The sequence below is a fragment of the Cynocephalus volans genome, chromosome 3 (assembly GCF_027409185.1).
Source record: "Cynocephalus volans isolate mCynVol1 chromosome 3, mCynVol1.pri, whole genome shotgun sequence".
In the NCBI taxonomy this organism is placed as follows: domain Eukaryota; kingdom Metazoa; phylum Chordata; class Mammalia; order Dermoptera; family Cynocephalidae; genus Cynocephalus; species Cynocephalus volans.
The window spans coordinates 166672530-166744618 of NC_084462.1; positions in this window are offsets into that span (position 1 = coordinate 166672530).

The window sequence follows — 72089 nt, forward strand, 5'->3', positions numbered from 1 at the left end:
TTTAAAATGTTTCTCTTATTTATTAGATCCTCTCTGGAATACAATTTATGGTCCCTAATATTAATGAAACATTGAGATAGTGAATCATTGGCAATAAACTAAACATCAACTAGATGGACATTAAATATAAATTTTTATATAATGCAGTATTGCTAAAGGACTAAATGAAATACCATAACAAGGAGTAAAGGAATATTTTTTAGTAAAAGAATTGCAAAGCAACATATAGGTAGCAAAATATATTTTATGTAAATTCCTAAAAGTTCATCTTTAAGTACAAATATAGTTAGTATGTGAGCTTGCCATTGGTTAAGGGGACAAAAATACTTAAATTTTATGTAGTAGTAATTATTTTCTTTAAAAACTGTCTTAAAATAATCACTATGAAATATTAGCATCATTTTAACTTTGGTGGTGGTAATATGGATGTTTATTATATCATTTGTTGTGTGTGTATGTATTTTCAAAACTTAAAAAAACAAATAAATCAATAAAACCCCTCAATACCTAAGTCACCAAGCCCAGTGTAAGTCATATAGTGAGTCCGTTTAGAAAATCCGAAATAAAATAAAATAGACAAATATGCAAAATAATTTTAAATAACAGACTGAAAATTAGAATATAAATTGATAATGTTGAATCCCAAATTTTATTTATTTAATACTTAGACAAACAACTTATTACATAATAACTTTCTTTGCATTGTTCAAAACTCAAGAGACTAAAAGTAAGGTAAAAATTCTGTGAGCTTTTTTATTAGTTTTCTTCAGATCTTGCTAAATCTAGTTATAAATACCAAGAAAAATCTTTCTAATTATTTTAAAAGATTTCAACTAAGAAATAATTTACAAGTATAACGGCACTTCTTTGGACTTAAAGTAAGAAGCAACGTTCTTAGGGAAATTGTCTTTTATGGTACTAATAAAGACACTTCCCCACCTGCATCCCCCGCCCCCAAATATTTAGATATTCTAGAGATTTGCATCTCCAGCATCATAAGGAGACAGTGAACAATCGATGGTTGCAAATGCACTTCATCCTGAAGTAAAATATCCATCCCCCCAAAAAATTTTGAGTCCAGCACCCATTAAGGACTAAATTGTTCAATGAATTCGTTTTATGCCAAGAAATTAATCACTGGTCAAACAATGGAATGAGGATCGCCAGCTTTATTTAACAACAACAGTACATTTTTAAAATTTATTTTTAATTAAAATCCCACTGTCAACTTCATATTATCTGGTTTTATCAGTCAGAAATCGTGAAAGAAATATTTGGTGCGACCAAAGACAAGACTGTAACGAAGGCTTCAAAGTGACCATTGGATACGGCCATGTGGCTGCTGACGTTCCCCTTGACATGAGCAGTTCTAGTGGGGAGCCCATATTGGTGTGTTAAAGATGAAATGGAAAGAGGAGAGTAGAAATAGTGGTGCTAGACAACTTTTTAAAGGAACTTTTACCCCAGAGAGGAAACAGGAGAGGGGAAACACTTGAGAAGACGTGAAAACAATTGAGATTTTTTTTTTTTTTTTTTTGGTTTCTGTTTTCTTTTAAGATATTTTAGGTAAAGAGAATGATCCTTCAGCAAGAGTAAAACTTATGACGCAGTAGAGAAAAAAGATAGTTTTAGTAACCTGTTCCTTGAAGGAGCAAGAAATAAGGGGTTATGAATTTCAAATACAGGATAGTTTTAATAGAAATAAAAATAGTTTGTCTATTGTGATGAAAGAAAAAATAGACCGTGCTAAGACAGATGATTATTGGCTAGTTGATTTAGTGATGGGAGTGTGAGATGTTTCTCTTCTGGTGCTTCCATTTTCTCAATGATGAAATAAATTTTTAAAACTTTGAGAAGAGGAGGTAAGAGAAAATGTACAATAATTAACTCTGACTGGAAGAGCCATATGATCAGAAAATTTAAGTAGGATTACTTGATATTATGGAAGGCCTACTTGAGATTTATAGATATAATTTTAAAATGAAGTTTTTCTCTTACCACCTTTACTTGCTTAGGTGCAGGCACACATTAGACAGAGCTTTGGATAATCAGGGTAGGTGTGCTTGGTGAAAAACATGATAAAGTGAAAAATGGATAAGAAAGTTATCTATGTGAAGGATGTTTAAAGGGCTAAAGCCCAGTATCCAAACTAGTTTATCTATGCTGTAGATCTCACTTAGATGTCAGATCTGCTACAAAAAAAAAATTAATTTATTTTCATGTATGTATTTCAGCACAAACAACCTCCAAGCCAAATATCTAACATCTGAAATTAAACAATGTGCAGGAGTTTATGAAGAAATGTAGTGTTGAAGCTAGGTATAAAACCATAATTTAAATTTGAAGTACTAGTTCATTTTTTTTGTTTTTTCATTTTTTTAATTGAAACATAATTGATTATACATATTTGTGTGGTACAGAGTTGACTATCAGTATTTGTGTACAATATGTGATGATAAAATGATGATTAGTAAATTCATTACAAAATATAATGATTTTTAGGGTTCATTACCCAGTTTCTCCCTAGTTCCCCTCCCCTTGCCCCTCCCCCTTTCCCACCTCTAGTAACCATAGTTCTATTCTCTCCTTCTGAAAATTCAACATATTATTGTGGTTGTTGTTTCTTTGTTTATCTGAGTCTTTCTTTCTTTTTATTCTCCCACTTATGAGAGAGGACATGTGGTATTTCTCTTTCTGTGCCTGGCTTATTTCACTTAACATAATTTTCTTTAAGCTCATCATCCATGTTGCTGCGAATGGCAGAATTTTATTCTTTTTTATGGCTGAGTAGTATTCCATCGAGTATACATACCACATTTTCCTTATCTAGTTATCTGTTCATGGATATTTAGGTTGGTTCCAACTCTTGGCTGTTGTAAACAGAGCTGTGATAAATATGGGAGTGCAGGTATCCCTTCAATATGATGATATCTATTCCTTTGGGAATATACCAAGTAGTTGGGTCGCTGGATCCTATGGTAGTTCTATCTATAGTTGTCTGAGGAACCTCCATACCATTTTCCATAATGACTGCATAAATTTACAGTCTCACCAACAGTGTAGGAGTGTTCCCCTTTCTCTGATTCCTCACGAGCATTTGTTATTCTTTGTCTTTTTGATTATAGCCAGTCTAACTGGGGTGAGATGATGTACCTGTTGGCCACTATATGTCTTCCTTTGAGAAATGTCTATTCAGCTCCTTTGCACATTTTAAAAATAGATTATTTCTTTTTTTACCATTAAGTTGTTTGAGTTCCTTGTATACTCTGGATATTAATCCCTTGTCAGATGTATACTTTGCAAATATTTTCTCCCATTCTGTTTGTTGTCTTTTCACTCTGTTGATTGTTTCTTTTGCTGTGCAGAAGCTTTTTAGTTTGATATAATCCCATTTGTTTATTTTCTTCTTTTGTTGCCTGTGCTTTTGGGGTCTTATTCATAAAGTCTTTGCCCAATCATATATCCTGAAGTGTTTTCCCCATGTTTTCCTCTAGGAATTTTATAGTATTAAGTCCTATATTTAAGTCTTTAATCTATTTGGAGTTGATTTTGGTATATGGCAGGATGTATGGGTCTAGTTTTATTTTTCAACATATGGATATCCAGTTTTCCCAGCACCATTTATTGAAGAGGGTGTCCTTTCCCCAATGTATGTTCTTGGTGCCTTTGTCAAATATCAATTGGCTGTAAATATGTGGGTTGATTTTTGGATTCTCTATTCTGTTCCATTGGTCCATGTGTTTGGTTTTTTGGGGGTTTTTTTTGTTTGTTTGTTTTTGCCAGTACCATGATGTTTTGGTTGCTATAGGTTTGTGGTATAATTTGAAGTCAGATAGGATAATTCCTCTGGCTTTATTATTCTTTGCTCAAGATTGCTTTGCCTATTTCGGGTCTTTAGTAGTTTCATCCAAATATTAGGATTGTTTTTTTCTATTTCTGTGAAGAATGTCATGGGTACTGTGATAGGAGTTGCATTGAATCTGTAGTTTACTTTGGGTAGTGTGGACATTTTCACAATGTTATTTCTTCCAGTCCATGAACATGGAATGTCTTTTCCTCTTTTGGTGTCCTCTTTAATTTCTTCCAGCAGTTTTTTGTGATTCTCATTGAAGAGATCTTTCACCTACATGATTAAATTTATTCCTAAGTATTCTATGCTTTTGGTAGTTTGTAAATGGGCTTGTTTTCTTGCTTTCTTTTTCTGCTTGTTTGTTGTTGGTGTATATAAGAATACTACTGGTTTCTGTCTGTAGATGAAGACTCTTTAACAAATTAGCTATAGAAGAAACATATCTCAACACAATAAAAGCCGTATATGACAAACCCACCTCCACCATCATCATGAATGAGGAAAAGCTTTTCCTGTAAGAAAAGGAACAAGACAAAGATGCCCACTCTCACCACTCCTTTTCAGCATAGTATTGGAAGTATTAGCCAGAGAATCAGGCAAGGGAAAGAAGTAAAAGGCATCCAAATTATAAAAGATGAAGTCAAACTGTCCCTGTTCACAGATGACATGATCATATTTATAGAAAAGCCTATAATCTCCACCAAAAAACTCTAGAGATGATAAATAAATTTAGTAAAGTTGCAGGGTCCAAAATCTAAGTTTAAAACTGTACTGTGTGTCAGATCAGAAATACGGAATAGGAGCAAAAATAATGGCAGCAACTGCAGTCACGACAAGGTTCACAGTATGCATGGGCGGCTAAATTCTACATTTTGCAAATTAACATAATGGGAATTTACTTTTGGTTAAAACACTTAATTTTTTTTTTTTTAAAGAAACATTTAGACTACAAATCTCAGAATATTTGTTTTTCTGTCTGTGCCTTTGGTGAAATTGTTTTTCACTGTGTATATTCCTAGTTTGTAAAACAAATTGAACATCTGAAGATGGCACCATCAGTCCGCATAGAAAAGGATTAATTAACTATCTTTCTGTGATTCCATTTAGTGATTCATATGCTAGGTTTGTGCAAATGACCCCTTAGTGGTGACTCTGCTCATGAATTTAGGCAGCTGAGGGTAAATAAAATTTTAGGAGATCTGGGGAACAAAGAAGGTATTACAAAGATCTCTTGTTTTAAAATTGGGACATTCTACTAGCTCTAGAAATCCTGTATGACATTTGGTTAAGAAACCTCTTCTCAAAAACTTTTCCTACAAAAGTAGTACATCAGCCTGATATTCAAGTCTGAAAAATATTTCCTCTGGTAGCTAAAGCTTAATTTGTCACTTTTCCCTATCTTACATTCTAACAAGTAGGGGTGATTAAAAGGTCTCCGACATTACTCAGAAAGATTGTGGCGTTACTTAATAACTCTAAAGAATTTTTCTCCTGAAAATCTGTCACAAACCTTTAAACAAATAGCAGTTATTATGGAAATTTTTGGATAAATTTACTGCACCATTAGTGGTATCTCTGAGTCACTTAATAATGACACAGAAAGAAAAAAAAAATCCAAAAACACATAACCAGTCAGAAGTAGGTTATTGACACAGTGAATTTGGTCCTCACACAAGCTCAGCAGAAAAACCCTCTTCTTCAAAAGAGCTCTGTCAGCATAAAATTAATATAAGTTTAAGAGTCTGTCTTTCTTTACCACTAAATTGAGTTGAATGAATCCATCTGGCTGGGCCATTCCTGATGAAAAGATATGTTGTGAGAGAATATATGTGCATGTGTGTTTGTGTGTGTGTGTGTGTGGCTCAACCACATGAAATTATCATTTTTATAGATATAAAACAATAAAATATCATCAATTTTGTTCTATCTAATACATTATGCATCTACTTGAATATATTAAAAAAAACATATACTGAGTTATTATGTGATATATAGTATTGTATTGTGATAAAGAATATATTGCATATATACAAAATATAACATTTGACCCATGCACACTATTTTGTAATTTAACCTTCTTATCCTTAACAGATTTCTTAGTTCTTTTACACCATCTCCATGATAGCATTATGATAACTGTCTTGAAAGGGATAACTAAAACCAGCACTTAAACTATTTGATTCAACCAGATTGAAAAATATTGTATTTTTTGAGATAGAAAGAGACCAAGTTGTTAAGATTCCAGGATATTTTCCTACCAGAAGGACTCTCTTCTTTTAAAACATGTTTTAATGCTATGGAAACTAACCTGTGCCAATTTTTGTAGGACTACGTTGACATCAAATATTGACCAATACATATAGAGCATCTGAGATAGCCAAATAGGCTTTTTTTAAGCAAAATGTGACTAGCTGAATTTTAGTCATTTTCTTTCTACTCCTTCACACATAATATTATTCCGTGACTAGTAGGTACAAAGCGATCAGCCCAAAAATATATTCTGTGTATAAGCTTGACTGAATTCTCTGTTGATTATACTATGTTTTGTGCATTGTACTCTCCAGTCAAAAATAGCATACAGACAACCAAATTCAAAAGACTGAGCACATTTTTATAGTTTATTGGTGCAAACAAACCCCAGATAATGTTAATTTGTGTAGTATATAATAAGACACTTCAGCTTTATAGCCTGTACAGTAATTAGACATATAGGTAAATAGTAAGCACAAATGTCTAACAATATTATTTTGTCATAGCCAGTCCCTGTGGTCTTTGTTTTAATTTTGTTATCTCTATCCCATACACAAATTAATCTAGCAATGTTTTTGTGAGCTCCTACTATGTGCCAGAATAAGCACAGAACCTGGAGAAACAGTTCTAAATAAGGCAACTTATCTCTCATTTCTTCTGTTTTATCAAAATCTTAATCAATACCACGTATAGCCCAAATACACTCTCATTCATGAATCACTGATTCTGTATCGTGAGTGAGCCCCAACATGCAGCTTTTATTTTTTTCCACCTATGTGTGTCTGCCTGACCTTATCTAAGTCTCTGGGGCAAAGATTCTAAACTCATTTCTCTCTTTCCTAGTTACACAGCCACATTGTTTCCTGTTCTCTTTTTTTCTGGATAAGTGAGGGTGTGTGTCTAACTTCTTGGCAATGGAATGTGAATTAAATGATGAATGCTATTCAGAAAACGTGTTTTCAGTTTGGATAGAGAACTCATGATGAATACTAAAGCACTGGAAGATGATAGAATAAAATGATGAAAAACCCTAATTCCCTAAATACCCACTGGAATCTTGTATCCCCAACCAACTATATTGGACTGTGGCCTGAATGAGAAATAAAGTTTATTTTCTGTAAGCTACTAAGATTTTGAGGTGGTTTGTTTGAACAGTCAGCCTACTCTGAAAAATACAATTTTGTGATGAAGGTTCCCGGTTTTTGAGCACACACCCCCGTCCTACCCTGATGCTTCACTCATGAAGATGGAATTAAATCCACCAAACAGAAGTGTTTACAGTTTAGAGTTTCCCACCATGGTAATTCCTCAAGTGACATAATGCTACAGAGTTGAATATGAGGACCTGAATTACTATTGTCTTAAAAATTTTACTCAGTTTTGTTCTGAGTAGAATTAATAACACTAAATCCTTTTCTATCATGGGGAAATGATGAATTCAGAAATAGTGAGGACATTGGGCACATGAGGAATTGAGTGTGAGGTCATCCAGACTAGAGAATGAGAGAAAGGCAAGAAATTAAAGGAGAGCTCCCTTGATTCCAGTGTTTGAACCCACTGTGATAGCTACTTATAAGTATTTGGAAAAGGTATTTTATGTATTCACTATAACTCCAGAGCAGAGAAAAGATTTGTGGATATACTTCATGGAAGGAGATTCTCATTTAATACCATACTTGTTACAGCATTCGCAGTGAGTTCTCCATTAAGAGATAGCCAGAGACTCTGTATGCCCAGTTGCCAGGTAGAGCCCCCTTGATCACCTCTTGCCATGGTTGCCTTACTTCCATTTCCATTGTTGTGACCACTATGTTGACATGTGTACTAAAGCCTTCAACGCTCCTTGCTTTTCCTCAGGTCTTTGTCTTACAGATTCTTGACATCTGATTCAAACGCCATGTCCTCCATAGCTTATTCTGGACTTTTACTCAACATTATCTCAATTTCCATGACATTTATCCTTTTCTTTGTGTGAATATAATTACCTTACGGTATAAACAACAAGAATATGTCTTAATTTTAGAATTCCCCATAATGAGACTCTTGAAACAGTTGAATAAATCAGTTAATTTCTGTCCCTGGAGATGCTGCAGACTGAATGCTTCTGAGAAATTTTGCAATTCTAAAGTTTCTCCATTCTAAGTTGGAGAATAAAAAGGTAATCAAGTCTCTTTAATTGGGTGGCTGATAGACCTGAGAACATTTTCAGGGGCATAATGTGCTTCTAGGAGGCTGGAAAACTCAATAGCATGTTTTAGGTTACCGCTTTTTTTCCTAGCTTGAGGCATTTCTTTTCTTCCACTGCCACACTCTGCTTAGTTTATTTTCTTCAACACCTGATTATAAATAATTTTTTTCTGCTTATTAATAATGTCTCCTCCATACTATCTTTTTCAATGTCCATCCCAGTTTTATACTTTCAAATATCATTATTTTGTTTCCATAAATTAACTGATTCTCTCTCTGTCTATACTTTCTGTCTGTGTATACTTTCTGTCTGTCTCTCTTTATACAGACATATACATAAGTGCATATACATGTATACACATACACACATGCATATGTGTAGATATTTGAATATGTATGTATAATTTGTGTATATCACATATATGATACGACATTATGTTATACATATATTATATATGTAATATGATATTTTCATCATTGTATATGATATATGTGATATCATATGTAGTATAACATTTTATAATACATCATGTTCTACATTATATGTGCTATGTTATATATTACCATATATACAATACATGTATTTTAGAGATGTGAAATACATGTATTAGCTACATGATGAAAAATATGTTAATTAAATCCTCTACATCTCAATTCCTTTATCTGTAAAAGAGGAAATTTTATAGCATTTATCTCATAAGGTTAGTAAGAGATTGTACTTGCAACATGCTGAAAAAATGCTTCTTTCACATAGTAAGTCCCAAATAAATTTTATTTGCTTGTTCATGTCAAAATCATGTCTAGTTCCCAGCAAGTGGAATGCCTGGCAGATAAATGGTACTTAAAAATAATTATTGAATGGAAGTAGACCACTTCTTGACTATTTATAGTTTTACTGAAAACAAACTATAGCTCAGATCTTTTTATTCCAAGACAAAACTTTGTATCTCATTTCTCCACTTATATCTTATGACCTGGCTTATGGGGTCAGTGGGTATAACTATATCCCTAGATGTTGTGTCAAATCGGTCTAGAAGATCTCAAGTCCTGGGTAATTCAACCTCAGTAGGCACAACCTTTTCCACATTGAGTAGGGGTCTCATTCCAAAGCTAAATAATAATGGTTATTCCCACTATTTTTCAATAAGTGAAGAATGATTCAAAATAAAGCCCCCTTTAAAAAATATATACCCTTATGTCCTATAAGATTGACACCTAATAAACAGCTTACACATTATAACAATTCCTTATCATAGCGAGTAATGAACCATATGCAGCTCACTCATTACCTGCTCAAATGCGGCTGCCAGTTGTACTGGCTGGTCTCTCACCTTGTAGCTCAAACTGGCATATAGCACTATGAGTCTCCTGGGCAAATAACATTGTTGAATTCATTCATCCTCCTTCCCCAACACCTTTGTTCATCCTCCAGCTGAACTGTGAGCAAATGACCTGGGACTGAAATACCTTCCACAGAGCTTCTCTGCTCTTTCTCAGCCTGGCAAATATAACAAAGGTTTATGGTACACATATGAGACTATTTATTGAGTGTTATAAGGAGAACATTTTCAGCGTAACCTGATAGGGAGAATAATATGGTAGACATGTTTTGGCTTGATGTGGTTACCAAGTCATGTGTGTTATCAAGAAAAGAATTCTATAACTTGCTTGTAAAGAATAAAAAGATACATATATTCTTTAGTTCTCTTCAGTGAGTTTGTAAATTAGTATGTGAAAATCCACATAACTTGTCAGCATGTAGGTGAACATAACTCAGGATCTGGTCTATAATACACCCTGGGCTATTTAAATCATTTAAAGCCTTATTTGGCAAATGGTTACACTGACTTGACAAATTGGGATTCCTTATTAGTTTCAGTGTTGCTTTTGGCTTCGGTCTTTTCGGACCCCCCCTCCACTCCTAATTTTAAGCTGGATAATAGCAGTCTCAAAAATGTTTAAAAATACTGAAAAAGTTGTGTGTGGTGCAAATAGAGGGTAAGTGGGGTAAGATAAGAAAATCGTTAAGTATTAAAAGTTTCAAAGTGTGTTAAACAAACTCTTTGAACCATGTAGAATAGGCCTGATATGAACTATTGCTAATATTCCAGAATTTTGGAACCATAGAACCAGCTTACATATTAAGACAGAGTTGCTGACAGTGAGATCCTGCCTAACTTAAGAGCTGGGATAGCTGCTTATGAGTGAGTTACACTGAAAGCCTCTAAATATGGCCCGTTCCTAAGGGCATTTAACCGCAGGGATAGATCTTGGCGTGACAACCATCAACCACTCCAGGTTTTGACATCAGCAAGTTAATTATGGCCAACCATAATTGGTGACTTTCTAGAGTACAAAAAGGAGACAATTTTAGCACAGTTAGCCTTTAGAAATATTGTGTTCATATTTTTAATTTTGCGGAGGTGGAAATACAGATTGATATTAAATAACCTTCTCAAAGTCAGACAACTAGATGTAATATGTGTAAGAGTCTGCCATTAAAAAGCATTAATTTGAATCTGAAATAAGTTCTGCTGAGGCTAGAGTTTAACACAGTATACCACTTTCCCTTTGTATAATGGTATTTTCAAAGATGAGAAGCCAAACTACTTCTGAGAAATAGCACAACACAATTTTCTATTCATTTCCCCAGTGTTCCCCACCTAGATATTCTACTAATACTAAACAATCAACTTAATGTACATCATAATACTGCTAAGTGTGCATTAGATACAAGAAAGCATCGACATAATCCTACTCCTGGAGTGTTAAGGTATTAAGAGAAGAAATAGATTTTTAAATTACAGCATAAAAATTAAAGAGAGTAAATATATTAACTATACTCAGTTACTTTCATAAAGATACGAACATACACTAACGAGGCTGCTGAAATGAATATAGCCAAATGGAGTTGTAACTGCAGGGATTCGTGGAGAGAGTGAGTATATAATGATATTCTGAAGACAGAAAAATATGCTGTTAACCTTCTAAATAGCCGACAGAGAGAAGACAGAAAAAAATGTGAAAGGTTTACTTCAAGCGAGCAATTCAGAGCATAGTGGCAGTTTAAGCATGGGAGGGAAGCAGACGAATAGAGGAGCTTGAAGGCTTTGAATAGTCATGCTTATTTTTTAGGTTAAACCATCCGTGGAAAGTGGTAAACTTGTACGAAGAGCTTGTACCATTGGAATCACTGCAATTCCTAAAGCAAAGGGTAATCAGGAAAAATGGCGGAGGCTGTGCAGCCCACATAGTGATGGCTGGATTGGTCAAAGAATAAAGCAATAAAGCTTAAGAGAAGGAGAGATATTCCTTTGGATCATAAGTGATGAGTTCAGGTAGCAGATTAGATACTGTGTGTAAAGACTCAGCTTTCCAAGGTAGGCTATGGAGAGATTGGTGCAGGGCTGATTGTAGTGAAATGAAGGTGTTGGTGTGTTTGAGGGGGTGTAGTTGGGATAGCAATGGAGAAAACTGAAATGGCAAGACCATAAGTCTCTTAAATCAACACTGTAAAAATACATGATTACATTCAGGAAGTGGAACTTCTGACAAAGGAGCTTGACCAGACAGACCCTCTACTCATCAAAATAACAATATAAATGGTGAAGTTTTAAAATCATCATTTAAAGTTAAAATTGTCCAAATGGAAAAATGTGCAAGAACATCTACTAAATTTTGCTAAGAGCAGTGAAATAACCCACTCCTTAATCTGTTCCCCTGCCCAGCTCTGTGTTACAGAAACTCTACCCAGGGCAGGTACAGCCAGGAAGGGAGGGAGATCCTTATTCTCCCAGATCCACATCTGGGATTATAGTTTCATACCAGGAGGGGCAGGCTGTTGTTTCTCATCCTCCTCCCCACGGCCACTCCCCCTCCCACCCCCCTGCTTTATCCAGCCTCAGTCATAGGTTGGAAATTTTATTCCAGGCACAGAAGACCATAATACTAAGTCTCTGGTCACTCACATCCCCACTCACATCACTCACTCTTAGGGTGGACATTCTACATCAGGAAACCAGACGTCCCTGCCCCTAAGTGCCCCTCATGAGTGAGGGTTTCTGGTGAGGAAAAGTAGGTTCCAATCCGCAGCTCCAAGCAGTGGCCAAAGGATTTCACTAGAAATAAGGAGCTCTGGAACTCTGCCTCAGGGACTTATTTAATTAAGCAGAGAGTGGAGAAACCCATGCCTAAAGGCATTGTTGAGAACATTGGAGATCTTGGAGGAGAGCAATTAAGAGAAGAATGGTACCTCTACTCTACAAACAAAGTGGCAGAATAGCCAGAAGTTTAATAGAGAGAACCGTGAAAAGAGGCCATGCAGAAAAGCCTCCTGGCTCACAGTCAGCCTTTCGGGTCAGGATGACTGTGCACTTGTCTAGGCTGCACCCATTCTGGAATCATAGCAGACATGGGGCTGACTTAACAGCATTACTCAGCTGCACACAAGCTCATCAACACAGGGAGGAAGCTTCACTGGCAAAAGGGACTTTAAAAAGCAACCTGTATGCAAACACTGATGGAACAACAAGTTGCTCTGACTTAAAATTACCTCATAGAAAACCAAGTTCAAAAACAAAATTACACATGTCCCTGGCATTAGAAAAGACTGTGGGTATGCCATAGGCTGAAGACCCTTGGGAGAGATCAAAGAGAAAATAAACAACCTAAAAGTCCCTGGCAAAACATGGGGGAAAAAAAATCAAACAACCGTAAGCTCCCTGAAACAAGCTATAAGCCACATATATTTTCAATGCTAACAGATAAATATCTAACAGACTAAGGGGGAATAACCACAACTTTGATTACTAAGTGCCCAGTACTGACAAAGGTAGCTAGATTAACAAATAAAAGCAAGAGGAGGTGGTGGGGTGATGTGAGCAGGAGCATGAGAGGTTGCACACTTTGGGATTTCACAGAATTCTCTCAGCCAAGTCACTAAACAGATAAACAAATAACCAAGCAAGCAGCAACACCACCCTCTGGTGGGGGCTGGGGATTAACATCCAAATTTTCAACAAAACATTGAGGGACCTTCAAAAAAATACAAAAGTATGACCCATACACAGGGGCTACAGGGGGAACAAAAATTTTAAAAAGAATTAGCAATAGGAACTGCCTTTGAAGGTGATGAGATGATGGACTTAGCAAAAACTTCAAAGAATTGATTATACATATGTTCAAAGAACTGAAGGAAACTATGATTAAAGGATTAAAAGAAGGTATGAAAATAATAATATTGATAAACAAGTCAATCCACTAAGAAAAAATAACAATTAAAAACGTACATTAACCTAAACACAGCCTTAAAACACATGAAGCCAAAACTGACAGAACTGAAAGGACAGACAGACAATTCAATAATAATACTTGGAGGCTTCACTACCCTATTTTCGGTAATGGATGGAACAGCTCAGTGGAAGACCAACAAAGAAACAGAAGATCTGAGCAGTACTGTAAGCCAATTAGAACTAACACATATCTATAGAACATTCTATCCAAGAGCAGCAAAATAAGCATTCTTTTCAAGAGTATGTGGAGCATTCTTCAAGATAAACACATGCTAGGCCATAAAACAAGTGTCAATAAACCTAAAAATAATTTAAGTTATACACAGTATGTTCTCCTACAGTAGAAATCAAGTTTGAAATCAATAAAACAGAAGGAAATTTTAAAAGTTCACAATTATGTGGAATATAAACAACACACTTCTAAATTACTGATGAGTGAAGAAGAATTCACAAGGGAAATTTGAGAATAATTTGACATAAAAGAAAACTAAAACAATATACCAAAACCTACAGAATGCATGGAAATAAGCACCAAAAGGTAATTTTTTTATTGTAAATGCCTGCATTGAAAAAGAAGATATTTAATTTCTGGGTTCTCAGTTCCATTCCATTGGTTCATGTATCTATTGTTATGCCAGCACCATGCTGTTTTGGTTATTATAGCTTTATAGTATAATTTTAAGTCAGGTAGAGTAATGCCTCCAGCTTTAGTTTTTTACTCAGAATTGCTTTTGCTATTAGGGATCTTTTGTTTTTTCACATGAATGTTAAGATTATTTTTTCTATTTCTGTGAAGAATATCATTGACATTTTGATGGGAATTGCATTAAGTCTGTAGATCACTTTGGGTAGTATGGACATTTTCACAATTTAAATTCCTCCCATCCAAGATCATGGGCTGTGTTTCATCTTTTTGTGTCTTCTTTAATTTCTTTCAACGGTGATTTGTAGTTCTCATTGTAGAGATCTTTCACCTACATGGTTAAATTGATTCCTGGGTTTTTATTTATTCATTTATTTTTGGTGATTATTATAAATGGGCTAGCTTTCTTGATTTCTTTTCTAGTTAGTTCACTGTTGAAGTATAAAAATGCTACTCATTTTCACATGTCGAATTTGTATCCTGCAACTTTACTGAAATTGTTCATCAACTCTAAGAGTTTTATTTCATTTATTTATTTATTTATTTATTTTTTGTAGAGTCTTTAGGCTTTTCAATATATAGGATCATGTCATCTGCAAATATACTTACAGCCAACTGATCTTCAACAAAGACACCAAGAACATACACTGGGGAAAAGACAGCATCTTCAATAAATAGTGCTGGGAAAATTGGACATCCATATGTAGAAGAATGAAACTAGAACCATACCTCTTGTTGTATACCAAAATCAACACAAAATGAATAAAAGACTTATTGTCCTAAAACTATAAAACTCTTGAAAGAAAACACAGAGAGACACTTCAGAAAGTAGTGCTATGCAAAGACTTAATGAATATGAGCCCAAAAGTACAAGCAACAAAAGGAAAAGTAAACAAATAAACTTATACAAACTAAAAAGTTTCTTCACAGCAAAAGAAACAATTCACAGAGCAAAAAGGCAACCCACAGAGTGGGAGATGATATTTGCAAACTACGCATCCAACAGAGGATTAATATCCAGAATATACAAGGAACTCAAGCAACTTAACAGTAAAAAAACAAGTAACCCATTTTAAAACTAGGCAAAGAAGCTGATAGGCATTTCTCAAAAGAAAATATACAAATGCCCAACAGACACATGAAAAAATGCTCAACATCACTCAGCATCTGGGAAATGCAAATCAAAACCACATTGAGATATCATCTCACCCTTGTTAGACTGGCTATTATCAATAAGGCAGAGAATAATAAATGCTGGTGAGGATGTGGAGAAAGGGTAACCCTCCTAGACTGTTGGTGGGACACTAAATTGGTGCAGCCATTATGAAAAATGATGTGGAGTTTCCCCAAACAACTACACATAGAACTGCCATACAATCCAGCAATTCCATGGCTGGATATATACACAAAGGAATGGAAATCATCGTGTTGAAGGAATACTTGTACTCCCATGTTTATTGTAGCTCTATTTGCAATTGTGAAGAGTTGGAACCAATCTAAATGTCCATCATTGGACAACTGGATAAGAAAAGGTGCTATATTTACACAATGGAATATTTCTCTGCCATAAAAAAGAAAGAAATACTGCCATTCACAACAACATGGATGAACATAGGGAAAATTATGTTAAGTGAATTAAGACAGAAACGAAAAGGGAAATACAGCATGTCCTCACTTATAAGTGGGAGCTAAAAAATTAAACAAATAAATAATAAAAAAGAGAAAGATACAATAATCACCATAATACATTGAACTTCTTCAAAAGAGAATAGAACCGAGGTTACCAGAGGTGGAATAGGAGAGAATAGATAAAGGGAGGAATAGATAAAGGGCCACAAAAATTGATTATATGGTATAATGTTTATTTTACTAATTAACCTGATTTGAACATCACATATTGAACACAAGTATTGATATTCAATACTGTACTCCACAGATATGCACAATCAACTACGTTCTGATAAAAAATAAATTAAAAATAAATAAGCAAAATAAAAGAAAAAATTTCACAAATGAATAATCTAAACTTCCAACTTAATAAACTAGAAAAAGAAGAGTAAGCAAAACCCAAAGCAAGCAGAAGAAAGGAAATAATAAAGATTAGGGTTGAGACAAATAAAATAGGGAATGAGAAAAGAATTAAGAAAATTAATGAAACCAAAAGTTGTTTCTTTGAGAAGGTCAACAAAATTGATGAGCCATTAGCTAGACTGTCCAAGAAAAAAAGTGAGAAGACTCAAATTACTTAAATCCGAATTGTAAGAGGAAGATTACTACTCACCTTACAGAAATAAAAGGATTATCAAGTAATAGTCTGAACAATTACATGCCACAAATTAGGTAACCTAAATGAATCAGACAAATACAGAGAAATAAAAACTACAAAACTAACTCATGAAGAAATAGACAGTCTGAATAGGCCAATAACTAGTGAAGAGACCGAATTAGTAAACAACAATAACAACAACAAGAACTTTTACAAAGAAAAGCCCAGGACCAGATGACTTCACTGATGAATTCCGTAAAATGTTTAAAGAATTAGCACCAATCTTTCACAAAATCTTACAGAAAATTGGAAGAGATAGATATACTTCTAAATGCATATTTTGAAGCCAGAATTACTCTCATACCAAAACCAGATTAAAAACATCACAAGAAAACTACAGACTGCAACCTCTTACAAATATAGATATAAAAATTAACAACAAAACTCTAGGAAACCAGATCTAGTAGTATATTTAAAGGAATATACACCATGACTGAATGGGATTTGTCCCAGAGCATGAGAAATGGAAAAATAAATCGACATTAATAAAACAAAGGGAAAAACATCACAAATGGTTATCTCAATAGACAAAAAGCTTTTGACAAAATTCAATACCCTTTCACGATAAAAAACACCCAGCAAACTAGAAATAGAAGAAAATTTCCTCAACTTGATAAAAACTTTAGTTAATATTACTAATGGTTATTCAACTGGAAGCTTTTCAAATAAGATCATGAATATGACAAGAATGTCCACTTTTGCCACTTCTAATTACCTTGTACTACAAGAGCTAGATTGAGCAATTTGGCAAAAAAGTAAAATAAAAAGGTTATAAACTGGGAATTAAGAAGTAAAATGATATCTATTTGCAAACGACATGATCTTGTATATAGAAAAATGAAACAATACCTCTCCTATGCACACAGAAACAAAACTATTAGATCTAATAAAAAAATTCAGAAAGGTTGCAGAATGCAAGATTAATATACAAAAATCAGTTATATTTCTATAACCTATCAAAAACAAGCTGAAAATGAATTTACATAAACAATTGCATTAAAATAATGTCAATTAATAATACAATACATAGAAATACATTTAACAAAATACGTATGACTTGTACAATGACAATAAAAAAATCATAGTTACAAAAAATTAAAGAAGACCTAAATAATTGGAAAGATATTCTATGTTTACTGATTTGGGAAGGCTTAATACTGTTAAGATGGCAATATTCCCCAAATTGATATAGAGATTCAATGTAATGCTGATCTAATTGTCAGCTATCCCTTTTACATAAGTTGCTAAATTAATCTTAAAAGTCATATCGAAATGTGAGCATACAGAAGAGAAAAAAATAATAAAAACCTTGAGAAAGGAAAACAAAGTTGGAGAATGTACATTTTCCCTTTTCAAATCTTACTATGAACATATAGTAATCAATACAGTGTGGTACTGGCAAAAGAGTAGACATATATGAGGGTACTTCAGAAAGTTTGTGGAAAAAAAGAATTAAAAAACAATACAAATCTTTCCATGAACTTTTTGAAGACCCTTCATAGGTCAATGGAATAAAATTGAAAGTACAGAAATAAACCATTTTACTTTTGATCAACTGATTTACAAGTATGCCAGAAAAATTTTACAGAAAAAAATAATGTTGTCACAAATGGTTCTGGGACAACTGGATATCTACACACAAAAGAATGAAGGTGGACTGCTCCTTCACACCATAAGCAAAATTAACTCAAAATTGATCATAAAACCTAAAAGTAAGTGATAAAACTGTAACATTTTTAGGAAAAAAAAAAAAAAAACTTAGGAATACATCTTCATGAGCTTGGGTTTAACAATGGTTTCTTAAGGCAAAAAAATATGAGTGACAAAATAAAGCAATAGGTAAATTGGACTCAATCAAATTAAAACTTCTATGCTACAAACAATATTATCAAGAAAGTGAAAAGACTACAGAATAGAATGGGAGAAAATATTTGCAAATAATACATCTGATAAGGACTTGTATCTAGCATACCTAAAGTACTCTGTCAATTCAGCAATTTTAAAAACTGATTTTAAAATGTGCAAAATATTTTAATAGACATTTATTTTAAAAGATGCAAATCATGAGTAGGTATATGAAAAGATGCTCTCCATCATTAGTGATTAGGGTAACGTATATCAAAACCATGATAAGATACCACTCCACACTTGCTAGGACGGCTATAATAAAAAAAGATAGACAATAAAAAGTGTTGGTGAAGATCTGGAGACATTGAAATTCTCATAAACTGTAGAAATGTAAAATGGTGCAGCTGTCTTTGGTAAGTAGTTTGACAGTTTCTCATCTTAAACATAGAGTTCTCTACGACCCAGCAGTCTACTCCATGAGAAATAAAAACACTTGTCCACACAAAACCTTGTACATCAATGTTCATAGCAGCATTGTTTATAATAACCCAAATGGAAACTGCACAAATAGCCATCAACTAATTGAATGGATAAATAAAATGTGATATATCAATATAATGGAATATCATTTGAAGGTAAAAATGAATGACTTAGTGATACACACTGCAACATAAATGAACCTTAAAAACATTTGCTAAGTGAAAGAAACCAGACACACAAAGCCATGTAATATATAATTCTGTTTATAAGATATGTCAGAATTACATCTAAATAAAGCTATTAAAAGAGAAATTGATTTGGAATGATTGGGGAATAATTATTCAGTTAAATGTACATTGGTGATGCTATTTAAGAAGCAATATTATAAGGTTCCTATGCCTGCATCTATTTAAATGTCATATCTATTTAACAGAAAATGGCCAATTATTTGTTAGTTAGGTCTTAGAGAACCACTGAACTTTTTTGGTATAATTAGGACTTTGAAAATATAATGTGCATTTTTACATTCTCACTTCTCGGGTTCTAGCTTTAGATCACTACTAACTTAACCTAATTTCCCCCTTCAACAATAATTTGAACCTGAGTTATTAATATTGTTCAATATGGAGATAGTGAAATCTGGTGGAATCTAAAGGCAAGTTATTCTGCATGTTCTAAAAAGAAGCGTGTGTGTTCAGTTCTTCTGGATTCATTTTATCTTGTGCCTAAAATGTCACCATGCCAGTTTTTTAATTGCAAAACATATTTTAGGTGGAAGGTAGAGTTGTAAATTCTTAGTCTTCTTTCTCTATTTCTCAAGGAAAGGTGAGAGGCCATTTTTATAAGAACATGCTATAAAATACATTTCACTGCAAGTGATTTTCTTTAAATACTGATGCTTGTAATTTCATTCAGAATCTCAGGGGAAGTGAATAAAATGAGTGGGTGTGTAGATAGCACCAGACTGGCTCTGAGTCAAATGTTGGGACTGAGTGGTAGGTACACGGGTCCTTATTTCTTTTGTGTGTGTGTTTATACAAAACTCTCAAAAATAAATAAATAAACAAACAAACAAATAAATAAATAAAATAAACAAACAAAAACAAAATATATAATAAAAAAGAAGCAATGAAGGACTTAGGTTGAACAGAAGTCACATACGAGAAGATGAATCTGTTGGCACAAATAAAGCTAGAATTTAAGAGAGAAAGTGAGAATTTCACATTTAATAGGCATGATAATTTGCAATCTAATATCAATTGGTAAACATCTTATGTGAAATATAAGATGGTGCAAAAATCATTTTATTTTAGTCATAGGATAATAGATGAGAAATTAATAGGATTATACACAAAAAAATCACCACATATGAGTAGATGGGTGATAGACAGTTGGATAGACAGATAGATAGATAGTAATACATAGGCATACATTTCTTCTATACATACCATCCTCTTATTCATGTCCCCAAACCTCTTTTTTGCCTGTACTTAGCTCCTCTTGCTATATGGCTACAGTGGCACAGCTGAAATTACACATTTTCAAAATATCTAAGATCGCAAGGAAATAAACATTGACATGAAATTCCACCTAGAAGATAAATGCATTTATGAAAACATAATAGTAAGCTTTTTCTTCCTTTTCTCATTGCGTTTCTTCCTTCATCTTAAATGTTAGGGGGTGGGATTGCCAATTGGAACAAGATGAGAAGAGGAACATTTAAGGACTCTGATAGCCTAGTGGCAGAGTGGATTATAGGCAGAATTTAAGGCATGAATTGATTTCTAAAGTTAGTAGGTTCAGATTTTTGGTTGAAATAGTTATAAAAAAAAAGTCATCTGTCTTTTGATCTAATACAAAAGGACTTTTTGAATTATCTTAGTTTTCTGTGAGAGTTCAACAGCTTGACAGGCAAAATAAGAGATTTCCATCATTTCACACACTGATAAAGAAGAATAAAAGCCAACTAAATAGGTCAACTATAACCATAATAATGCTGTGTAACAAACCAACCCAAAACTTAGTGATTTAAAAGAATCACGTATTCTCATGTTCACAGGTTCGTTGAGGTGACCCTGCTTCAGTCTGTGGCTCTATATGTTAGCTGGGGGTTGGCTAATCTAGGCTGGTTTTGATTGGAATCAGCTCCAGACGTGGTTTCAGGTCAATTCTGCTCCACATAGCTCTCATTTTTCTGAGAACAAGTTTCCCAGTCATGTTTCTTTGGTAATAATGAAAGCACAAAATAGCAAGCACATAATGCTGCTTAAGCCTAGGCTCAAGCTGACACATTGTCACTTGGGCCCAGAGTACACTGGTCAAAATAAATCTCATGACAAGGCCCCATATTCATATGATGGGAAAACACACTCTACAATGCATGGTCAAGTTTTCAAAGCCATATGGAAAAAGTCACAGATAGAAGCAGGGTTGAAGTCACTTGAACTATTCAGTCTACCACCAATGGAAGTCATATAATATTTGCTTCATAAATGATATTTATCCAAGTACGTACAATTTGATGTTTGCAATGTCTTATTATTTATAGTGAAGACCATTGCCAGTTGAAACATCTCCCATTTGCATAATATAACAACCATAGAAATAGATTAGGTCACATTTTTTGGAAATTTGTGAAGAGAAAAATGGCTAAGCAAATGGGAAAGTCATATTCCAAGTCTGTGATCTTATTGGACCTATACCCAACATGATTTCTGTATATTGCAAATAGGCTAATGTATTTTTTTTTCCACAGTGGGGAATTAACTGCTTCGAAGCTCAGTTCAAGTTTCAAAGTGCTGTCTCCTTCTTCTTGATTCCTAATAAAGACTATTGCCTGCGTTGTTTTCTGATAGTCAATATATGCTAGTGTATCTCAGGATAGCTAAAAGTCCGCTTCCTTCATGTAGAGCGATTACTTTGAGAGTCAGACCATTTCTTGTTTTTAGAAACCATATGAAGTATTCACTTAGGACTTGAGATGCACCAAAATGCTTAAATTACACTTTGCAGCTTCACAATAAATGTAGGGCACGATTATCACAATAGAAATGCATAGAAGCACTTGAGTATCAGAGCATAGATTAACTGTGTCCTCTGTTTAGGGACAGTATCACCAGGCTGACATTAAGGTGTCTTTGGGGGCTGTGATATTGCTTGAGGTTTGGAATTAGTTTTCAAGATCACTGGTTCTTGCAGATTTCATTTCTTTACAGCTGTGTAGCTGAGATCCCTATTTTCTTGTTGGCTCTTGACCAGGGGATACTCAAGACTCTCAGAGGCCTCCTTCCAGTTTTTGCCATTGTTTTTTTCCTCTCACAAGATGGCTCTTTGCTTTCTTCCAAGCAAGCAGGAGAGTGATAAAGACCTTAAGGGGTTAGGTCAGACCCACTCAGGATAATTTTCCTTTTGATGAACTCAAAGGCCTTTAACTATATAATTATATACGTAAAATTGCTATTGTCATATAACTGACATGATTGTAGGAGTGATATCCCATCTTATACATAAATTCATATATATACTATCAGAATATAAATATATCTATGTATCATATATATAGATATATTCTGATTTTATATATATATATATAAAAAAATATATATATATATATATATATATCAGCTGTTTTTGCTAGTCCAACTAATCGGTTAATTTCTACTTCATAAGCTTCCTGAATAGCTCAAATATAATCATGAGCCACAGAAATGGTCAAGTGATTTTGACTAAAAATCTCATGCATTCAGTTGGAAGACAAATACCAAAAGACCTCCAGCATGTTTACATACCAGTTGAAGAACAAGTTGGCTGGCATTCTTGTTTATCTAAATCTTAGACATGGGTAAAAAAAATAGTGAAAAATTCTAGCAGTATGTTAGAGATAGAGAACCCTTTTCATTTGTATTATATCATTCCATATTAGTTAAAATAGCAAGTGTTTCCAAGGAGGTGGGAAGTACTTATTTAACATTTAGATACAATTTTTGGCCTATCACTAAGCATGCCATTTTCCCAACCTTGGGTATGTAAGTATTGATAATAAATGGCAGGCTTGTTTTCAAAGCCTGGAGTATCTTGTCAACTTTATAGCAATTCATTGTGTTATAAGAGAAAATTTGGGGGGGGGGAGAAGGTGGAGGGAAGAGGCAGAAAAAATAAAGGGAGGCAAAAAATAAGAAAGAAGGCAAAATAAGGACAAAAAAACTGAAACCCAGTTTACAACTGACTTTATTTAGAAAGTTTTGAGTGTCAGAACTCAACCATTTGAGAACCCTTTGCTCTTGGGTGTGTGTTTCCATTGTACTTTTTTTTCTCTGAAAAAAGAGCCCTGATTTATTTCCATTTACTTAAAATTGTCCCATTGGTGAGAACCATGACTGGAGTACTGCTGCCCTTTTCTCATTTACTATTACTGATGACGAACCTTGCCAAAATATTTGAACCATTTAAAGCTTGTTTTTTATGTCTTTTATCTTCCACCTTCAGTACCTTCTCCTTTCCTTTGCTGCCCTGACCTCAGATTCCCACTACACCTTGGCAGCCCATCTTCCATCATTTTCATACATCACTGAACAGCTAGATTATTTTCTAATCCTGGCTTTTCTCTTTCCAGTCTAAATATGGCCTGCCCTGTGGTGTTGCTGCAGAAAGCACAACAATGTTGTTGTATTTCATGTTTCCCTTTGGGCAATTAGTGAACTTCAGATGAACAAGTACAAACCACTCAGGCCCTTCTGATACTTGCTGATGTGGCTCTAGCACCTTATCAGACCTTCATCCCCTAGCCTTCACATCCATTTTTGATCATTACCTGGACCAAAATGTTGAGTGAAGTTTCAACATGAGCTGAAAATTAAACAGTCCTGTCTTGTGTGTTTGTTTTTCTGCTTTGGGTTGAATCCAGCATGGACAGAAAGACTTTGGTAAAGAAAAAGCTGTGATTGTTGCCAGTAATAATATGTAAATAGAAAAAAGTGAATTGATTAGACTTTCAAAGGAGTTCTTACACAATTCGAATATTTCATCCTCAGAGAAAGATTATTCTCTACTTAAGGATGACTTTGTCTGTTGTTAATGAATACCTTAGAGAAAATAAAAAGGTGTCTTTCTAATACTTAGAGGTATAGAAGTGATATATGTGCTGTGTTTCATCTGTAAAGATTGTGTTAATAACCCATAATCATGTCAGGCACTGTCTACTGTATTGTGTTCACTTTTATTTCCCAGTTCTGCAATGCAATACCTCAAGTTAGAATTCAGTGTTCCTTTTACATTTCTTTATTCAACAAATATTTGTTTAAAACCTTTGTGTGTAATATGTGAATGTACACACAAAAATCCTCAATAAATATTAGCAAACTGAATCCAGCAACATAAAAAATAATAATTCGTCATGAGTAAATGAGATTTATCTAAGCAATACAAGGTTGGTTTAACACGCAAAAATCAGTTAATGTAATATACCCTAATAATAGAAAAAAAGACAAAAACCATATGAACATCTCAATAATCACAGAAAAAGCATATGGCAAAATCCAACAACTATTCATTAAAACAACAACCAAAACTACTCTCAGTACACTAGAAATAGATGCAAACTTAGCCTGATAAAGGGCATCTACATAAACCTACAGATAACATCATAATTACTAGATAAAACTAAATGTTTTCCTCTAAGATCAGTAACAAGGCAAGGATGGCCGCTCTTACTAATTCTAGTCAACATTGTACTGAGGATTCTAGCCAGTCAAATCAAGCAAGTAAAAGAAATAAAGGCATCCAAATTGTAAAGAAAGAAGTAAAACTGTTTTGCTTTTTTTTTTTTCTTTTTCACAGATGACACAATCCTGTATATTGACATTTAAACAGATAAAAAGAAGTCTTAATAAAAGGTATGGTGGACAAAAATGGGAAAAAAAAAAAAAAAAAGACAAAAAGAGCCACGGAAGGAAAAAAGAAATGGCAGACATGTTTAGGAAGGAGAGTTCCTTGTCCTCCAAATGCAATCTGCTTAACATCACAGGTGAGAGGGCAGTTCTGTTTTTTTGAGGGAAAATCTCAAAAAGCTGTTCAGACCCTCTTTCTTCAAATTAGAAAATCCAGATAGGCATTCCTGAACCTCATTTTTAATTAATATCAGCATAAAAACACAAGAGGCTCCAGTGATAGTAAAATTAAATGTCAAGGGAAATAACATAATGTTTGTTTATGAGTTCTTGCATGTCTTACCATGTAAAAAAGAAAACATTTATTTCTTTCAGTAGACTGTCCTAATTCAGAGTACAATTTTCTGCTGGTTCCCTTGGGTCTAGTAACGAGTCTAGCTTATAACATAGTCAACAACCCTAGGGAATAAGAGTAAGAACAAAAGGAAAGGGAGCAGCAATAGATTTGATATTTTTAAGTTGTAACATTCCATGGTAAATGGCAGCTTTGCCACTGCCTCACCTTTTACCCAATGAGCTGTGGAGCTGGGCAAGGGGCATGCACCAGGCAGAGCTGCATGCTGTTCAAATAGGGATGTATAAAATAACAACTTCTCCTCCCAAACAACTGTCTGACTTATGCCAAATAATTAAGTCTTAATATTAATGCAGAATGATAAACATGGGAGGAAGAAGTATGTTCTTAAATCTTTCCTCATTTATTTTTTAGAAAGATCAATAGTGACCAAAATTTATCCACATAAATTGGTGCATAAGGTTTCTTGGCCTATTGCTGTTAAACTTTTGAGTAACTTAGCTAAATTGTTCTTATTGTGATGCTATGGTTTTGAGCAACTGTCCGGTGATAGGATTGCATCCCACATATTGAATAGAGGATACCTCATTTACTACTATTTGGTTAAGGCAATTATCAGAATCCTGCCAATGAAGCCAATTGTATTGCTAGGGTTAGGGCCCACAGACCCTTCAAACCCATTGTACAGACGGGATCACAGACTTCTCATATACAGACTGGGTCACAGACCTCTCATATGCCAGGCTGGGTCACCAGACCCCTTACATGCCAAGCTGGGTCACCAGACCCCTCACACACAGGTCAACGAGCTAGGTAATTGGGAAAGATACCAGGAGCCCTTGGCAAATGACATGAGCTCAGCCCTCAGCTTCCTCAGCAGCAGCAGCAGCTTACAGTAGCCTCCAACCAGCTGCAGTCGCGGCCTCCCTGTGGCCCCTCTGGGATATCCTGGGGGTGGGAGCATACTGTGGATCAGAGCCATTTGTCATTTATACTCAAGTCTGATAACCCAGGACACCTGGTTGTGAGTCAGACAACCCAGGAACACCTGGGTGTCCATGCATATCCACAGAAAATACCCAAGGAACACCAGGGCACACATGCACAGCTACATATTTACATCAAATGCTCAGCAAGATTCTGAACATCTAAGAGGCCCTGACCATTTTCCTTCACTTTCCCTACAACTATTAAATTTAACTGTGAATGAATTACTTTGTTATTCTGATATTTACATGACCAACAGAGAGAAAAACCCCTTTCTGTTTCCTAACTTCTGAGTCTGGTGAGTTTGATTTGACATGGTGGATAAAAAGCTTCATATTGACTTAATTCTAATTACAGAGATTAGTCATCTCCTAGGGACAATCAGATCTGGGGGGTTTCTCTAAAGAGGTTGGGTACTGGTACAACGCAGGTCTGAGGATGGCTGAGACATTCAGAAGTAGTGAAGAAAAACAACAGCAACTGTAGGTATTTTAAGGGAAAGGTCATTAGGGAATACAGTATTTGGGTGGCCTTGAAATAATTGGAAGGAATAGACAAGCAGCTTCTAGACTGGACTTCCAGAAAGGAGCCACTGCTGCTACGACATCTGGAAGCCGGAGAAACAGGAAGCTGCCACCACCCCAGCTTTGATGCAGGGATCGGAGACTAGATGAGGGATCTGCTGCTGGCACAACCATCTCCAGATCTTCTGGGCCAGCTCCTCTGCCTCTTACCACTGCCTCTCAGCACCCATGAAGTGATATTGCCACTGTCTCCATAATCTTGCTTGCCATATGGAAACACTGAACGCATCAGGAAGATGATCTCCACCTCTTTCTAAGCTTTCAACAACTTTCATCAGAGTACCTAAGTTAAAGCTCCTAATTTACATCCAGAATTGTAGCTGGAGGGAGTTTAAGAGCAGATTTCAAAGGAACGCCAGAAGGATATGGGAATTTGTTGTAATTACCAGTTGAACATATTGGGCACAAAAGCTTCGAGAGTAAATTGCAAAACTTAAGGCAGGAGACAAGACAAGATCTGTGCCCAGAGATGGACTGATGTCTTTGTGAAGAGTATACGGTAAATCATATGTAGTATACTTTTTAAATATACTTTCTCTATATTGTAAGCTTTTTCCTTAATCCTACATTCAGGAAAGACTTTTGTGCTTCTCTGGTGGTGTTGCTGTGAGCTGCTGAATACAGGTAGTAAGGAGAGGCTGTAATTTCTCTCATCTCCTTACCCAATGTGGCACCATATAGTATAGCTTTATATTACTGTGAGCTTGGTTAGTGTGAACTAGTCTTGGAAATCTGACCCAGTCTTGAAGTAAAACTTTAAAAGTACTTAAGTACAGAACAGTATGAAAGGTTATGGTGGATTGGGCAAATGAATGCCTCTTTCTGGGAATTTTTCCTTCAGCTGATATAAGTGCAGTGAGCTGTCAGCCACAGCTGCAGCACCTTTGCAATATACACTACATTTGAGCCAAGGACGTACACTCCCTGGGTGGCTGCCTGCAATGACTGAGCCGTTCTGTCCACCTGCTGACTGCTGTAATGTGTGATCTTGCTTCCTTGCCCCAAATGGGTTGGCCAAGCTTTCACAGGTGTTACCAATCATTAAACTTTTTACACTCCCAACTCGGTCTCAGTGCCTCTGTCTGAGGATGTGAAATGACACCTCATACAAGGCATATATATCTCCCCTAGAATTTTGAAGTAGGATTAAAAGGGAGAGAGCCATCCTGCATACATGGTATCTTAGTCCATTTGGGCTCCTAGGACAAAATACCATAGACTGGGTGGCTTATAAACAACAGAAATTTACTATTTACAGTTCTGGAGAATGGGAAGTACAAGATCAAGGCACTTGTAGTTCAGCATCCAGTAAGGGCCCTCATACATAGTTCTCTCCCCACTCTATCCTCACTTGGTGGCAGAAGGAATGAGGGGCCTTAGGCCTCTTTAATAAAGACACTAATCCCATTCACAAGGGCTCACCCCCATGGTTTAATCATCTCCCAAAGTCCCATGGGGGTGATGGTTTCCACATACAAATTTGGGGAGGTGGGATACAAACATTCAGCCCATAGTGCATGGAAAACAGAAAGGGTTTTAGAAGGAACATAGTGTACATCTACTGACAAAATGAAAACCTTACAAATCTCTTGGGATTCAACTGGGTCCATTAAAATCATGCTGGATTGTCCTGTATCATGCAATATCTTGGCCAAGAGGGCTTGCTTCCAGAGGTCAGCTAGCTGCAACAGAAAGATGCTGGAAGTGTACCTTTAGATGCAGAAGCTTGGAGGGAAGGTGGTCAGAAATGGCAAATTGGGGATTGCTTGACAATCCACAAAAGGGTACCATAGAAGATCTCCAATGTGACAACATCTGAGGTATGATAAATACATTAAAAATTGGGAGATAAATAAAATAAATAAGCAATATTCAAACCAATATAATAAAACTAGAAGGCAGCACAGGTCCACATTTTTGTCCATTCATTTTCTATAAACTTGTAATTGTACCATTATCCAGTTTTATTCCTATTTTTTACTTAACATTTCATAATAAAAAAAATCCTATGTGATTAGATTATATTTATAATGATTATTTTTAATAGTGTATCATTACACTGCACTAAGTAAATATGCTATATTTTAGCAAATCATATTGCTACTTTGGAATATTTAAATTACTTTATATTTTCCCAAAGTAAATGATACTGCACAAACATATTTTTAGTTAAAACTTTTTAAAAATTTATTTTGAGTTATTTATTTGGATGTATTGACAAAATATTTTTCAAATTCTTAATACAAATATAAAATTCCTCTATTATTTTTCATAAGGATTAAATCAATTTATTCTGTGATAAGTTGTGTGTGCATGTCCATATATGCTATATCCTTGATAACATTACTTTTTAACGAAATTTTGAAAGTCTAGTTAGATTTCACTCTGAAACAAATGAGAAAGATGTTTCTTAAGTTGTAATAAAATCTTGGATCAGCTTATTGCTATTGACTAAATGTTTGTGTGCCCTCAAAATTTATATATTGAAGCCCAATACCCAATGTGATGGCATTTGGAGGTGGAGACTTTGAGATGTGATTAGGTCACACAGGTATAGCCCTCATGAATAGAATTGCTGTGCTTGTAAGACAGGCCCCAGAGAGGTCCCTGGACCGCAGAGAGTAGGTCCTCACCAGACAGGAAATCTGCCAGCACGTTGATCTTGGACTTTCCAGCCTCCAGAACTGTGAGAAATAAATTTTCTGTTGGTTTTAAGCCACCCAATCTATTGTACTTTGTTATTAACAGCAAACGGTCTGAGCCACTTATAGGAAAAAAAAAAAAGATTTTTCTTCATTTACAGATCTATAAACATCCATATGGAGGTAAAAGTTGCAATCCTCACTTTTCAGAGGACTTCTTTATTTTTCTTTTCTTTCTACCCCCACCCCCCCCCAAAGATGACTGGTAAGGGGATCTTTTTTTTTTTTTTTTTTTGTGACCGGTAAGGGGATTGCAACCCTCGGCTTGGTGTCGTCCGCACCATGCTCAGCCAGTGAGCGCACTGGCCATCCTTATACAGGATCCGAACCTGCGGCCTCGGAGCTGCCAGTGCTGCACTCTCCTGAATGGGCCATGGTGTCGCCCAGGATCTTAACCCTTGACTTGGTGTTGTCAGCACCACACTCTCCCAAGTGAGCTAACCAGCCATCCCTATACAGGGATTCAAACCCGTGGCCTTGGTGTTATCAGCGCCACACTCTCCCATGTGAGCCACGGGCGGCCCCAAGATCTGTAAGCATCTGTACAGAGGTAAAAATTGCAATCCTCACTTTTCAGAGAACTTATTTTCTGATCTTGGCCTAAATAATGTCTGCTTTATACTGGGATTCACATAATGTATAACTGATACATACCATGAGGTCTCAAACTTCTCAGGATAACTTTTGATTATATCTTTAGCAAATAAATAAATAAATAAATAAATTAAAAAATGCCGTTTCTAGCATAGGAGCAAAACGGAGTAACATGGCTCTCACACAGCTTTACAGTTTGAAAAGATTATACTAGAGCCCTAAAAACCAGCATTGTTTTTTCCTCTCTAATGCGTAGCTGTTCTTCAAATTTTACCTGCAAAAATATTTAACAGAAAAGTATAAAATCAGTTCCAGTTTTAGGGTATCTGGTGGTTAAAAAAAATTAGAATATGTTTTGCCATTCTCTTTTTAATCTAATACACAATACCTGCAAATAAAATGAATTCTTTCCAATTTCAACTTGAGATTGATGAAAATGTAAAATAAGGACCTGAAAAATAAAAAAGGGAAAATAAGCAAAAAAAAAAAAAAAGAAAGAAAAAAAGAAAGAAAGAAAGAAAGAAAGAAAAAGAAAAAGAAAAAATTAGAGGAATCTTATTAGTTTATTTTATTAAATAGTATACCTAGAAATTTTATTTCCCATCATCAATCTAACAACTCTGGGTTTCTTACCATGAATTTAGCTCTTTCTTACCCCCTCAAGTTTTAGGAATAGAAAAGAAAGTGCACTATGTGGGCTTTAAGCTATAATTTCCATTGAAGTTGTCGAAGTCATAAATTGCAAGTGGGAACCCAGAGATGAAATTGCAACCTTTGCAATACCCCAGCCAGGTATGCTTTATTTTTATATAATGGATATTTCCACCAACACCAAATTTGCACACAATTGACTTTAAAAATAACTTTCTTTTTTTCTTTATATAAAGAAAAAGGCAAGAACAGCCACTGAGTTTAAAAAGCTGCTGCCATTTTCCAAAAAAATCCTTTAAAGCATAAATGATTTTTTTCAAGAATTAAAAGAGAAATTAATAACAAATACAAAAATGACAAATTAAAGAGTCATTTTCTCACTTGTCACACATGAGATGGTCTAAGTGAATGTTTTTTGATTATTTTTGCTTCTGGGGAATCCTTTGTAAATGACAGCATGACATGAAATAAAAAGAGCAATTCTGAACGGCTTAAAAGTTTATTTTTAAAGGAATTACTTTAAACGTCTTATTTTAGACCTGATATGAACATTTTTTACTCCCTAAAGATAACAATGCTTTTAAAATCATGATTGCAGAAAGCCTTTATAAAAAACAGTATCAGGCTGGCCTGTTAGCTCCATTGGTTAGAGAGCAAACCTATAACATCAAGGTCAAGAGTTTGGATCCTTGAACCTGCCAGCTGCCAAAAAACATATATATTTATAAAAGACAGTATCAATATTATGTAAGCCAATATTTTGGGTTTTATTTAATATCCTAACCAATATTTTTCAAAAGTGGACTATATAGGTAGCACACAAAAGAGTGGTTGAAGATACAGATACTTCAGTCACTCAAGTCGATATAATTACACTCGGGGATGGATAAGCTGTTCAAAGGACATGCATTAAAAAGTGAATAATCTTCACGGTTCAGTTTTGGTGAATATAGATGCAAAAATCCTCACTAAATTACTAGCAAACAGAATACAGCAACACATACGTAAAATTATTCATCACGATCAAGTGGGATTCATCCCAGGGATGCAAGGTTGGTTCAACATACGCAAATCAATAAATGTGATACACCATATTAATAAACTCAAACACAAGGACCATATGATCATCTCTATAGATGCTGAAAAAGCATTTGATAAAGTTCAGCACTCATTCATGACAAAGACCCTCTATAAGTTAGGTATAGAGGGAAAGTATCTCAACATAATTAAAGCCATATATGCCAAACCCACAGCCAATATCATCCTGAATGGGGAAAAGCTGAAAGCTTTTCCTTTAAGAACAGGAACTAGACAAGGATGCCCACTCTCACCACTCTTATTCAACATAGTGTTGGAAGTACTAGCCAGAGCAATCAGAGAAGAGAAGGAAATAAAGGGCATCCAGATTGGAAAAGATGAAGTCAAACTGTCCCTGTTTGCAGATGACATGATCCTATATATCGAACAGCCTAAAACCTCTACAAAAAAACTGTTGGAATTTATAAATGATTTCAGCACAGTAGCAGGATACAAAATCAACACACAAAAATCAGTAGCATTTCTTTTCTCCAATAGTCAACAGGCAGAACGGGAAATCAAGAAAGCCTGCCCATTTACAATAGCCACCAAAAAAATAAAATACTTAGGAATTGAGTTAACCAAGGAGGTGAAAAATCTCTATAATGAGAACTACAAACCACTGCTGAGAGAAATTAGAGAGGATACAAGAAGATGGAAAGATATCCCATGCTCTTGGATTGGAAGAATCAACATAGTGAAAATGTCCATACTACCCAAAGTGATATACAAATTCAATGCAATCCCCATCAAAATTCCAAAGACATTTTTCTCAGAAATGGAAAAAACTATCCAGACATTTATATGGAACAATAAAAGACCACGCATAGCCAAAGCAATGCTGAGCAAAAAAAATAAAGCTGGAGGCATAACACTACCTGACTTTAAGCTATACTACAAAGCTATAATAACCAAAACAGTATGGTACTGGCATAAAAACAGACACACTGACCAATGGAATAGAATAGAGAATCCAGAAATCAACCCACACACTTACTGTCAGCTGATCTTTGACAAAGGCACCAAGCCTATTCACTGGCGAAGGGACTGCCTATTCAGCAAATGGTGCTGGGATAACTGGATATCCATATGCAGGAGAATGAAACTAGATCCATACCTCTCGCCGTATACTAAAATCAACTCAAAATGGATTAAGGATTTAAATATACACCCTGAAACAATAAAACTTCTTAAAGAAAACATAGGAGAAACACTTCAGGAAATAGGACTGGGCACAGACTTCATGATTACGACCCCAAAAGCACGGGCAACCAAAGGAAAAATAAACAAATGGGATTATATCAAACTAAAAAGCTTCTGCACAGCAAAAGAAACAATTAAAAGAGTTAAAAGACAACCAACAGAGTGGGAGAAAATATTTGCAAAATATATATCTGACAAAGGATTAATATCCAGAATATATAAGGAACTCAAACAACTGTACAAGAAGAAAACAAACAACCCGATTAAAAAATGGGCAAAAGAGCTAAGTAGGCATTTCTCTAAGGAAGATATACAAATGGCCAACAGACATATGAAAAAATGCTCAACATCACTCAGCATCCGGGAAATGCAAATCAAAACCACATTGAGATAGCATCTAACCCCAGTTAGGATGGCTAAAATCCAAAAGACTATGAACGATAAATGCTGGCGAGGCTGCGGAGAAAAAGGAACTCTCATACATTGTTGGTGGGACTGCAAAATGGTGCAGCCTCTATGGAAAATGGTATGGAGTTTCCTCAAACAATTGCAGATAGATCTACCATACGACCCAGCTATCCCACTGTTGGGAATATACCCAGAGGAATGGAAATCATCAAGTCGAAGGTATACCTGTTTCCCAATGTTTATTGCAGCACTCTTTACAATAGCCAAGGGTTGGAACCAGCCCAAATGCCCATCATCGGATGAGTGGATACGGAAAATGTGGTACATCTACACAATGGAATACTACTCAGCTATAAAAACGAATGAAATACTGCCATTTGCAACAACATTGATGGACCTTGAGAGAATTATATTAAGTGAAACAAGTCAGGCACAGAAAGAGAAATACCACATGTTCTCACTTATTGGTGGGAGCTAAAAATTAATATATAAATTCACACACACACAAACGGGGGGGGGGGGAAGAAGATATAACAACCACAATTATTTGAAGTTGATACGACAAGCAAACAGAAAGGACATTGTTGGGGGGGAGGGGGGAGGGAGAAGGGAGGGAGGTTTTGGTGATGGGGAGCAATAATCAGCCACAATGTATATCGACAAAATAAAATTAAAAATAAATAAATAAATAAATAAATAAATAAATAAATAAAAAATAAAAATAAATAAAAAGTGAATAAGAGCAGGACATTGGAGAACATGCATTTCCAATGAGCTGGCATAGGTACAGATAGACCGAAATAATAATGCCAAAATAGCATATAATACACGATACAGAGTAAAGATATACAAAGTTTTGTTGGGATGCATAGAGAGAAACAAAAACGTACATCTGCAAAAGACCTATATGTAAATGTACATAACCCCATTACTCACATCTGCAAAACAGTGGAAACAACCCAAATGTTCATTAATCAGTGAATGGAGATACACAATGTGGGGTGTCCGTACAATGGAACAGTGGTCAGCCATAAAAAGAAGAGAACACTGATACATGCTTCTACCTGGATAAACCTCACTCACATTATACAACTGAGAGAACTCAGTCGTAAAAGACCACATATTGTGTGAATCAATTTATGTGAAACATCCAGAAAAGGCAAATCTGTACAGAGAGAAAGTAGATCAGTGGATGCCTAAGGCTGGGATAGGGTCAAGGAGTAGATGCTAATGGTTTCTTTTTGGAGTGACAGAAATGACCCCAAACTGGATTGTGGTGTTGCTTTTGCAACTGTCTGAATATACTAAAAAATCATTGAATCACATACTTACAATAAGTCAATATTATGATATGTACGTTATAATCAATAAAGTGGAAATAAATCTGGTAGGTGTTCAAAAGAAAGATTAGTTGTTGTGATGGGAAGGCCTTGTGGAGAAGGGAGTATTTCAGAATGATTTCAGAGCATAAGTATGATTTTATTTTATTTATTTGCTTATCATATCTGTCTTCTTACAAAAGGAATAAAGGTACATAAGTAAAAGTTATATTCAAATTCGAATTAAATATCACTATTATATGAATGATAAACATCTAATTATAAGGGGTAAAGCAAATAAAAATACCAACAAATATCTAAACTTCAGTTACAGAACTTTACTTTGGATAATAGGACCCTTAGCACAATGTTAGACACCACAAGTTTGTATAATTCTCACGGTCTATGCAGAACAGGACTTGGTTACATGAAGTTCAGAGTTATACAAGCTGGGGGCAGGGCTTCTGTGGATTGGTCAGAGCAGGAGCAGAGAAGCTAGAATTTATGAGCATGAAGAGTTCATTCAGAGGTCATTCAAAGTTCTTTATTATGTTTTATTCCACAGGCTAAATGCTTTTTATGCCTCATCTCATTTAATCCCCATAGTAACCATACAAGTATTGTTATCACATTCATTTTACAAATGAAGAAACTGATGTAACACCTGTTTACGTATCCCACAAATTCACAAAGTGGGTATATGTGACAGCTGAGACTTAAACACTGTCGAACACCTCAATGTTACACACCTCACCATTCAACATTACCGCTCCTTGCACTTGGTTAATTAGAGACCTCTTTCCCTCCAACATGAATTCACTGCTGTATTAATCCATTTTCTGTTGCTTATAACAGAATATCTGAAACTGGAAAATTTATAAAGAAATACAATTTATTTCTTTCAGCTTAAGAGGCTGGGAAGTCCACGGTCCTGGGAGTGCATCTGGTGAAGGGTCTTCTTCTGAGTGGGAACTCTCTAAAGGGTCCTGTGGCAGCTGTGTATCACATGGTGAGGACGCAAGAGTTCTTTCATATGCTCTCCTTATAAAGCCACCACTTCACATCCAAAAGAACTCACTAAACCATTTACCCATTACTCCATGAATGGATTCGTCTATTCATGAGGACAGAGTCCTCATAATCTAATCAACTTTCAAAGACCCCACCTTTCAAACACCATAATCTGATTTTTCACCCTCTCAACACTGTTACGATGGGGAACAAGTTTCCAACGTATGAACTTTTGGGGGACACATTTAACCCATAGCAACTGCCTTACATAGGCAGATTCTACTGTCTTCATTGGTCTGCCATAATTTTCGATATTTATCTGCATTGGCCTCCCACTTTTTGCTGCCAGCTTTCTCTCAACTCTGCTGTAATTCAGTCCCAACTACCCACTGCACATAGTTCCCATTATGAATGTCTGCTCATTTGGATTTATAGAAAATAATTCATAATATAAATAGAAGTTTGTCGTTAAGGAACAACCTCCATCATAGATAATTGGTTTAAATGCATTCTTCTACATTTTAACCCAGATACTCTGAAGCTCATAATTATAATTTGATTTTTGTACAGCGTTTTAGTAGCAGTGGTTCTGACCTTTGCATACTACTTTCAAATAGTTCTTTAGGGACAGCCATTTTTACTAGGACTATTTGTCCTGCCTCCCAAGCCAGAACATGAATCAGCTCTTTCCTGATGCAGGAGCGTTACAGGAGACATTGTTAAAATTTCTGTGGTTTTCAGAAAAAAAAAAAAAAATTCATGAGGAATAGCATTTTAAAACAGGAGTAAAACATGACAGATTAAACATAGTTGCTTATCTTGGCTTCTCTGAGAAACTCTCCTACATGACAAAAAGAAAACTTTTTGATTTTTAATGCATAAACATAGTGAAAAGAGAATACAAAATGTGACAGCAGCAAATGAGAGACATCAACAATTTTGTGAGGATGGAAATCAGATGTAAGAATGTTATATCACTTAATAGAGAAGAAGAAATTGAAGTCAAAGTTTGTGCAGAAGCATATTGATTCTCCCTACAAAATCGTGGAAGGGTTATGAACTTGGAGTACCGAGCGCAAGCAAACGTAGACGTGATTCACAGATCTGAAAACGTGGGGATGAGTTCAGAGCTGTGTAAAGATCTATCCCTGGACTCTGCCCACAGTATAAAAACTCCTGAAGCTGGATGGGAACTCTTCCCCTCTCTGGTAGGATACTAGAACTTTTTTGTAGAGAAATAAAATCTGAGAGGATGGGAACTTGGGATATTTGACATAACAGAGCACGAATAGTTTTGATAATTTTACTTTACATCATATATATGATTTTCTTTTATATAAATACAAATTAATTATAATGAACAAAAAACTCACTGTAAGAAATCTCAGTTTTGTTGGCTATAATAAATGGTATATTAATTAGCTCTTTTCACTAACATTTGTGAAAAGCTCCCGAGACAATAACAACGATGAGAAATTATTAAAAGGGGAATTAATCTAGTACTGCAAAAAATTACATTTCATTCCAATGAGTTGGAAAATTTTGGATGGACACAAAACAAATGCTATTGCATTTTAATTATACAGACTGTATTCTGACAATATTATGAGTTTAAAATTATATAAGGCTATACAATTAAACAAGCAAATATATATGTATACTTCATCAAGGAAGCTTCATAAGTTACAAATATCATATATCACATGTAATAAATATTTTACATAGATATATATGCACATATATAAATATCTTATTGTTCATAAAAACCATAGGAGTGATTTGAATTAATAATTTATTATGTTATCATAACACACACAAAGATTCAACTCAGAGAATCTTAGGGTCCTAAAAATTGTAGCCAAATGGCCATTACACAAATCTACAATTATATCCTGGTTTTTCTACTGATATCAAATCTACTGATGTTACACCATAATCCCAAATAGGAAAAATTAAGTATATCATATCAAATTAAAAAAAAAAAAAAAAAGAAAATGGTTGACGTATGGAGGATGTGGCATAATTTGCTTTGAAACATTATTTTCTTCACTGATTGCTTAAGAAACATCTGGTCAGCAGAAAAAGAGAATTTTGAGCTTTTATTGTGTTGATGCTATAAATTTAGATACAAACAGACATTATATCTTACTGATTTTATATTATTCATTATTACTAAGAAGCATTATTTTATATTTGGTATTACCATATAGTCACATTTAATAAATGTTGAAGATATGTAGAGAAAATGATTTTGGTGGTTTATATAATGAATTAATTTTATGTTTGTTTTACTGGAAAAAGTAAAAAGTTAGTATTCATACCTTTAAAAAACTTGGTGGGAGATAGTTGAAACCACCGCCACCATTGCCACCACCTGAATTAACCCTGCTGCCACCAAGGACACTGGAGATGTGAAGGAGATGGCTGCAGCCACCAGCACTGCTGCCACTGCCATCCCCACATGGGAGAGAGATGGCTGCAGCCGCTGGCACCACCAATAGATAACCCAGCTGCTGTCAAGGACACTGCCAAGGATACTGCAGATGTGAGGATACTGCTGCCACCAGCACAAGGTAAAGCCGCTGCCACCAAGGACACTGCAGGCACAAGGGAAGCAGTTGAAGCTGCTGGCACCACTGCTGCCACCACAAGGTAAACTTACTGCTGCTGCCGATGTCACATATGCAAGGGAGGCAGTTGCAGCTGCTGACACTGATGCTGTCCCATGAGATAACCCCACTATTGCTGTGGACACCACAGATGTGATGAGCCATTGCAGGAACAGACATAATGGAGGCTGTTGCAGGTAGGACACTGCAGATGCCAGGAGGAAGTTATAGGTGCTAACACTGCTGCTGTGGCCATGAGGTAAAGCCACAGCCACTGCAGACACTGTACCTGCGTGGGCCACCACTGTGGACACCACAGCCAAGTGGGCAGCTGCTGCAACCACCACTTCTACCATCACCACCACCACAGCACCTCCAGGCAGCTATCATTGTCATGTCAGCAGCCTGCTGAACTGGAGCCACTGCTACATGCAGGCAGTCCACCAAAGCCACCTCTACAACCACCACTGCCACAACGGTGGCCTGCTTCCACAGTAGCAACTGCAACAGGCACTGCCACTGTGCAAGTGGACAGCCAATGACTAGACTGCACAAGGAATGTCACCAGCAGAGTCCAGGGAAGGAGAGTAATAGAAGAAATAAGTACTCTACCAAATGACTAGACATCAATGTAGAGATACTAGAGATATGAAATAAATAAATAAAAACCAGAAAATATGAGTCCACCAAAGGAATACAGTAACTCGTAAGTACCAGATACCATAGAGCAGGAAATCCCTTGAAATAACTAAAAAGGAATTCCAAGTAAAAATCTTAAGAAAATTCAAAGAGATATAAGAATATACAGTTAGACAACACAATGAACTGAGCAAAACCATCAAGGATATAAAAACAGAAATTTACAAAGAGATTAATATTTCAAAAAGAATGTAGCAGAACTCACAGAACTGAAGGAGTCATTCAACAAAATAAAAAACACAACTGAGATTTTATGCATCAGTCTAGAGCAAACAGAAGAAAGAATTTCTGATCTTGAAGACAGTCTCTTTGAAATAACTCAAGTGAACAAAAACAGAAAACAGAATATTAAAAAGTGAAGAAAATCTAAGAGAGATAGCAGACAACCTTAAATGCAGAAACATCTGAATCGTGGTTATTCCTGAAGGGGAGGAGAAAGGAAAAGGCATTGAGAACATATTCAATGAAATAATAGTGGAAAATTTCCCAAGTATAGGGAGAGACATAGACCTTCAGATTCAAGAGGCTCAAAGATCCTGCAATAGATTCACTCCAAGAAGGTCCTAACCAAGGTACATAATAGCCAAACTAGCAAAACTCAAAGACAGAGAAAGAATCTTAATTCTTTTAAGATTAGGAAGGGAAAAGCATCAAGTCACCTATAAGGGGTCCCCATCAGATTAATAACAGACTTCTCAACAGAAACTCTACAGGCCAGAAGAGAATGGGATGATATAATTAAAATACTAAAAGAAAAAAAATCCTGCCAGCCAAGAATACTATACCCAGCAAGGTTATCCTTCAGAAATGAAGGAGAAATAGTATATTTCCCAACAAACAAAAATTGCAAGAGTTCACCACACAACCAGCCCTACAAGAAATCCTCAAGGGATTCCAAAAAACAATAATTACTACCATGAGTACGTAAGAGAGAACAAAACCCACTAGGAGAACAAAAATGAGAAAGAGAAATAAACAGTATCTTACCGCCTCCAAAAACCAACACTAAAGAAAAACAATAAAAGGGAAAGAAAAACACACACAAAAATATTTAAAACATCCAAATGAAAATTGATAAAGTGCCAGAAGGAAGACAATATCTTGCAGTAAAACCTTAAGCTTAAATGGATTGAATTCCCTACTCATAAGACTCAGAATGGTGAGAGGGTTAAAAAGCTAGACCCAACAATATACCATCTATAAGAGACTCACCTCACCTGTAAAAATAAACACAGACTAAGAGTGAAGGGATAGAAGAAGATATACTATGTAAATGGAAATAAGAAAATGAGCAGGAGTAGCTATTCTTATATCAGATGAAACAGATTTTAAGCCAAAAACTTTAAAAAGTGACAAGAAGACCACTATATTACGATAAAGGGATATATCTAGCAAGAAGGCACAACAATCATAAATATATAGGCACCCAACATTGGAGCACCGAGATATATAGAGCGAACATTATGAGACCTAAAGAAAGAAACAGACCTCAGTACAATAATATGATAATAGCTGGGGACCTGAACACCCCTCTCTCAACATTGGACAGATCATCTAGGCAACAAATCAACAGAGAAACACAGCATTAAAAGCCACACTTTATTCCAATTGGATTTGGCAACTATCTACAGAACACATCATCCAACAAGCACAGAATACACATTGTTCTCAACAGCACATGGAACATTCTCCAGGACAGACCACATGTTAAGTCATAAATCATGCCTCAACAAATTTCAGAAAAATGAAATTATTTCAAGCATCTTCTCAGACCACAAAGGATTAAAACTAGAAGTCAATAACAGTTGTCTAGAAACTATACAAACACATGGAAATTAAATGAGAAATCAAAAAAAATTCTTGAAACTAACAAAAATAAAGATACATCATATCAAACCCTGTGGGGCACTGCAAAAGCAGTACTATGAGGAAATTATTTTTGCAAGAAAGGCTTATATCAAAAGAATCTAATGATTTCAAATGAACAACCTAATATTACACCTCAAAGAGCTAAAAAAAAAAGAAGAATCCAATCCCCAAATTAGTAGACAGAAAGGAATAATTAAGATCAGAGCAGAACTAAATGAAATAGAAACCCCAAAAATAATACAAAAGATCAATGAAACAAAAAGTTGGCTTTTCAAGAAAATAAGCAAAATAGACAAACTATTAGCTAGGCTAACTAAAAAAAGAAGTGAGAAGTCCCAAATAACAAAAATTAGAAATGAAAAAGGAGATGACACAACCAATATCACAGAAATGCAAAGAATCATTAGAGACTATTATAAACAACTATACACCAACAAATTTGTAAACCTAAAGGAAATGGACAAATTTCTAGACATTATAAACAACTAAAACTGTACTGAAAAGAAACAGAAAACCTGAACAGACCAATAACAAGCAAAGAGATTAAAGCAGTAATCAGCAAGTCTCCCAACAAAGAAAAGTCTAGGATTGGATGGCTTTACTACTGAATTTTACCAGACTTTAAAAGAAGTGTTATTAATACAAATTCTCTTCAAACTATTTCAAAAAGTTGAAACACAGGCAATTCTCCAAAACTCATTCTGTGAGGCCAGCATCACCCCGATACCCAAACCAGATAAAGGTTCAACAAAAAAGGAAAACTATAGGTCAATATCTTTCATAAATATAGAAACAAAAATTCTCAATAAACTGTTAGCAAATGGAATAAAGCGACATATCAAAAAAATTATATACCACAGTGAAATGGGATTCATCCCAGGGATGCAAGGGTAGTTCAACATATGCAAGTCAATAAATGCCATATGCCACATCAACAAAACCAAGGACTAAAAACCATATGATCATCTTAATAGACACAGAAAAAGCATTTGACAAAATTCAACATCCCTTCATGATAAAGACACTTAGCAAATTAGGTGTAGAAAGAAAGCATCACAACACAATGAAAGCCATATATGACAAATCCACTGCCAATATCATCCTAATGGGGAAATGCTAAAAGCTTTTCCCTTAAGACCAGGAACAAGACAAGGATGCCCACTCTCACCACTCCTATTTTACATAGTAGCGGAAGTACTAGCCAGAGCAATTGGGCAAAAGAAAGAAATACAGGGCGTCTAGATTGTAAAAGATGGAGTTAAATTGTCCGTCTTTGCAGATGACATTATCCTATATACAGTAAAGCCTAAAGGCTCTACAAAAAAAAAAAAAAAAAAAAAAAAAAAAAAGATTTTTTTAAGACTCTTAGAGCTGGTAAACAATTTCAGAAAAGTTACAGTACAAAAAAATCAACATGCAAAATCAATAGAATTTTATACTCCAACAGCAAACTAGCAGAAAAAAAAAAAATCAAGAAAGCAAACCCATTTACAATAGTCACCAAAAAGTAAAATACCTAGGAATAAATTTAACCAAGGAGGTTAAAGATCCCTACAATGAAAACTACAAATCACAGTTGAAAGAAATTAAAGAGGACACAAAAAGATGGAAAGATATTCCATGTTCTTTGATTGGAAGAATTAACATTGTTAAAATATCCATACTATCCAAAGTGATCTACAGATTCAATGCAATCCCCATGAAAATACCAATGACCTTCTTCACAGAAACAGAAAAAAAAAAAAACAACCCTAATATTCATATGGAACAACAAAATACCCAAATAGCCAAAGCAATCCTGAGCAAATAAATAAATAAATAAAGCATGAGGCATAACACCACCTGACTTCAAATTATGCTCAAAACTATAGTATCCAAAACAGCATGGTACTGGCATAAAAACAGACACTCAACCAATGTAACAGAATAGAGAACCCAGAAATCAACCCATGCATTTACACCAACTGATCTTTGAAAAAGCCACCAAGAACATACACTGAGGATAAATGGTGGTGGGAAAACTGGACCTCCACATATAAAACAATGAAACTAGACCTGTACCTCTCGCCATATACCAAAGTCAACTCAAAATGGAGTAAAGACTTAAATATAGGACCTGAAACTATAAAACTCCTAAAAGAAAACATAGGGAAAACACTTCAGGAAGTAGGGCTGGGCAAAGGCCAGATGAATATGATCCCCACAGCACAAGCAAAAAAAGGAAAAATAAATGGGATTATACAAACTAAAAAGCTTCTGAACAGCAAAAGAAGCAATTAACAGAGCAAAGAAGACAACCTACAGAGTGGGAGAAGATATTTGCTAACTATGCTTCTGACATGGGACTAATATCCAGAATATGCAAGGAACTCAAACAACTTAACAGCAAAAAACAAATAACCTAATCGAGCAATGGGCAAAGGAGCTAAATAGGCATTCCTCAAAGGAAGACATACAAATGGCCAACAGACACATGAAAAAATGCTCACCATCACTCGGCATCAGGGAAATGCAAAGCAAACCACATTGAGATATCATCTCACCCCAGTTCAACTGGCTATTATCAAAAAGACAGATCATAAATGCTGGTGAGGATGCAGAGAAAGGGGAAACCTCCTACACCACTGGTGGGACTGTAAATTGGTGGTCATTATGGAAAATGGCATAGAGGTTTCTCAGGCATCTGCAGATAGATCTGTCATATGATCCAGCAATTCTACTGCTGGGTATACACCCAAAGAAATGGAAATCATCATGTCAAAGGGACATGTGCACTCCCGTGTTCATCACAGCTCTATTTACAATAGCCAAGAGTTGGAACCAACCTAAATGTCTATCATTGGACAACTGGATAAGGAAAATGTGGTGTACATACACAACGGAATACTACTCTGCCATAAAAAAGAATGAAACACTGCCATTCACAACAGCATGGATGAACTTAGAGAAAATTACGTTACGTGAATTGTGCCAGGCACAGAAAGAGATACTGCATGTACTCACTCACAAGTGGGAACTAAGAAAGAAAGGAAGGAAGGAAGAAAATTAACAACAACCACTATAATACATTGATCTTTCAGAAGGAGAGAACAGAGCTATGATTACTAGAGGTGGGAAAGGGGGAGGCACTCAGGTTGAGGGAGAAATTGGGTAATGGACACAACGAATAATTATGATTTGTAGTGATGAGCATACTAATAATATTTGATTATTACATACTGTGCAAAAATACTGACAGTCAGCTCTGTAGCTCATAAATATGTATAACCAATTATGTTTCCATTAAAAAATAAATTAAAAAGGAAAAATAATTTTTTATTAAACAAAAATGTATACATCTGACCCACAGATATTTTAATTCAAAGGGAAATTGTTAGTTTTTACTGCTTATATTGTCTCAGAAAGCAAATACGAATATAGTTACCATAACAACATCTAGGCTTCTATTTGTTATTAGCTTTTTAGTAAATACTGTAAAATGAGCGCGGGAGTTGGATTTATTTCTCCAAAGAGTAATAAACAGGACACAATTAACGTAATTATTTCCACCTGCTGAACTCCATTTTGAGGAGATTTGGTTAATTAACAGCAAATGTCTGTCATCAGTAGATCTGGAATCTTTTAGTTTTCTTTTTCGAAACACCAAATACTGTTAACATTAGTTTGGAAAAAGATCTTCTGGCCATTCTCTGGGTCATTGCTCCTGAACTCATTATGTATATAATTGGAAAATGCAGCTACTGTTAATCAATGTGAAAATGTGATTTTCCTCATATAAGTAAATAGGAATTTTGTAAACCAGAAAAATATATTTGCAGAAAGAGGGAAATAGTATTCTGGATGATTATACCAAATGTTTAACTTATTACTCGTTAAGAGAAGGAAATAATTTTACTATAATCAAATATATTATTATGTCTGGAGAAGGAAATCTAGCAATGCGCTGAGAGATTTCCTTGTGTTCTGCACAGATTTTATCTTCCTTCTTAAATTATAAGAATGGTACATGGCTATGTCTTATGTCCACTAGATATGGATTGTTTCTTCATTTAAGATTGTGCAGGAATGAATAGATGTGTCTCTTGGCTCCCCTTTCTCTCTTCTCAGATTATGCATTGCAATACTGTATAAACTTCCTAATCAAAGAGTACAACTGGGTCATTTCCCATTTTTAATATTCATTACAAATGCTAGGCAATAAAAAGAGGCCAGGATGGGAGTTGAAGAGCAGCAAAAATGCAAAAGATTGTTTTTTCTTTAAACATTCATGAGCATGCTGGCACAGTAGCCCAACTGTAAGTCTTAGAAAATTTCATAAATCCAAATTGAGAAGTTCAATCTCACAAATGCTACGTGAATCAAGCTGAAACGCTTCATCCTGCTTTCCATCTCATTTGGAGGGAAAAAAAAATCATACCCCCAAAAAGTAGAAAGCATACAGTAATGAGCATTTACATTTCTGAAAGCTTAATTTCCTCACTTTCAGATTCATAGCTTAAAATTTGTCATTATGAGTACTGGCTGGAGAAGAGGAGGCATATAGATTTCTCCAATTCTTCTTATGATTTACTTGCTATATTTAATCAGAATTCATGCTCTGCATGTCATAAGTATGCCATTATGCTATGTATTGAGCCAACCTTCTTTTGGGAGGGCAGTTTGGGAGATTGAGAGGAAGTAACCCATAGCTCAGGTGTGTTTCTGATGCAGCCTCAAACGAGATCATCATGTGAACGAAATGAGACAGTTTTCAAATAAAATAAAAACATTAAAAAGTCCATTTCACAAACGGAGGAGTGACTCTCCTTAATAATCCCTTTCCCTTGGAAGGTAGTCGTCCATCTCACCCCATTTTTAACTTAAAGGTGATAACTTTATTCTATCTGCAGGTAAGATGACATCTGTTTTTCATTTTTTCTTACATGAGGATTGCTCAGAACTGAATATTTAGATTTAATGTGATTATCCCTGAGTACGGGAGGTTATAGCATTGTTATCCATACATGGAATATGCATAAATAAATATAATTCTTAGCTTACAAAGAAACAGACAAATGATTAGCTCAGATGCTGCTAGATTTCATAGGTCAATGGTTGACAACCTTACCTGAAGCTTCCAAACAATTTCTGAGCCAAAAATAACTAGTTATTAATTTGTTTTAGTCACTGACTTTCCAAAACAGGTCTGGGCTTATCTGAAATTACAGTTCTCCTGTCCCTTCAACTGCTTGTCTCAGTTATCATTCTCAGTCCCCAGATAAAGCATGTTTACTTCTCTTGATGATGTCATATTGAAGAATTTTTACAATTTTAATTTATGTTCTGTGATGAAGTACAGGAGAAGAAAAATAAGAAGGAGGAAGAAGAGGGGAAAAAAAGAAAGGGAAATCCATAGGTACTCAATAAGCAATATGGTCCTTAGTGTGAAAGAGCATGAATTTGGGGTCTGAATACCTGGGTTCAAATCCAGATGCTGCTGGTTTAGAGGGGCCAAAGCTTGGGAAAATTATCTCAGTTCATGGCTCCGTTTCCCTGTATGAGTTATCATCTCCTTTTGAGCTTTCTGTGAAAATTATGTGTGTTAATTCTACACAAATTTCTTATATTTCTGGCATATAAGAACTCTCCATAATTCTTAGCTCTTAAATCATAATAACTCTGTGGTCATACAATTAACCTTGATCAAGTTTAAATCTAAGCTGAACTCAATTCAAAATTTTGCTTATTCTATAAGAAAACAAGCCATCAGATATGAATGCACTTTGTTACTCTGGAATTTGGGCTCAAATGAGGTGATTTTAATTTAAGGAGTCTCATAACAATTTAAATTTTGTTCTTGAGGTGCCTCAATGACACATATGGAAAAAATGGAATTATTTGGCACAGAGACCATCTTACATACAATAATGTCTGATTTGTGATACTGTTGTTTGGTCTCACAGTTGATCTTGTGATAGATGAATCCAGATGTGCAGCAAGCTGTATGTCCAACATGGTCTTGCTAATGCAAGTGGAAGAGTGGGTCCTGTTGATGTTATGGATAACCAGCAGAAGAGTGATGCGGTGTAGATGGTGTATCATATTGTGCGTTTACAGTGTAAAAATGACTACAGAGCAGGTATACTCAGCAATTTTGTGCTATGGTCTTTTCACAACATTTTAACAAGGCCTGAGTTATGAATAACTAAATAATTTAAGCAGAAGTAGTACATATCCACCAGGGGGACCTTTATGTCTTATTGAAAGAAGAATCTGAGCAATGAAACATTTTCAATGGGAAAACATCAGTGAGGCTTTGGACATGGTTAAAGCAGCAAGTATTATCAGAAAAGATTTGCCTAAAAGTTAAGGACTTTTAATTTCCTACTTCAAAGTGCATCCTTGCCACTTACTGTGAATCTAGGAAAGTTACTTAAATATTCCATTTTTAGGTCTTATTTGTATAAAAGGAATGATGTTAATATCCTCACAGAGGTATTAAAATTTGAATCCCTGTATAGAAACCACATAGAATAATGCCTCCACACATGATAGACCCAACACCAAAAACCAGAACAGACACAAAATACATGCAAAGTGTATAGAGATAAGTAAAGAGCGAGAACTAACATTTACTCTATAGTGTGTACACACCAAATCAGGAACAAATCAAATCCACTGGTGCTTTCCTCCATAAAGAGCATTAAAAATACATTTTATAATTGAATTTGAAGATAAATATTCTAATATATATCAAAATGCTTTTGACCTAAAACTTAGGGTTTTATTTTCTAATTTTAAAAGAAATTACATTTTTTTTTTTTTTGGTCCCTGAAAGTACCATGAGCCTTTGGCACTGTGCCTAATGGAGAAGTTAGCCCTGCATCAAAAACCATTATTTTCATTTAACTTGAAAATCAGAAAGGTTAAGAAACTTAATGCAGATTTACATATTTAATATTGGCAGAACAGGGATTAAACTTGGGTTTAATTCTGAAGCTAGTGTCCTTCGCTTCACACCTCAGGGACTCTCAAGGGGACATACATCTGAAATGGTCCAAGTTTTCCTGGGCTGCTGTCTCTCATTCCAGTCCCTGGGCCATCTTCTCCCTGTTGGCTTTCTCTTGCTGGTATCCCTTTTCCTTCTTTCTATGTCTGATCTCCTTTTTTACCTCCCAGGAATTTCCTCTTTCTTCTAGTATCAAAACATTAATTCCCTTCCAGTTAGTGACCACATTAAACGCAATCAAACAGACTACATTTCATGAAGACATTAATGACTGGTAATGCCATATGTTCCCCATTCAATAATATTCTTATTTTTATCAAAAGAATCCTGAAATCGAAAGTCTTTTATATAAAGGACCACCTTGATAATTGTGTTCATTTTATAGGGCTTTGGTAACAAAGTGCAGTAGTCCCTACTTATCTGCATTTTTGCTTTCTGTGGTTTCAGTTACCCATAGTCAACTGAGGTCTGAAAATGTTAGATGGAAAATTCCAGAAATAAACAATTCATAAGTTGTAAATTGTGTGCTCTTCTGAGTAGTGTGCTAAAATCTTGTGTGGTCCTGTTCCACCTTGTCCAGAATGTGAGTCACCCTTTGTCCAACGTGTGCATGCTGTATATGTTACCTACCCATTAGTCATGACCTCTTCTGATCCTGACATCCAACCATCAACATTGTTATGGCTTGATGATCCTACATCATCCAAAGCAAATGATCTTCATTCTTACATGTAGTCAGAAGGTCAATAAAGCACAATGCTATGTCACAGTGTCTACATCATTCACCTTACTTCATCTCATCATGTTGGCATTTTATGATCTCACATCATCACCTAATGAAGAAGGGAGAGTACAGTACAATAAGATATTTTGAGAGAAAAAGAGAGAGACCACATTTACATAACTGCTATCACAGTATATTGTTATAATTGTTCTATTTTATTATTAGTTATTGTAGTTAATGTCTTACTTTTCCTAATATATAAATTTAACTTTCTTACAGGTATGTATGGATGGGGAAAAACATAGTACATATAGGGTTCAGTACTATCTGCAGTTTAGAGCATGCACTGGGAGTCTAGGAATGTATCCCAGATGGATAAGGAGGGACTATTGTACCACAAGCCAGGTGGCTTAAACAACAGAAATTTATTATCTCATAGATCTGTAGGCTAGAACCCCAAACTCAAAATGTTGGCCAGGTTTATTCCTTATGAGGGCTGAAAAGGAAGAATCTGTTATAGACCTTTCTTCCAGGCTTTTAGATAATTGTATTTTCCCTATGTCTTTCCACATAATTTTTTTCTAGATACATGAATCCAAATTTCCTCTATTTATAAGGGGAAGCCATATTGAGTTAGAGCCCACCTTACTGATCTAATTTTAATTTGATTACATCTGTGAAGATCCTAACTCCAAATAAGGGCACCTTCTGAGATACTGGGAGTTAGGAATTCAACATATGAATCTGGGTGGGGGAGTGGGGAAACAACTCATAACAGTAATATTACCAGTTGAAATACAATAAAGGAGTAATTGTGGAGAAAGTTTTGATGGGAAGATACAAGAGGACTTCAAAACTGAAATTAAAAAATAAAAATAAAATATAAAAACTTTATTTCCCTACATAAATTCCATCAAGTTCAATACACTTCTGTGACTGATGATGATGCCAGCCATTTAGTCCATCTCTATGGAACTGAGGGTCCTGGGGATTTAACCATATCAATGCAGTCTCTTTTACATTATTAACTGAAAAAAAAGGGTGCCCTTTAAATATATTTTAAGATTAGGAAGCAAAAAGATGTCAGAAGGAGCTAAATTAGGACTGTGATGTGGATGCCTAATAATTTCTCATTGAAACTCTCACAAAATTGTCCTTGTTTGATGAGAGAAATAAAAAGGAACACTGTTGTGTGGAAAAGGACTCTCCAGTGAAGCTTTCCTGGGTATTGTTCTGCTAAAGCTTTGGCAACTTTCTCCAAACATTCCCATAATAAGATAGTATTGTTCTTTGGCCCTGCAGAAAGTCAACAAGTCAAATCTCTTGACCATCCCCCAGAAATTGTTGCCATGGCCTTTGTTCTTAAATTGTCCAGTTTTTCTTTGACTGGACCATTTCCACCTCTTGGTAGCCATTGCTTTGATTGTGCTTTGTGTTCAGCATTGTACTGGTAAAGTCATGTTTCAACCCCTGTTAAAATTTTTCAATGAGTCACACATTCTGCGAGACGGCAACGAAGGCTGCGGCCGCGCCAACGCAGGAGGGGGCCGCCCAAGCGGCCTGCGCGGGGCTGTGAGCCGAGGCCGGGCCGGGTCGCCGACGCGGACGAGGCCGCCCCTCCTGCGGGCGCGCCTAACCGCCTTGCGCCGGGGGTTGCTGCGGGCCGCTTCCCTTTCCCCGACTCCTGAGGTGGACGCGCTTTCCTAATAATCCGCAGTGAGGAAGCCTGGACAAGCGATAGATCTGCTGTAAAAATAAAAAAGAAAGGGGACTTCGGTTTCAAGATGGCGGCGGCTGCGGCGGCTGGCACGGAGTACCTGAGGTGAAAAAGGTGGCCACTGGGCCTCAGGCAGCCGGGAAACCTGTGGACCTTCCTCTCGCCATCTCTTAAGGGAGGACTGCTGCTGCTGACCGGTTGTGGGGGGTGACCGCCACTTTGTCCCCCGGCAGGAGAGGCTGCCTCATTTACAGGCAACAGCTTTGAAGTGTGGAGCAGGAAAAGAACTGTTTCTTAGCTGCAAAAGCGAGTCTCGAAACAGGGAACACGGCGCCAGGGCTGCTGTGGATGCAGCCAGGATCCCGGAGGCTGGGGCCGCACTGAAGGCGGCCAGCTGCCCTATTCAGGATTCGAGGTTTCAGGCCAGCATTAAAGAAGATTCCTGGGAGCGCTCGAGCCGCGCCACGACTGAATAGCCCGAGGCGGCAGCGGCCGAGAACTGGGAAAGGCGGCAAACCAGAGACAGAGAGCGAGCACCCGACCTGGCACAGCACTGTGAGTGATCCCTGGCATAGCTCTGTTCGGGGGGTGCATGCCCACGCGGCTCCCACCTGCACCACCAGGCCACTCACCGCCCGGTGCTGCCTCCATTTTCCCAGGTGCGGGCAGCTCCGCCCTGCTCGGCCATAACTGAGCCCTCCCACTTGCTTGGCCTGGCGCCGGGCTTTCCGGAGCCTGCGGACCGGCCTCGGCTCCAACTCCCTCCGCGGTTCTCTGGCGGGGCTGGTGGCAGGGGTGTCCCGGGCCAGAGTCGGGAGGGGAAGGTAGTACCCGTCACTCCATGATACCCTGGACTCCGGCCCCAGGTAAACTCCCTGTTACTGGGAGGCAGACACCATCTCTGCGGCCACCAGTTTGGAAAAAAGCCTAACGAATTTCTGGTTGGGAATAGTGTGGTAGGAGAGTTCCCAGGTCCGCTTGAACCGGCCGGAGAACAGGCTGCAGGTGGGCGCTAGACTCGGTTTATACTGGGGGGATACAAAGGTGAACAAGACCCGAGAAAGATCTACATAGTGCTACAAAGGCACACAGAGAGACCGGTTGTCTGTGCCCAGCAGAAACCTGGTAGACTTCCTGGGCGAGGCGGTGCCGAGCAGGGTCTTGAAGGCCCAGCTGATAGACGAGGGGTGCAGAAGACACGCCCCAGTCCAGCACAGTGCGCACAGAGTGGGGAGACGTGCGGCCAGGGAGGCGGAGACTCAACAGAAACCACACACCCGGTGGGGTCGCCACTGCATGATCTAACAGCCTGGGCCAGAGCACACAGAACAGGGAGAAATCCTGCAAGGGAAGTGAAAGCTCAACAGAGATCATACACCCTGTGGTACGTGATCCACCAGCCCAGCAGAGTCCAAGCTGACCAGAAAGGTGGATCCCCAGAGAAGCCCAAGACCCGAGGCAACCACACACACAAGGCACTAGAGGCCAACTGAGCAGTCACGGAGGGAGCCATACCAAATTGGCAACCACAGCAACATCCTAGTTAGTCATTAGTCTTAAACCGGTGAACTGTGAAACCCCCGGCCACAATGAATAAACACCAAAAAAAATATACCAGAAATACAAAAAATCAAGAAAGTACACAACCAAAAGTTAATAAATCTCAAACTCTAGATCCTATAGAACAAGAAGCCCTTGAAATGACTGACAAGGAATTTCGAGTGATAATTCTAAGGAAACTGAATGAGATACAAGAAAACTCAGCTAGACATCATGATGAAATGAGGAAAAGTATACAGGATCTGAAAGAGGAAATGTACAAGGAAATCAATGTCCTGAAAAAAAATGTAGCAGAACTTGCTGAACTGAAGAAGTTATTCAACGAAATAAAAAACACAACGGAGAGTTTAACCAGCAGGCTTGTTGAAGTTGAAGAGAGAACCTCTGAACTTGAAGATGGGCTGTTTGAAATAACACAAGCAGACAAAAGAAAGAAAAAAGAATCAAGGACATTGAAGAAAATCTGAGAGAGATATCAGACAACCATAAGCGATCAAATATCCGAGTCATGGGTATTCCAGAAGGGGAGGAAAATGGAGATTCCATTGAAAACATATTCAAAAAAATAGTGGCGGAAAACTTCCCAGGTATAGGAAAAATCACAGATCTTCAGATCCAGGAAGCTCAACGATCTCCAAATGTATTCAACCCAAAAAGACCTTCTCCAAGACATGTCATAGTCAAATTGGCAAAACTCAGAGATAAAGAGAGAATCTTAAAAGCTGCAAGAGAGAAGCGTCAAATCACATATAAGGGAGCCCCAATCAGGTTAACATCAGACTTCTCATCACAAACCCTAAAAGCTAGAAAGGAATGGGATGATATTTTCAAAATACTAAAAGACAAAGATTGCCAGCCAAGAATACTCTACCCTGCAAGGCTATCCTTCCGAAATGAGGGGCAAATAGTATATTTCTCAGACAAACAAAAACTGCGGGAGTTCACTACCACAAGACCACCCTTACAAAAAATCCTCAAGGGAGTATTGGGTTTGGTTCCTGAAAAATAACTACCACTGCCATAAAAACCCAAGAAAAATCTAAACCCGCTAGTATAAAAAAAATGGCATTCATGAAGAGAAAACAAGCTAACAAAAACACTATCTACAACCTAAGGAACCAACAAACACAGAAAACAAACAGTAAATCAGAAAGCAAGGAACAAAAGACACCTAAGACAACCAAACAACCAATAAAATGCTAGGAATAAATCAACACCTTTCAATAACAACTCTTAATGTAAAAGGCTTAAATTCCCCAATTAAAAGACACAGACTGGCTGACTGGATCAAAAAGCAGGACCCAACTATATGCTGCCTACAAGAGACCCACCTCACCCATAAAGATTCACACAGACTAAAAGTGAAAGGATGGAAAAAGATTTACCATGCAAACAGAAAAGAAAAACGAGCTGGAGTAGCTATCTTATATCTGACAAAATAGACTTTAAACTAAAAACCATAAAAAGAGACAATGAGGGACAATACTTAATGATAAAAGGACTGATCCATCAAGAAGACATAACAATCATAAATATGTATGCACCCAATGTTGGAGCAGCCAGATTTATAAAACAAACTCTATTAGACCTAAAGAAGGAAATAGACACTAACACCATAATAGCAGGGGACCTGAACACCCCACTATCAATATTAGACAGATCATCTAGGCAAAGAATCAGTAGAGAAACACAAGATCTAAACAAGACTCTAGACCAGTTGGAATTGGCAGATATCTACAGAACATTCCACCCAACAACCTCAGAATATTCATTCTTCTCATCAGCACATGGATCATTCTCCAGGATAGATCACATATTAGGTCACAAATCAAGTCTCAATAAATTCAAAAAAATTGCAATTATCCCATGTATCTTCTCAGACCACAATGGATTAAAACTAGAAATTAATAACAAACGAAAGTCTGGAAAATATAAAAACACATGGAAATTAAACAGCATTCTACTTAATGACATATGGGTCCAAGAAGAAATCAAGCAGGAAATCAAAAAATTTATTGAAACTAATGAAAACAATGATACATCATAACAAAACCTGTGGGATACTGCAAAAGCAGTATTGAGGGGAAAATTTATCGCATTAAACGCTCACTTCAGAAGAATAGAAAGATGGCAAGTGAACAACCTAACACTTCACCTTAAAGAACTAGAAAAACAAGAACAATCCAAACCTAAAGTTAGCAGACGGAAAGAAATCATTAAGATCAGAGCAGAACTGAATGAAATTGAAAACCAAAAAGCAATTCAAAAGATCAACGAATCAAAAAGTTGGTTTTTTGAAAAGATAAATAAAATTGACAAACCATTAGCATGGCTAACAAAAAAAAGAAGAGAGAAGACCCAAATAACCAAAATTAGAAATGAAAAAGGCGATATTACAACTGATTCATCTGAAATACAAGGAATCATTCGAGACTACTATAAACAACTATACGCCAACAAATTTGAAAATCTGGAGGAAATGGATAAATTTCTGGACACACACAAGCTCCCAAAACTGAACCGTGAAGATGTAGAAAATTTGAACAGACCAATAACAATAAAGGAGATTGAAGCTGTTATCAGTAGGCTCCCAACAAAGAAAAGCCCAGGACCAGATGGATTCACAGCAGAATTTTACCAAACATTCAAACAGGAATTGACACCGATTCTTTACAAACTATTCCAAAAGATTGAAATGGACGCAAATCTCCCAAACTCATTCTATGAAGCAAACATCATCCTGATACCAAAACCAGGTAAAGATATAACCAAAAAAGAAAACTACAGGCCAATATCCTTGATGAATATAGATGCAAAAATCCTCACTAAATTACTAGCAAACAGAATACAGCAACACATACGTAAAATTATTCATCACGATCAAGTGGGATTCATCCCAGGGATGCAAGGTTGGTTCAACATACGCAAATCAATAAATGTGATACACCATATTAATAAACTCAAACACAGGACCATATGATCATCTCTATAGATGCTGAAAAAGCATTTGATAAAGTTCAGCACTCATTCATGACAAAGACCCTCTATAAGTTAGGTATAGAGGGAAAGTATCTCAACATAATTAAAGCCATATATGCCAAACCCACAGCCAATATCATCCTGAATGGGGAAAAGCTGAAAGCTTTTCCTTTAAGAACAGGAACTAGACAAGGATGCCCACTCTCAGCACTCTTATTCAACATAGTGTTGGAAGTACTAGCCAGAGCAATCAGAGAAGAGAAGGAAATAAAGGGCATCCAGATTGGAAAAGATGAAGTCAAACTGTCCCTGTTTGCAGATGACATGATCCTATATATCGAACAGCCTAAAACCTCTACAAAAAAACTCTTGAATTGATAAATGATTTCAGCACAGTAGCAGGATACAAAATCAACACACAAAAATCAGTAGCATTTCTTTTCTCCAATAGTCAACAGGCAGAACGAGAAATCAAGAAAGCCTGCCCATTTACAATAGCCAGCAAAAAAATAAAATACTTAGGAATTGAGTTAACCAAGGAGGTGAAAAATCTCTATACTGAGAACTACAAACCACTGCTGAGAGAAATTAGAGAGGATACAAGAAGATGGAAAGATATCCCATGCTCTTGGATTGGAAGAATCAACATAGTGAAAATGTCCATACTACCCAAAGTGATATACAAATTCAATGCAATCCCCATCAAAATTCCAAAGACATTTTTCTCAGAAATGGAAAAAACTATCCAGACATTTATATGGAACAATAAAAGACCACGCATAGCCAAAGCAATGCTGAGCAAAAAAAATAAAGCTGGAGGCACAACACTACCTGACTTTAAGCTATACTACAAAGCTATAATAACCAAAACAGTATGGTACTGGCATAAAAACAGACACACTGACCAATGGAATAAAATAGAGAATCCAGAAATCAACCCACACACTTACTGTCAGCTGATCTTTGACAAAGGCACCAAGCCTATTCAGTGGCGAAGGGACTGCCTCTTCAGCAAATGGTGCTGGGATAACTGGATATCCATATGCAGGAGAATGAAACTAGATCCATACCTCTCGCCGTATACTAAAATCAACTCAAAATGGATTAAGGATTTAAATATACACCCTGAAACAATAAAACTTCTTAAAGAAAACATAGGAGAAACACTTCAGGAAATAGGACTGGGCACAGACTTCATGAATACGACCCCAAAAGCACGGGCAACCAAAGGAAAAATAAACAAATGGGATTATATCAAACTAAAAAGCTTCTGCACAGCAAAAGAAACAATTAAAAGAGTTAAAAGACAACCAACAGAGTGGGAGAAAATATTTGCAAAATATATATCTGACAAAGGATTAATATCCAGAATATATAAGGAACTCAAACAACTGTACAAGAAGAAAACAAACAACCCGATTAAAAAATGGGCAAAAGAGCTAAGTAGGCATTTCTCTAAGGAAGATATACAAATGGCCAACAGACATATGAAAAAATGCTCAACATCACTCAGCATCCGGGAAATGCAAATCAAAACCACACTGAGATACCATCTAACCCCAGTTAGGATGGCTAAAATCCAAAAGACTATGAACGATAAATGCTGGCGAGGCTGCGGAGAAAAAGGAACTCTCATACATTGTTGGTGGGACTGAAAAATGGTGCAGCCTCTATGGAAAATGGTATGGAGGTTCCTCAAACAATTGCAGATAGATCTACCATACGACCCAGCTACCCCACTATTGGGTATATACCCAGAGGAATGGAAATCATCAAGTCGAAGGTATACCTGTTTCCCAATGTTTATCGCAGCACTCTTTACAATAGCCAAGGGTTGGAACCAGCCCAAATGCCCATCATCGGATGAGTGGATACAGAAAATGTGGTACATCTACACAATGGAATACTACTCAGCTATAAAAACGAATGAAATACTGCCATTTGCAACAACATGGATGGACCTTGAGAGAATTATATTAAGTGAAACAAGTCAGGCACAGAAAGAGAAATACCACATGTTCTCACTTATTGGTGGGAGCTAAAAATTAATATATAAATTCACACACACACACACACACAAACCGGGGGGGGGGGAAGAAGATATAACAACCACAATTATTTGAAGTTGATACGACAAGCAAACAGAAAGGACATTGTTGCGGGGGAGGGGGGAGGGAGAAGGGAGGGAGGTTTTGGTGATGGGGAGCAATAATCAGCCACAATGTATATCGAGAAAATAAAATTAAAAAATAAAAAAAATAAAAAAATAAAAATAAAAATAAAATAAAATAAAATAAAATAAAATAAATTTTTCAATGAAATCCTTCAGGATCTTGATCCCATTTGTTTAAAATTTCTGTTGAAAGCTCTGCTTTTGTCTGTAGCTGATCTGGGTGCAACAGGTTTAGCATCCATCAAGCAGAAAGTTTGCTCAACTGTAATTTTTCAGTCAGAATTGTGTAAGCTGAACGAATTGAAATATCTATGATGTTTACTATTGTTTCTGCTGTTAATCGTTGGTCTTCTCCAATGAGGGCATGAATGAGATTAATTTTTCCCTCAAAAATTTATGTGGATGGTGTCTGCTTCTGTGGCCTTCATCTTCAACATTATCTTGTCCCTCTTCAAATGAGTTATCCATTTGCAAACTGCAGATTTCCTTGGGGCATTGTCTCCATAAACTTCTTGTATACCATCAATGGCTTCACCATTCTCTCATCCAAATTTCACTATAAATTTGTTGTTTTCTCTTGTTTCAATTTTAGCAGAATTTATGCCACTGTGATAGGAACTCTTTAAACTGGTATCTTATTCTTCTTAGTGCCTCAAACTAGATACTGTTCAGACATGTTATAAAAAGTTAGTACAAGTTTATTTTGGTACAAAAATGTTTTGCAATCCATGAATAGTTATTACATAATACATTTTCCATGAACATTTTGAAAACCTCTGATAATTTCCAACCTCCCTAATACCACTCTATAAAAAAAAATTCCCTTATCCCAATGGGCAATGCATTGATTCAGGCTCATAGCTTCCTTTCCTAGTCTGCCACAAAATATCTTTTCTTTCTGTTTCACTCTTACCACCTCCATCTACCTTTCTGCTCCACCTTTTATAAATGAATAAAAGCATATTATGAGGTGAAGGATAATAAGTCATCTAAAGCATTATTTTATGAGTTTGGCACTATTGGCATTTAAAGACAGAAAAATTTTTGTTGTGAGTGACTATCTTGTGCATTGTAAGATAGTGTCGTACTTGGTCTCTACCCACTGGATGTCAGTACTATTCCCTCCCGCCAAAGTTATGACAACCAAAAGCATCTCTGGACATTACCAAACATCCCTGGGTTGGGGTGGGAACATCACAGCAAAATCATTTCCTGTTGAGGACAACTGCTCTGAACAAGTGCAATTGAAATGGTTAGGACAACAAGGTATTAGCATTTACATTATAGAAACATTCTATTAGGATAGTCTCAAAAGACCTTTAAAATATTTTATAACAAATCTATAATCTTTTCCTTTTAAGACAACATAGGAGCTAAAAGACGTTGATTAACAATACCTAGTAATAAAGTCCAGGACACAGAGAGACTTCATAATAATTAAACATAAAAGCTTACTGAAATTAATGATTAATTAAATGAGAATTGTTTCTTGGCCTTATTCCTTATACACAGAGGTGGATTATTTGTCCCTTTTTATTCCAATATTCTTTTAGAAATGATGCATGCTTGTGACATTGATAAACACAATTTATTGCTGTGTTTCCTTTATCATAATTAGAGTATAATAATTCTTTTCTAAATATTTTGTGTGAAGTGTTAAGGAGACTATGCCATTTTGGAAGCCAAAAGAAATTATGACTCTTCCTTCTAACCCTAGCCTATTGTCTTAGTTCATTTGTTCTGTTATAACAAAATATACTACACAATTTGTAAACAACACAAAATTATTTCTCACAGTTCTGGAGGGTGGGAAGTCCAAGATCTAGGCACCAGCAAATTTGGTGCCTGATGGCTGCTCTTTGCTTTCAAGATGACATTTCTCATTGACCTCACATGGCAGAAGAGATAAAAGCACAAAAAGTACCTAAGACATTCAATTCTGTCTCTTTTATAAGGTTGTTAATTCCACCTATGAGGGGTCTTCCCTCATCACTTAAATACTTCCTAAAGGCCCCACCTCTTAAAACTTTTGCATTAGAGATTAAGTTTAACATTAATTTTGGGAGATGCACAAACATTCCACCACGGCATCCACCCCGATCACTCAAAATTCATATCCTTCTCACACACAAAATACATTTATTTCATCCCAGTAGCCTCAAGAGCCAACTCATTCCAGCATCACCTTTGAAGTCTAAGTCCAAAGTCTCATTTAAATAGGACCTAAATCAGATATTGGTGAGAGTCAAGGTACAATCCTGAGGCAAAATTACTCCAGCTGTGAGCCTGAGAGACTAAACAATTTATGTGCTTCCCAAATACCTTGATGAATATAGATGCAAAAATCCTCAATAAAATACTAGCTAACAGAATACAACAACACGTATGCAAAATTATACACCATGATCAAGTGGGATTCATCCCAGGGATGCAATGTTAGTTCAACATATGCAAATCAATAAATGTGATACACCATATCAAGAAAATCAAACACAAGGACCATATGGTATCTCTATAGATGCTGAAAAAGCATTTGATAAAATTCAACACTCATCAATGATAAAGACTCTCTACAAGTTAGGTATAGATGGAAAGTATCTCAACATAATTAAAGCCATATATGATAAACCCACTGCCAATATCATCCTGAATGGGGAAAAGCTGAAAGCTTTTCCTTTAAGAACAGAAACTAGACAAGGATACCCACTCTCACCACTCCTATTCAACATAGTGTTGGAAGTACTGGCTAGAGCAATCAGAGAAAAGAAGGAAATAAAGGGCATCCAGATTGGAAAAGATGAAGTCAAACTGTTCCTCTTTGCAGATGACATGATCCTCCAGTTAGGATGGCTAATATCCAAAAGACTGAAAATGATAAGTGCTGGCAAAGTTGCAGAGAAAAAGGAACTCTCATACATTTTTGGTGGGACTGCAAAATGGTGCAGCCTCTATGGAAAATGGTATGGAGGTTCCTCAAACAATTGCAGATAGATCTACCATATGCCCCAGCTATCCCACTGCTGGGAATATACCCAGAAGAATGGAAATCATCAAGTCAAAGGTATACCTGTTCTCCAATGTTCATCACAGCACTATTTACAATAGGTAAGAGTTGGAACCAGCCCAAATGTACACTATCAGATGAGTGATACAGAAACAGTGGTACATCTACACAATGGAATACTACTCTGCTATAAAAAAAGAATGAAATACTGCCATTTGCAACAACATGGATGGACCTAGAGAGAATTATATTAAGTGAAACAAGTCAGGCACAGAAAGAGAAATATGACATGTTCTCACTTATTTGTGGGAGCTAAAAATAAATAAATAAATACACAAATAAACTGGTGGGGGGAGGGAAGAAGACACAACAATTACAGTTCCTTGAAGTTGATATGACAAGAGAACAGAAAGGAGATTGTTGGGAGGGAGGGGGGAGAGGAAGGAGGGAGGGAGGTTTCGGTAATTGGCCATAATAATCAACTACATTGTATACTGACAAAATAAAATAAAATTTAAAAACAAGCATCAAAGCACACACACACACACACACACACACACACACAAAATATATAATGGTTGGACAGGCACAAGATAGACATTTCCATTCCAAACCAAATCTAAAATCCAGCAGAACAAACATTAAATCTTTAGAGTTAAAAATAATCTTTGACTCCATTTTCTGACTTCTGTACACACAGAAGGTACTGTGTACACACAGAAGGTATACCTTGGGGTGGTTTTGGTCCCCAAAGGCCCTGGACAGCCTGAATCCCATGGCTACACTGGGTGCAGCCCACACAGCAAATCTCATCTGTTGCAGTTGGTTGTCTGTAGCTCTCTCAGACTGGCATTGCATGCTGGCAGCTCTACTAGTCTAGGGTATTGGAGCTGCTGCCGACATAATGACTCCATTAAGCATTTTCCTCGTGGGGGCACACTGTGGTGACCCCAATCCAATGGTTGCACTGGACACTGCCCTAGTGACAAATCTCTACAGTAGCATCGCCTCTGTGGCAGTTCTTTGCCTGAATCCCAAGGCTCTCTGACACATCAGTTGAAATCTAGGTGGAGGCAGCTATGCCTCCATAGCTTGTGTAGTCTGCATTCTTATAGTTTGCACCATGTGGTCACAGCCAAGGTTTACCCTCTGTAACCCCTGGAGCAGTGGTCTAAGTCACACCTGGGCTTGCTTGTAACAAAGCTGGTGTGGCCAAGGAGTGCTGCACCAGAATAGAGAGGGCAGAGATATCAAGTGGTGCTGGGCAGCATGCCCCAAATTTCCAAGGGTGACTTGAGCTCCTCCCTTGAAATTTTTCTGTTCTCAAGGCTTGTGATGGGAATAGCAGCCTCAAAAATCTCTGAAACGCCTCTGAGGTCATTTTTTATTGTCTTGAGGAATAGCATCTGGTTTCCTTATATCTATATTAATCTTCATACCAAATATTCATTTGGCCACACCCTGGGTGTTCTCTTCTGAACATGATTTCTTATTCCCTACAGCATAGCCAGGCTGAGAATTTTCCAAATCTAAATTCTGCTTCCCTTTTGATTATATATGCCATCTTTTGTTTCACTCTTCTTGCTTTTTAATATAAGCAATCAAGAGAAGCCAAAAAACATCCTCAACAATTTGTTTGGATATTTCTTTCACCAAATATTCTAGTCTATCACTCTTAAGTTTTGTCTCCTAGAAAATACTGGAACATGAACACAATTCAGCAAAGTTCTTTGCCACTTTTTAACAAGGATGATCTTTTCTCTGGTTTCTAATACCTTGTTTCTAATTTCTCTCTGAGATTTCATGAGAAAGGCCTTCATTTTCCATATTTCTACCAACAATCTGTTCACAATCACTTAGATAATCTTTAAGAAGATTCAGGCTTTCTCCACAACTCTCCTGTTCTAGGTCCTCACCAGAATTGCCCTTAATGCTCCATTTATTAATGCCTCTCCTGGCATTCACTTTCAAACTCTTCAAGCCTCTTCTCATTACCCAGTTTTAAAGCCACTCCTATATCTGTAGGTATTTGTTATAGCAGCACTTCTCAGTACTAAGTTCTGAGTCCTGAGTACTCAGTACTAAGTCCTGCTTCTGTGGCAAAGTATCAGACTGGCTAATTTATAAACAACACAAACTTTTTTCTCACAATTTTATAGGTTGGAAAGTTCAAAATCTAGGTATCACTTGATTTGGTTTCTGGTGAGGGCATAGTCTCTGTGTCCAAGATGGCACCTTAAATGCTGTCTTCTCACATGGTAGAAGGGCAAAAAGGGACTATGGTAATCCTCTCAATCTCTTTTATAAGGTAACTAACACAATCCACGAGGGCTCTGTCATCATGACTGAATGGCCTTCTAAAGGCCCCATCTCTTAACATTGTGACATTTGGGATTAAATTGCATGCAACATAAAATTTGGAGGTAACATAAACATTCAAACCATAGCACATGTTATTATTTATGGCATACATTTATTTTTGCTTGCATTCATTTATGTGTTTATTCATTCTTTCACTCACTTATTTATTTGTTATTTTTTGGTGAGTACCTATTAAGTAACAGATGCTAAGCTATATATTGTGGAAGTAAAACCCTTTTAGATTACAGTTACATGTGATATGTGCTATTATTGAGGAAAGCACAGGATGCAGAGGGAACTGAAAACTTGGCAACTAAAAATAATTTGGTCTCAATGATTAATTAATTAATTCAGAAGAGGAAATGTAACTCCGGCTTGTCTAACATGAGTGTAGGTCAAGACTTTTTATCTCATGATTGGGAGAAGAAAATTTTCATTTTGATGGACATGAAGAAAAATGCCAATAGCCTTGGTTGTTGCTGAGCTGACCCACAACCACAGGGAGAATCTGCCTTTGGCTGTGAGAAAAACAGAAGTACAAAGCAGAAATATGAAAGGAAGCTTGGTAGTTAATAAGATCATTAAATGACCAGATACACCTTTTATTTAAGCTTGAAATACTGCTGCTATTTTTCTGATACTCTGTCAATTTTTTCTCTTTTTAAAGAAGTTATTTGGGTACAGTGTTTATAACTTACCATTAAAAGCATTCTATCCAACACAGTCCTTGTGAGACAAAGGTAGCAACGAGGAGGTGGGAAGATCATGTATTTTTTGTTTTGTTTTGCTTTGCTTTTAATTCTTCAAGCCTCTTTATTTGACTCAGGTTAAACAATTGTCCTTGGTTAAGGTGAAAAATGGAAAGATCATGTATGCCCTTTGGGGGAGAAACCATATTGATGTGCTATGAGTAGAGCTAATTCTATGAGTTCTGTCTAGATGTGCTTTATTTGTGCAAAACAAAGGTAAAGCTTCAGGCTTGCCTGAGAGACTCTAGAAGGCATTGTATTGATGGTCCAATCATTTAAAACCATATTTCACTATTTCCATAACTCTCCCACTTACATCTCAATTCTCACACCTCAGACTCTTTAAGAATGGTTTTGATTGTTGGTCTTTTTTATAAGTTGAGAAATAGAAATATTTTTAGAAATGTAATATATAAATTTTTTTGACTTAGAAAATATTGTTCCTCACAGAACAAAATGCAGAGACTTTAAGCTATTGAAAAATAATAATAAAAAAGGATTTCTTCTCTTCCTGTATGTTTGGCCTGTTCTACAATAGTCATGGAATTGACCCTGATCCGAGCAGGACCCAGTGGGCCCTACATGCTGATCACATGCTCCCTCTCCATTTGTGTTCTAGTCTTCTGTCAATTCATTTTGGGAACCTGTGAAAATTTACTCTTGCAGTCTTTCAGGCAGCCTGATGAATGACTTTCCAAACATTTTTATGACACCCTATCTACATGAATTTCCAGATCAGCAGGCTCTGAAGATGATTTGTTTTGATCAAATATATCAATGTAGAAGACTGTAGATAGAGATGTGATAGAGAAAAGTGTGAGTTGTAAATTCTTGAAAATTGTCACATTTTCCACGGATGGTATTCATTGACAAAATGCAAATATCAGAAAAATTGATTCTTGGGATTTGTCTTGACAGGGCCTATCCATCCATCCATCCATCCATCCATCCATCCATCCATCTATTCATCTCTCTGGAAGAAACTTTAGTCCCTGAATCATTTCACTAACCCAGTATTAATGGAGCTATGTTCAGTATGGGCCTGGTGGCACTATCTTTGCTGTGTTGATGAGAAAACAAAGATATAATGTATGTTTGTACTGTTGAGGAGCTTCTGAGTCTGGTTGAAGAAATAACAGTAGCATATATAATCACTTGTATTAAACACAATGCTGAGTCAACAACCTGCATCTGCTAAGGGATAGGGCACTCTTGAAAAGGTTTACAAAGAAGAAAGCATTAGAACAAGGTCAGAAATAAAATGACAAATTAAATGGGTAGAAAGGATGGTGGGAGGGAGTATTACAAATCAGGGTGAGGAAGTAGAAACGAGACCAAAGACACAAACATAAGAAAAGCATATAGTTTGTGCATAATAGTAAAAATAACGATAAAGGAGACTTTTAGTGGTATCTAGCTTGTGGCAAAGAGCCTGCAAAGCATCTGCATGTGTTGTAAGTCAGCCAGATAGGATTTTATTATACATTTATTTTCCACAATAACATACCTGTTTTTTCTTTAATGCAAATAATATGTTATTATTGTAATAGAAACATAAGACTATGTAAATACATATGACATGTAAATGCAAATCTACATACACATATATTTAAGTGTGTAGTTATATGGATAGACAGACAGAGAGATATGAAGGTAGAATCCCCTCAGGTCTCACCCTTGAGACAATTATTTAGCATTTTCAAAGTAATTCTTTCATGCATATCTCTTATGTATTTATAAACAAAACATAGATAGGATTCCACCAAATATTCTGGTGTAGGCATATGTATGTGTGTGTGTGCACGTGCATGTTTGTGTGTGTGCAGTTTGTGAAAAGCAGTCATTTTGGGGAATAGAGGGAGGGACAGAGTACAGTGAGGGTAATTTAATGCCCCCATCCTACCTTACCCCTGCCCAGGTAACCCTTCTAAAAAGTCTGATAGATTGCCTTTTACACCCATCTTCATGTTAGTATGAACACACACACACACACACACACACACACACACACACACACACACAAACTCACAAACATATATTCATAGAGAAGACTGGGAAAGTGACTATATTCTACTGAAAGTCGATCGTACACTATACTCTTCACAACATCTTGCTTTTTCCATATAGTATATATATACATTTATAGGAAATCTAAGTCAATTTATTTTGTTAATGGCTGCATTCAGTGGTATGACTGTATTAAAATCTTTATAATCATTAGCCTACTGACAGGCATTCACTTTGTTTCAAGTTTTATGGTACAAAGAATACAATGAAAAACACCCTTATACATAAATCCTTACATTTTGATGATTTTTATTTTATTTTCCTCAGGCTTAAATTGATTCGTCTAGGGATGTGTTATTTAATTTAATTATTTACATGTTAATAAATACTGACAGATTACAATCTAAGAATATTGTAACAATTCATACTTTCACTAGCCAGCAATATGTTTTGCCAATTATTCAAAAAAAATTTTTGATCAGGCTAATGGGTGTAAATGGATATAGCATGGTTTCTCTAAGTTGCATTTCCTAGCAGTGGGCGGATGTTCAGCCTATATTTTATTTCTTTATTTGTGTACCACCATTCTAAGTCTTGTATACTACATTGTCTTGTTTTCTTAATGGAGATGTATCTCACCCATTTAGACGGATAGATAAATTTTTGTTGTTGTTTTTATTTCTTAAATTACAAAAAAAAGAGCTTATTATGCAATATACTATATATAATCTTTTAGAGCTTTATTCTGTCATGTTGTTTTGTAAATATTCAACAAAGTATACCATATAACTGTAGATCCATTTATTTTTCATTGTTGTAAAATATCTCGCTATAGTAATACATCAGACTTTTAAAAAATGCTTCCAATAATTATTCATTTAAGATAATCTTTGGTATAGGTTTTTGAAACAAACTCTTTATGAGGAAAGAAAGTTTCATTTTAATTCGAATTTAATATGCAATTTGTAACATTAGTTTATTTTAAATTGTATCAAACTTTTCTTCAATTATTAAAATAGCTGTTATGTATATATCTTTAAATCTAAGAATTTGTGGATTATACTTTATTTTTATGGATTTATTCTATGAAACTATCTGTATTCACCTGAAGTAAATCTCATTTGGTTAAAGCATATTTGCTTGTTTAAAGACTGTCGAATTTGTATTTCTACTATTTGTTATAAATTTTCATCAATATTCATGAGTGAAATGGGACTGTAATTTTCTTTTCTTGCAGTATCTTTCACAACTTTTGTCATAAAGATTATGTTGGTCTCATCAAATGAGTTGGGGAATTGTATTATTCAAGTTTTAATTAGAAAAACATAAATTTAAATACTTTAGGCAGGGACAGGCTTAATTCAGCAAATTAGTCACAAAAGATTGATAAAACTGGAGTAGCAAAATGAAGAAAGGGTGAAGCTGGAAAAAAAAAGTGAGAAACTGAAATTGACTAAACATCAGGAAGCTTCTATCATCTGTGAGCTTAGGCCCTCAAGCACACTTATCGCTGATATACCGGAGACCCTGCAGCAGTTGTGGCTGCTCTTGACAGCCCCCTCCAAATTCCCAATGGTAAGCCAGGAACCCACATGCCAGCTACTGCTGCTGAAATAATTACAGATACTTCTGGCAACAAACAGTTGCCTATCGTTGATGCTGAAACCCACAATCACATATGTCTGCCGCTACACAAGGTGTTGTCAAAAACATTCTGATTCCCAGGAGTGACTCCCATCGGCAAGACCTAGCCAGATATCTGCCTGCAAGGGAGTTTGAGAAATGTAGTTTGCAGTCATCCAGCCCCTGTGATAGAAAATGAGAAAAGAAAGAGCTGACTAGCTAGCCATCCAATAACTGGCACTGAGTGTAATTTCTCTTCTCTAAAAGATATTTTTTATAGGTTTAAGATATTCTGTTTCTTGGAAACCTTTCTGACTCTGATGTTTTTTATTGCTGAAATAATTTTAACTACTTTTTAAATTTCTTTACTAGTTTTAGAGCTGTGCTAATTTTATCAAATCTTTTAAAACTGATTGCCTCAGTATGATTGTTGTTGGTATTCTCTACTTTTGCTCTACTTATGGCCTTATGTTCAGTCATATTTATCTGTGCCTTGATTACTGTTTTCTTGATCAATATTACCAAATTATGGCCTATTTTGTTCAGTCCCTTAAACAACTAACTACTGACTTTGTTCAGTTTCTCTAGTGTGTTTTGATGTTGTGTCTTGTCTATTGACACAAAGAATTTTTTTTTTTTCTGGCAGCTGTCCCATGTGAGGAACTGACCCCTTGACCTTGGTGTTGCAAGGATGTGCTCTAACCAACTGAGCTAACCAGCCAGCCCTGTTTTGTCTATTAAATCTTTATGATTATATGTTCTTATTGTGACTTAGTACATTAAAATTGCTGTATTCTATTTTTATTTTAATTCAATATCTTTTTAGGAAAAAAGGTTGATAAAATGTGTCAAATACCCCTTTTAAACATTTCTTCTTTTAACAAGTCACTTTTTTCTTTCAAATTATGTGATTAGTTATACTTCAATAAATTATGTTTTCAAATATGTGTTCAGAATCACCTATAATATTCTCATATAAGCCTTGAAACTCTTGCATATCTTTATCTATACATTTCTTGACTTTTCTAATTTTTAAAAATGATTTTCTTCTACTTCAAAAAAACATTTTGTTGATGCTTATAAACAGTTATTAATTTCATCAATATTTTCAAGTAATTAGATTTAGATTTACTATTTCTGCTATTTTTGATATTTTCAAAATTTCTTTTTATTACTTTTTATTCCTCTGATTCTATTACCAATATAAGTCACTTCAACTTTGTTTCTTATGGCTTATTTTATTTTTATTTATTTTCATAAAATCAAAATTAATATCCTTTATCTTAAACCTTCCTTTTTAAATAATTATGGCAATTAAGGTTCTACGTTTTTTTTCTAATTACACCTTTCACTGTGTTCATATGTCTTCTGTGAAGTGTATCCTTACCATTGATTTCCAATGGTTTTTAATTTAAATTCTTTTTTAATCCAATGATTTTATAAACATGCCTTACCCAGTTTCTAAGTAGTTAGAATTTTGAATAATTTTTAGTATTTTATCCCATTTTTATTTATTTAGAGACAGTTATTATAAAATTTCCTTTTTAACTTAATTTAATGTTTGTTAAATTTGTTAAGATGTTCTTTCTCAGCAAATGCTAATTTTTTTAAACAAGTTTTCTGATAATGTTACTCAATTTCTTCTACTTCTTACTAATGTTTGTCTCATTGAAAATACATGAAATAAACAAAAAAACAATACAAAACAAAAAAAGAAATTCATGAAAAGGCCTGGCTGGTTAGCACAGGTGGTTAGAATACAGTGTTCTAACACCAAGGTCAAGGGTTTGGAGCCTCACACTGTCCAGCCACCAAAAAGGTGAAAAACAAAACAAAATAAGAAAATATAACTAATTATTATTGTAATAACTAAACACTATTGTACTTTTATTAATTTCATTTTTTATTTCTCATAGTTTTGCTTCATTTAGTAGGCTACTATTTTGTTCGGTATAAACAAATTTATTATTGTTGAATTTTTTTTCATAAATTGTGCCATATATCATTGCATATTCTTATTTATATATAATATGGGATATTTGTATTTTTATCTTACTTTATATTTGTTCACAGTCCATTTACCCTAATTTTCCTCTTTTATCTTTTGCTTATTTTTGTTGATTTGAGCAAATTTTTTAATTTAATCCAATTTTGCCTTGTAAATTTAGAAGTTGTATTGCTTCTTCAAACTGCTAATTGTATATTTCCTTTTATACTCATAATCACTCACAAACATATTTCCACACTATTATATTAAAAAGTTAAGTATTTTTTCTACTAAGACACTAAATTTTCTCACTGATTCTTATTTTAATTTATTTTAATTTATTTTAATTTATTTATTTTATTTTAGCTCAAGAAAAAAAATTAGAATACTTTTTTTCCTATTACATTTCAAGCTTTAGATATGACTTTTAGAATATTATATCCTTTTTGGTTAAATAAAAAATTTCTCACCACTTAGTGAGAAGGGATCTAGTGCCAAATCTGAAAATACTTTATATAAATTAATGAAAAGCAACTCATGGAAGAATAAAATAAGGGGGAAAAAACAGAAGTAGTTATAATCAAATGTGTGCATTTATTTTTTGATAAGAGAAAATTTATTAGGGAATGTAGAATTAAAAAGTAATTAATTTAAGTCATCAAGGTCTGAATAACAAAGAAGAGACAAGCCAACCATTATTTGTATAAACAAAAATGTGGCTATAAATCAACAAGTTAGTGTACATCAATCAAGTTGTACACTTTAACTATGTGTTATTTGATTATTCTATTTCACTAACCAGAAATACAAATAAATCACAATCATGTCACATTTCTAATTAGGTTCCAAGTTCTAATCACTCAGCCTATTCAATGATTCAGTACCTACACACAGATTGTTTGTTTCATGACCCTGACCTGAGCCTACCTCATCACCTGTATTTCTAAAAGACTCTAAAAACTTAGTCTTGTTTCCAAACCCTGAGGAGTGTGATAAATGGATAGTCTGATAAGTTCACTATTACTTTTCTCTGTTCTATTACCTCCCATTTTGTTGAGAAATAGTCATGACTTGCATGAAGAGTACTTGTCTACTAGTACAAGGTGGGATTTGTTGACTCTGATACCCTAATAAGCTATACTAATGGTTGTGATGATTAATGTTATGTGTTAACTTGACTAGGCTAAAAGATGCCCAGATAGTGGTAAAACATTAGTTCTAGGTGTGTACGTGAGGGTGTTTCTGGAAGCAATTAGTATTTGAATCAGTAGACTGAGTAAAGAAGATCACCTTCATCAAAGTGGACAGACATAGTCCAATTTGTTGAGGGCTCGAATATAACAAAAAAGCAGAGAAAGGGTGAACTCTCTCTCTCTTCTTGTACTGAGACATGCATCCTCTCTGGACTTCAGACATCAGAGTTCCTTTCTCCTGGGCCATTGGACTCCAGGACTTCCACTGTTGGTTCCCTTGGTTCTCAGGCCTTCAGATTCAGATTGAATTCCACCTCTGGCTTTGCTAGTTTCCCAGCTTGTGGGTGGCAAATCTTGGGACTTCTTTGTATCTGTAATTGCGTGAACCAATTCTCTAAATAAATCTCCTCTTTTACAGTTATATTCATCCTATTGGTTCTATTTATCTGGAGAACCCTAATATAATAGTCAATTTTGTAACATCATTATGCATATTTTACTTCACACTGATGTGGTCAACTACTGTTTTGAAAGCACACCAGTATTCCAAGGTAGTAAACTAAAGGAAATTCTACATTAAGCCACATGGGCTAGAATTCTACATACAAATGCACACACATACACACACACACACACACACACACACACACACACACACACATGCACGCACTTTTTCTCTGTCTACATACCTATTTTAGTTCCTTTTCCCTCTGCCTTTCCATTCTCAGAGTTCCCCTCCCTCAAACTTCCCATAGCTAAACATCTTCACTTCCTTTCACAAGTTCAGACATCATTCCCTGAGAGAAATTTCTCCACTGGGATTTTTTGAGCTCTTACCTGCTGGAAAACCTCTAAGAATATCAGCCCATTTCATAAGATATGTTCAAATAATATTGATCTTCAAAAGGAAAAAGGTCAGAGACATAATCTCTTGCCTCCCAAGAGGCAAATTGTGTCCTCCTCAGAAATCAGCTTTACTGTAAAGGTTTTAGAAAGTGGTCTTGATTAGATCATATACTGCAACAGGATGCCTACTTACCTTGTATTTGGATAATCTTTAAGAGTCTTTCAAGTGCTCTAGGAAAAGTAAAAAGGATCTTAGCCAGGCAACTTATGAGTGCTTGAGAACTAAAGCAAATGTTCTCTTCTTAAGCTACAGCATTTTAAGTTCTTCTCACCAGGCATGGGGATAGCTGCTTAGAATGAGTTCTCTTCAAAATTCATGTAGAGATTTGCATTCACAGAAGCATGTAAATGTACTATTCATAAGCAGCATATAAGAAGAGCTTTAAGAGGGCATATGATTTAAAACATGCAGGCAACAAAACCCAGAAATAAATTATAATCCCCATTACATGGGATTTGTTTTATTTAATCTTAATTTGATATTTGATGATACAGGTTTTTCATAAAAGAAAAATTTAAGAATGTTTCTTACTCCAAGTTAGTCCTACATAAGTGACTGAATAAAGGCAAAAAACATAACTAATTTTGTAATACATTCCCAGAGTAGTTTGGGGTCATATTTATTACTCAACAGGAACTGTTTTCTAGAAGCTACTTAGACACCGGGGTTTAGAAATAACTTTGGTAACCAGAAATAGGACTTATCTATGTATATACCTTTCATTCATTATTGAAAAAAGTAAGCTCTGGATATTCGGTTTGGAGGCCACTATCTTCCAATACTTAGAGGAAAATATATAGGGAAAAATAACTGAATAGTCTAGAGTATCTATGTTCAGATGGGACATCCTTTAAAGACATACGAAATAAAACTAATGAAGACTATTTTACCCTATTGATGATAAGGTCATCAATTCTTGGAAATGCACATAAGGCTCAAATCCTTGGGCCTCCCAACCCACAAGAATCTGTTTTTCATATATTAATATGATGCAAATTTTTCCCAGTGCTACAGCATACATTAGATAAAAGAGCATGGATTTCTACGTAGATAATTCTGAATTCAAAGCTGTGAAATCCACCTAATATCTCTAAGCCTCAATTTCCTCTTTAGAAAAACATATAGATTATAATCCTATTTTCTGTGCATCTGTGAAAGCTAAATTATACAGATTATGTGACAATATCTAACATACTACCTGGCACATAACTGACACTTAATAAATGATTTACTGGCATCCTTTTATGTCATGTCATTAAATGATTTCAAAAATCCAAGATGCTAAATTC